Here is a 71,916-nt window from a genome sequence, read left to right as displayed (position 1 = left end):
TCTAGTGTAATATGGTAATGTGTTTTGTTTCAGAATCTATGGTTGCGGTTCATCTACCTTTGGAGGATTTGGTTTGAAAATATTGAGATGGAAGCTGAAGGGAATTCTTCTTCATCCAGTCCACTGTTGCCAACAAGAAGTTAATGAATATGAACAATGAAGACAGAATTAGTGGCTTACATGAACCACTTATTCATCACATCCTCTCTTTCATAGACATGAAAGAAGTTCTCCAAACAAGCCTTCTTTCCAAAAGATGGACAAACCTATGGCGATCAGTCCGAACTCTTAAGTTTCATGAACATTCCTGGACGAATCGTTGTAATCATTGGAATGGACGTAATCCCAAACTGAAGAAGAACAGGTTGACTAAGTTCAAGTTTTTTGTAGACACGGTTTTATTTCTCCGAGATGGATCTGATATAGACAAGTTCGATCTGTTTTTCGTCTCTGCCGAATATGCTGATTCCAGACTGATTGATAGATGGGTTACTTACGCTAAAAAACGACAAGTTCAAGTGCTTAGACTTGGTGGTGTATCTATTCTGTCTTTAGAAACACTCTATTTTTCTAGCCGAGTTAAAACTTTGGAATTATTTGGGATCTTGCTTCCGAGCAATAGTCATAGGGATTTAGTTTTGGACTTGCCAATTGTGGAAAGTGTTATTATTGAATATTGTGGCCATATTAGGGTTAAAAGGCTTGCAATATCTGGTCCTAAACTTAAGTACTTGCAGCTGGAGAATATTTATGAAGGATATAATTATAATACCTTGATTAAGATATCTCATACCGGTTTCGATCACTCAAATGCATTGGCTATACCTACAAAAACTATACCTTGGAGAATCTTTCAGCTCTAGTTACTGCTGAGATTGAGACATATGTGTATTACATGGTAACCCACAATATTTCATTTGGTAGATGTTTGAGTAGCATCCTAAAAGGAATCACTAATGCAAAGTTGCTTACTCTATCAGGACATGGCGTTCAAGTATGTTTTCTTTCATCTTTCTCTATTGTGAAAATGGCTTTGGCTAGCATTGTGTACTTTTTTTTTATTAGTGAGAACGGTTCTTATTTCAATTGTATAAAGCTTTCAGAATGATAAGAGCCCAAAACTGTAGTTTTAACCCCTTAACCATCATACTTTTAGACCAATTATGTGAGTAATAATTAAGAGTTAATACTGATTACGTATTTTTATGCATTTCAGGCTTCAAAGTCCATTATGTGCAGAAATGTGCCACTTTAGCGAGATAAAGGAGCAAAGGTCGGTTGCTAAGGAGTACTGTGAATAAAGGCTAAGATTCAAGGAGACAAAGCCTTTGTAAAGCCCGGTCAAAAGCTGAAAAGTCAACACGGGCAGAAATAGTGCACAAGTCAGTAGAACTTCCGAAGGCCGTATCTTTGGACTCATACCTCGGAATTAGGAGTATCTTATGTCAAAACGACCGGCTCGGAAAGAGCTTTTCAATGGTCCAAGCCTTGACCCAATCAGAGGAGCAGAAGTGGATGAAACGTTTGTCTGAGCCAATTGCAACTGAAGAGCCCATTTTGGACTAAAGAAATTGGGTTTTGGGCCCAATTTTCCGCCCAAAACATGGCTCCAAGCCCATGCACGATTTTTGGATCTAAAAGTATAAAAACAAAAGTTTGACTCTTTGTTAGGGAGTAGATAGTTAGGTTAGAAAATAAATTAGGTTAGGATAAGAAAAGTAGCCATTAAACTTTAGATCTAGATCTAGTTTTTTACATTCATTCAATTAGTTAGTTTAGAATCATATGTTGTTTTTAGAATAAAGTATTAGTTCTTCATTTCAATTTAGATTATTGCTTAAATTCTTATTTGGATTTAGTTGTCTTAAATTCATAATTAGTTATTCACAATCTTAGTTCTAAATTAGTTTTAATTTCAGTTTAATTTAATTATGTCTTGTTCTTATTATTGTTCTTGTGTTGGGATTGGTAGTATAGAAATTTCACATCAAATCATTACTCTCACCATTGTTCCTTTTGGGTTTGATTAGTTGAATTTGTTTAAGTCTTGAGAGTTAAGAGTGGACGAATTCTTACTCATTATATTGTATAATTATGTTTTGAGAGTAAGAAGAATTGATTTAAACGTAAGAACGGTAGGATTACGTATTAGTGTTGTTAACATTAATATTTAGGATTCTATTATTTTTACGGGTTATCAAATGGCGCCGCTACCATCTTAATATCATTCAAGACAAGAATTCAATTGCTTGAATCCAAGGGGCAATCCCCCATTCTCTACCCACCCACCCTTTTAATTTTTCATTCTTATTTCTTGAATTTTCGGAACTGTTCACTGTTGTAGTCTTGAGCATTTCGACTTCTATTGTCCTCTTGTCTATGCACAAACACCACCATAACCATCACACTTCAACCAGTTAACTCAACATCAAGGACAAGGGAACTTAGGTGACCAGAATAGAGGTTTAGTACCCATAACCCAGAACTATCAACATCAAGACATGAACGCTCAACAAGCTTTAATTCCAATACAACCATCTACAGACAAAGTAGTAGTGACCTTGTTGGAGAAACAAAATCAAATTATGCAACAAAACTCCAACTTGATGAAAGATCAGCATGATCAAAACTTTAATATGATGAAACAAACGATGCAAATGATGCAGTCTTTGTGCCAAAAGGTTATTGACATGTCTTCTAACCAAAATAATAACCAAACCAAGCGTGTTTCCCAAGTCAAGCGAAGGCCTAATCCTAAGTCAACAAACACCGCCTTTGAAATAAACAGTATTTACTGTAATGGTAATATAAACCAAGTGGACCTACAGGCAGTCACTACCCTTCATTCAGGGCGAGTAGTTGATAACCAAGTGCCTATGCCTAAAGATTACCCGCAAACTAAAAATGATATCATACCAAATACTATAATAGAAACTGAAGACCCTACAACTGTAGAAGTACCAATTAAACCACAACCAAAAGGGGAAACATTACAAGACCCAATAATAGAAAGTGAAGACCCTATACCTGTAGAGGTTCCAATATGGACACCTAGATAGAAAACGGATAGAGATAAAGCAAAGACTAATAATACTTTTATCCCTTCTGCTAAAAATAGCGATAAAGCACCATATCCCCAAAGACTAGTTGTGTTTAAAAAGGACGAGAATTTTGATGAGATTAGGGAAGTGTTTAAAAATTTGACTATAAACCTACCTTTTCTAGAAAGCTATAAAAAGTCTACCTAGACACGCTAAGTTTCTAAAAGAGTTGTGCACCAAGAAGAGGAAAACCAACATACCCCACGAAGGATTCTTAACTAAACAATATCCCTCTTTATTTGAACATAATGGAATTGTTAAGTACAAGGACCCAATCGCCCCATCAGATAATGCACCTTAGGTGATACCTTCATAACAACTGCTTTATTAGACACGGGGGCGAGTGTTAACTTACTCCCTTTTATTTATATAAACAACTAGGTCTAACAAAACTTCAACCAACCAAAAATGACTTTGCAGTTAGCCGATCGTTCTATTAAGTATCCCAAGGGTGTAGTTGAAAATATTCTCGTAAAGTTCAGGATTTTTACTATCCAAACCCGACTTTGTTATTCTTGACACAAAAGTTACTCTTGATTCCATTCCCATCATCTTAGGAATGCCCTTTCTTGGCAACCGCCAATACCCAAATCAATTGTTGGGATGGCTCAATGACTCTTTCTTTTGGAAATCTTTCGTAGAAGTTAACATGTTTAGACAAAAACAGGGACAACTAGGTTTGCCCTCAGAAGGGAAGTGAAGTCAATTGAGAGTTTTTACCTCACATTAGTGCAGCTGACACTTTAGTCCCCACACTAGTAGATACCCCTCTTATGGAAGAAGAAGGATCACAATTTCTACTCCCTAGACGTAGATAACATCAAGGAGGATTTCCTTTGACTCTTTTGCAACCCTTCTTTGCCGCCTCGCGAGTTCTCTCCTATTGACATCCATTCATCTCTTGACGCCATGACGGAAGAAACATTTTTCGCCCTCTATCCCAGTGATTCTTCTTACCCACCTATTGAGGAATGTCTTGCATATCTCAAGGCCTCTGATGATATAGACCTAAGAACACTAGTTGAACACCATTCACCCACCTCACATCCTCATGTCACTTATTCACCTTCCATCAGGAATGTTCCTCGCCCTCTACCTTTTCAAAGAACCATTGAGTTTGTACTTGACCTTGGTGTTTCTCCTATGTTTCATAACTATCTAAAACCAACTGGTGAAGAAGTAACACCCAAGGACAAGCCACCTGACACTTTTTCATTTTTTCCTTCTCAAAATTATCCACATCCCACGTGTCTTCCACAACCATCAATTTTCTCACGTTCATTTACTTGGCATCCCCTTCAGGGAGGACAAAGAAGAAACTGATACTCGATTAGGTTTTAGATCTATAAGGCTTTGCTCTCATTCCACTAAGCTACGTCCATAGGAAATCTTGGTGCTTAATTACGTTTTGATGGTGCATTCTCAGTTTAACTATTTACGGAAAGATCCACAATTGTTTAGATTATTGATATATGGGAAACTGCCTGTTAATACATATATATCACTTTAAGTCTAGGGAATCTGACTTTAAAAGACCCAAGTTTTCGTACAATATCAACTTTCTAGAGTATACGCCAAACAAAATTTTCAAACTTAAAAAGAGTTTCCAATTTTGTTTGGGGGTGGCGTATTTTGGTATTCATTTCAAATCATGTTGCCACCCTAAGCCTGTCATATTTACTCCAGTAGAGTTTGTGTTAGTTAGTATGTACGTACCAGTTTAATTGTACTTCATATTATCATATCATCTTTATAATATTTCTGTTACAGGTACTGCCAATTTTTGCCACATTTCTATGGTAAATTCTTTCCTTATCTCTTTACACTTTAAGGACAAAGCGTTAAATTGTTTGGGGGTGGGATAGAAACATTTGCAAAAATTAGACACTTTTAGGATGTAAATTACGCACTTTTATTTATAAAATGTTAAAAATTATAAAAATTAGTTAGTTACATAATTTAATTGTGATATTGAATTGTTTCATGAACCACCTTCTCCCAAATTGTTTAGGGGTGGTATAGAAACACGATGTAAATGTTAAGCACATATTAGGTTGTATATTACGTATTATTTATCTTAAAAATAATAAAAATAAAAATAAAAAGTTTATGCTATACACTTAGGAATATTTGTATTGTTTCTTTCTCTATGCTCTTAATAATCTAGAAGTCTCACGTAGCTTTTGCATTAGAATAGTTTTTAGAAATTTAGGTTAATATGTAGGTAATAATCTTTGCATCTATCTATAAATATATTACATGAGTATCTATGATTGTTTGGCAATAAGTTTATGAAATCTAGGCTAGAGTACTTATTCTACAAATCCTGTGAGAATATAGCCTAAAGCCTTATATGAGTGAAACATTTGAGAAATGACACAAGGGAGAAGTATATTCCGAATAGAGAAATCACACGTCCACTTGCATGACCACTATACCATGTCCTAAGAGAGAATTTAGGCCCTTTTTGGATCGATATAGCTAGAAATTCTGACCTAAGTATATTTTCCGCTAGTCGCCCCACTGAGCCTTTCATTAGCCCTTCCATAAACCACAATTCCTTTACCCTATTACAAAAACAAAACAAAATAAAAAAAATAAAAAAATAAAAAAAATCAACCTACCCATTTTAGAATAAGTCTGAGAATAGTATGAGTGAAGAAAAAAGAAGAGAAAAACCTGTGTAAACAGAAATTAGTTAGTTGCTTCAGAAAAGAAAAAGAAAATAAGTTTCCATCCAAAGAAAAGAAAAGAAAAAGAAAAATAGAAATAAAATAAAAACTCTAAAAATAGAATAAAAGGAGTCGAAAAGCCAAAAGAAAAAGGCTAAGGATGGAAACAAAGTGTAGAAGCAAAAGAACAAGGTTTTCTCTAGTTACGTAATATTAAGACCCTATTATCTCAGACTTGTCTTTTTGAATATCCGTTTCCTTCATTCTTAAACCATCTCCTAATACCCGCAACACCTAATAAAGACCTCTAGCTTAATTAGGAATAGGTTAGTGGGATAGTAAGTGGAAGATGTGTTTGATCAACTTCGGCTTCCTTGTGTGTCATCAGATTGTAAGGTAAAGTATGCCCAATCGCACACCTTTGAGTAGCAAAACTTGAGTGGAAAAATCAGAGTGATTTTTGTCTTGACTTTTATGTGATAACCTACTTAAGGACGCTATTCCAAAGTTTCAGAAACGGACCTGTTACTGCATTTCATAGCATTACTCATTGTATATATGTTTATTTGTAGATGATTGATTATTATGCATATATTAGCTTAGGTTTTAGACATGATTATTCGTATTCATTGCTAGTGAGATGTATAGATAATTGAGACATAAATAAGGAAACAATTGTTTTATTTCTTAGTCGTTGTAGTATAGATGAAGTTTGTGAGTACCTTCACTGGAAAACTCTCACGAGGCTATAACTCATCCACTAGGGAATTCCTAGTGGTTTAAGGCCTTGTTGCATATGGTCAATGCAATCGCACTCAACGAAAACGAGTAGATAGAACTCCATTTTTGGTCACTTATTCTAATTTCTCATCTTTGCTTGAGGACAAGAAAAATGCTGTTTGGGGGTGGTTTGATAAGAGCCCAAAACTGTAGTTTTAACCCCTTAACCATCATACTTTTAGACCAATTATGTGAGTAATAATTAAGAGTTAATACTGATTACGTGTTTTTATGCATTTCAGGCTTCAAAGTCCATTATGTGCAGAAATGTGCCACTTTAGCGAGATAAATGAGCAAAGGTCGGTTGCTAAGGAGTACTGTGAATAAAGGCCAAGATTCAAGGAGACAAAGCCTTTGTAAAGCCCGGTCAAAAGCTGAAAAGTCAACACGGGCAGAAACATTGCACAAATCAGCAGAACTTCCGAAGGCCGTATCTTTGAACTCATACCTCGGAATTGGGAGTATCTTATGTCAAAACGACCGGCTCGGAAAGAGCTTTTCAATGGTCCAAGCCTTGACCCAATCAGAGGAGCAGAAGTGGACGAAATGTTTGTCTGAGATAATTGCAACTGAAGAGGCCATTTTGGACTAAAGAAATTGGGTTTTTGTCCCGATTTTCCGGCCCAAAACATGGCTCCAAGCCCATCCACGATTTTTGGATCTGAAAGTATAAAAGCAAAAGTTTGACTCTTTGTTAGGGAGTAGATAGTTAGGTTAGAAAATAAATTAGGTTAGGATAAGAAAAGTAGCCATTAAACTTTAGATCTAGATCTAGTTTTTTACATTCATTCAATTAGTTAGTTTAGAATCATATGTAGTTTTTAGAATAAAGCATTAGTTATTCATTTCAATTTAGATTATTGCTTAAATTCTTATTTGGATTTAGTTGTCTTAAATTCATAATTAGTTATTCACAATCTTAGTTCTAAATTAGTTTTAATTTCAGTTTAATTTAATTATGTCTTGTTCTTATTATTGTTCTTGTGTTGGGAATGGTAGTATAGAAATTTCACATCAAATCATTACTCTCACCATTGTTCCTTTTGGGTTTGATTAGTTGAATTTGTTTAAGTCTTGAGAGTTAAGAGTGGACGAATCTTTACTCATTATATTGTATGATTATGTTTTGAGAGTAAGAAGAATTGATTTAAACGTAAGAACGGTAGGATTACGTATTAGTGTTGTTAACATTAATATTTAGGATTCTATTATTTTTACGGGTTATCACAGAACATTGGGAAAACAAATGTGCTTTACGATTTCTTTCCTTTTTTATTTTTGGTCAAGAAGTTTGGAACACAGTAATTTGAACTAACACTATTTTAAATTAGTATGTCGGGTGACATAACAGATTTGTTGACAACAAACTTAAATGCCAATTTAGACAATCTCTATACTCTGAGGTACCTTTCTCTGAGGAATACCCCTCTACTGATTAAAGCTATGGTGTCGAATTCCAATGGTTTTTAACTTTGCTAGGTTGTAAATGGTTGATATATAAATGCTCTCCTCGAACAATTTAGTTGTAGCATATGGGAAAAACACCTTTTGTCAAGCACTTCCTCACTGTCAAAATTTTACCTGTGAAGTAGTTGTTTCTAGATTGCTTTCTTTTTCATTGTCAGGTTTTTGAAGAATTGCCGAATATGTTGGAAGGGGTGCCAGTTTCAGTCCAAAGTTTGAAGTATCTGAATCTTACAGAATGGTGTGACAAATCTTACATCTATTCATTGGCAAAACTGTTAGAGGTTTTCCAACTTTTAGAAACTCTTGTCTTGGAAAGAACCGAGGTATTGATCGATTACTATATCATATTTCAGGTTTTTTCAACTCTTATGTTTTAGTTATACAATTACAGCTTCAAGTTACCAACTACTAAGTTCATCAAACCCAGCGGAATAATATATAACAAATCAACAACTAGGGTTTCAACTCAATTTAATATTCACTATCATGATCTTTCAAAAATTATAATTTTTTTTTCTAATATCCCATTGACAAAGAAGGCTACAAAACCTATATATGGTGCGCGAGATGTATGGGCCTTTGGATCAGTACTTTGTGATGCAATACACACGCACCCTCTGTGGATGAGTGGTCCACATTAAATAAGCCCTGCGCACCATAGATTTAGCCATATAATAATACTACCCCTTAATAACTAGAACTCTAAACCACTCTAACTTGGGTTTTATTATACATGCCAACATTGCTACTTAAAATATAAACAAATAAATAAAAGTCTCACTAGGGATGCCTATTACATCTGTTCTGTTTGCCTCTTTTGTACATGTTGCTAATTATTGGAACAAGGGGAAAAAGTAGTAACGGTAGAAAACTAAAAGAAACAAATTGTAGAAACACAAATTGTACTGTTGTTTTACTAATTGTTTTTATCAGAGAATTATTGGGCCTGAAGATGAGAGAGGAGATTGGGATGTGATAACCGTAATATGAATAGTTTACCTACGAAATGTGGGATGAATTCACAACGTAAGTAAACTAAAACTATCCTTTTACACTCAATTATCAAAGCTTCTACTCTCGATGCGAATTGCACTAAGTGGAGTAGGAAGTTCGTTCCACTCCTAGTTCCCTAGCATGGATTGTTTTCTAAGTCTAAGAAATCAGTCTTAAGTCAATGAGAGCTTTACAAAGGGGAATTAGACTACGATGCAACTACCCACGAAATGCAACTAGTCGACTATCAGACAACTAAGGGAATGCTACGTTGATTCGATGTTAAGGAGTTAGAGGGGGATTGATTCCACCTTAACTCAACTTAATTCACTAGCGGCGAGTAGTCGTCATCCGAAATTGAACTGCTCACAGAGAACAATCGGTTCTTCCTAATCCCTAATTACACATGGCATTCCTACCAATTAATAATTAGCATGTGAACGATTAAACCCATTCTCATGGTGAACTAAACGCGTTTCTAGAGTGGAAAGGATATTACGACGATTCTATGATAGTCGAATCAAGCTTTCATCAAGGCTTCTCAACCCCCTAATGGAGGTTTAGCCTTGAATCATTCATAATCATTTCCATTTAGATTAAAACTAAACATAATATAAAGCATTTAAATTTACTAATTTAAACAATAATAAAATCTAAATTAATGACTAAAATGAAATAAGAACAAGAATTGAAATTAGATCTAGAAATGGAAATGACAAAATCGAAATTGATAAAAAAATACTACTTTATTGATCTAATCAAATGAAGAACAAGATTCAAAGGGTTAATCTAATACAATGAATTGAAACTAATTAAACTAAGTTCTAAAACTAATTAATAGAGGCTAACTAATCTAGGTCTAACTATCTACCTAACCTAACTGCCCTTAACAATGAGTCAAGCTTTTGTTTTATACATCCAGATCCAAAATCGTGCATGGGCTTGGAGCCATGTTTTGGGCGAAGAATCGCCCCAAAACCCAATTCTTTCAATCCAAAAAAAAGCCTCTTCACTAGATTCGGCTTCAACAGACTTTTCGTCCACTTTTGCTCCTCTGATTGGGTCAAGGCTTGGACCATTGGAAAGCTCTTTCCAAGCCGGTCATTTTGACATAAGGTAGGCCCAATTCGAGGTCTGAGTCCAAAGATATGTCATTCGAAGTTCTCACGACTTTTGCTCCTTTATCTAAGCTAAAAGTGGCACATTTCTTGCTTGTCCTCGCATAATGGACTTTGAAGCCCGAAATGCATAAAACACGTAATGTCGATATTAACTCTTACTTATTATTCACATAATTGGTCTAACATTATGATTATTAAACCTAAGTTAAAACTACAGTTTTGGGCTCTTATCAAACCACCCCAAACAGCATTTTGCTTGTCCTCAAACAAAAGGATCGAGTGCAAACTCGAGATTCCTTTGAAAGGGTGGAAGGAGGGGAATCGAGGTGGATGTTGTGCAAGGTAGATCTTGATAGGGTGAATCGTCACCTACTCGAAAAAACTCATCGAATTCCTCATCTAGATTGGTCATATCCACATTACTATGGTAGTCCTCTACATCTTTGAGAAAGTCATCTATCCCGTCCTCATCAATAATATGTGTATCGACTAGTGTAGGGATGAAAATGTTGGAGTCTGACTTTCCAAAGGAAAGAATTTTTGGCATATGACTATCGGGGAACGTGTTGTTGAAATAATCTCGGCCCCTTGCTCTCGATCATCTTGACCTCTCCATCCATAGACGAATCGGATGCTGTGTCCTTGTTTTAAAAACATTGACTTCAATAGCAAGATGGCCAAAAGACATGGACATTGAACCATCCGGCAATTAATGGAGGCGCGTTGGCGGTTGCCGAGGAAGGGCCATGGTTCCTAAAATGATCGGAGACCCCAGAGTCGTTAGCGACTTTACCTCGTATCGAGGACTACAAAAATCAGCCGGATAGTAGAAATCTGAACTTTTACGGCACATTTTCGACTACACCCTTAGGATACTTAATAGACCCGATCGACTAATTGCAACGTCATTTTAGTGGGTTGCATCTTGTCTAGACCTATTTGTCTATACAAATAAAATGGGAGTAAGTTAACACTAGCCCCCCCCAATAACGCCGTAAAATTCAGTATAGGAATCTCCTAAGGTGCATTATCTGATAGGACAACCGGGGTCCTTGTACTTAACAATTCCATTATTTTCAGATAAAGGTTGGGAATTGTTACGTTAAAAAGGGCGTCTTTTGATATATTTGTCTTACGCCTAGTAGTACCGCAATTCCTTAAGAAACTTAGCATGATGTGGTAGCTTTTAATAGCTTCGAGGAAGGGAAGGTTTATAGTTAGATTCTTAAAAACGTCCCTAATCTCCTCGTAATTTGTATCCCTAGTTAACATGGCTAATTTTTGTGGAAACGGTGGTTTCTGTCTATATTTAGCAATGGTATCACCTGGATGTTTAACCGTGGCTTTTCTGTTTCTTAGGTTGTGTTGTAACCGGGTACCTTTACGATGGTAGGCTCTTCAGTTTCTATTTCGGTATCTAGTAAAATAGTAGGTGTAGGGGCTACTGGTGGGGTAACTATAGGCATAGTTACCTTGTTATCAACCACTCTGCCAGAACGGAGAGTGGTGATGGCATTTATCTCACCTACATTTTCATATTCATTACTAGTATTATCGGTTACCTCAAAGGCTGTGTTTGTTGTTTTAGGATTAGGTATTGCGTGACCTGGCAACACACCTTTGGTTTGGGCTTTATCTTGAGCCAACTGTTGGGTTAAATTATTAACGGATTGTAGAAGCCATTTGGTTAGATTGAGCCATGGTTTGGAAAAGTTTTTGGCTCACTTGTATGAAGGTGTCAAAGCGATCGGTTGTGTGGGTGTAGTAGTCACGGGTGGTGTGGTTTGGAACTATTTCACGTGAATTATTTATTGGTGGATTTTGATAATTATTATTGACCGGAACGATACCTCTATTAGCATTATAATTATTATAATTACCTTGACCTTGTGCTTGACCTTGTCGAGGTTGCACTTGGTTGTTATAATTATTAAAATTACCACGACCTGTCCTTGTCGTGAGTGGAGCTTGGTTAAAGCCGTTCGTTGGCCTAACATATTGATTATTGTACCCTTGAGGTGTGGCGTGTTGGTTATTTCTCCAACCGGGTTGGGATTTTGTCTCCAAGGGCGTTAGGTTCACTATTAATGGAACAAGCCTGTTCATAGGCTATAGGGCGATGGGAGTCGGGATGCTCGGGACTCAAACAAACTACATGGGTTTGAATTTACATTCATGACGGGGATAGGCTTTTGTTGTCTGAAAATGGCCTCTACCTTTTTTAGTGAGTGATTCGATTAGAGTTTTAAGCTCGAATCGTGTTTAATTTCAAACATACCAAACCTTAACTTAATTGAAGAAGAACTAGCGGAGCGGGAGTAATCGTCACCCCCCCCACCATTATTTAAACTTAGTTTGGTCCTCTAAAAATTTATAAGCCTCAGGGCTCCTTTGCTTAAGAAACTACCCCATTCATTATGTCAAGGACTTCTTTATGGTGGTGTAGAAGTCCTTTGAAAAAGGCCGCGAACTAACGTGTCTTTAAGCTAAGTTATGGTGTGGACACTCTATAAAAGCAGATCGGTGAAAGCGATTCCAAGCCTCGAAAATGATTCATGAGGATTTTGTCGAAAAAAATGAATCTTGGAAAGCATCTCATCCGTCTTTAGGGGTGGGTAAAATGTTCCATAAACAATTTGAACAAGTTTAGCCCACGAGTCCACGAGAATTAAGCGCTTGGCAGTTAACCAAGGCGCCTTTATCGGCTAAGGTGAAAGGGAATACCCTTAATTTAATTTGTTCCGCACCAACCGTAGGATGGTGGAATGTTGTTAGGACTTGTTCAATCCTACGCGTGTAATGTGATAAGGTTTTTCATGGTCTAAACCATGAAAAGCGGGTAACAAATTAAAATATTTGGAGGGATTCTCAAATCCCCATTTGGAGTCCGCTAGAGAACGATGCAAGATTTGGGGCTATCGCTCAAGGCTTTGTAGAAGTCCGAGAGGAGTCTCTCTTTCTTCCCCATTATATCGGGTGGTGTGTGTGAAATAGTAGTTAGAGGTGTAGTGGGTGGTATACTAGATAGATTTGATTGTTGATGTTGTTGTGTATTTACGTTCGGTGTTTTGTTCGGCGGACCTTAATCTCATGCAAGACTAAGTCGAACTTAACTAAACATGCAACACTCCAAACAATTCTGATATACTAGTATAAACCTCTAACGAGGAGATCGAGGTGTGGAAGAAAGGAATACCTAATTGCGTCCTTTTGCTTCGCTTATGAATAAGCGTTTTGTTTACGCTTGTTCATGTATAGAAGCAAGTTAGAACAACTGAAAAATATGAAAGATCAAAGTTCGAATCAAAACCTGCCGAAATCCGATAAATTTAACACGTGGCGGCTTCAGCGGCATAGAAGCATTTTCCTTCGCGCTCAAGTAATTGTCAAATTACGATGTTTTTAAGCGTGGGTCGCCTCAAATGGCGGGGGTCGCTCGATGTAAATTCAATTACAGTGTTTGGAGCGCTGGTCGGTATTGGTATGGCCACGTGGCGGTTCGGTGGTAGAAAATTCCAAGACTTAGCGGGTCGCGCTCTCCTTGATGAGCCTTCACAGTATTTTTTCGCGAATTTGTTACTTGGAAAAATTTAACGAAATGGGCAACCACAATTATGAAACAAACAAGGGTGGGTGGGTTTAATGGGACTTAAAATGACTACTTTTTTACAAGGAAAAACAATGCTAAAGTGCAACTAACCCGGCAGCGGCGCCATTTGATATATGTAAAATGAATAGTTTACCTACGAAATGTGGGATGAATTCACAACGTAAGTAAACTAAAACTATCCTTTTACACTCAATTATCAAAGCTTCTACTCTCGATGCGAATTGCACTAAGTGGAGTAGGTAGTTCGTTCCACTCCTAGTTCCCTAGCATGGATTGTTTTCTAAGTCTAAGAAATCAGTCTTAAGTCAATGAGAGCTTTACAAAGGGGAATTAGACTACGATGCAACTACCCATGAAATACAACTAGTCGACTATCAGACAACTAAGGGGAATGCTTCACGTTGATTCGATGTTAAGGAGTTAGAGGGGATTGATTCCACCTTAACTCAACTTAATCCACTAGCGGCGAAGTCGTAATAATCCGAATTGAATTGAATCACGCAGCAGAACAATCGGTTCTTCCTAATCCCTAATTACACATGGCATTCCTACCAATTAATAATTAGCATGTGAATGATTAAACCCATTCTCATGGTGAACTAAACGTTTCTAGAGTGGAAAGGAAATTACGGCGATTCTACGATGAGTGGAATCAAGCTTTCATCAAGGCTTCTCAACCCCTCTAATGGAGGTTTAGCCTTGAATCATTCATAATCATTTCCATTTAGATTAAAACTAAACATAATATAAAGCATTGAAATTTACTAATTTAAATAATAATGAAATCTAAATTAATGACTAAAATGAAATAAGAACAAGAATTGAAATTAGATCTAGAAATGGAAATGACAAAATCAAAATTGATAAAAAATACTACTTTATTGATCTAATCAAATGAAGAACAAGATTCAAAGGGTTAATCTAATACAATGAATTGAAACTAATTAAACTAAGTTCTAAAACTAATTAATGGAGGCTAACTAATCTAGGTCTAACTATCTACCTAACCTAACTGCCCTTAACAATGAGTCAAGCTTTTGTTTTTATACATCCAGATCCAAAAATCGTGCATGGGCTTGGAGCCATGTTTTGGGCCAGAGAATCAGGCCCAAAACCCAATTCTTTCAGTCCAAAAAGGCCTCTTCAACTAGATTCGGCTTCAACAAACTTTTCGTCCACTTTTGCTCCTCTGATTGTGTCAAGGCTTGGACCATTGGAAAGTTCTTTCCGAGCCGGTCGTTTTGACATAAGGTAGGCCCAATTCCGAGGTCTGAGTCCAAAGATATGGCATTCGGAAGTTCTGCTGACTTTTGCTCCTTTATCTCGCTAAAGTGGCACATTTCTCGCACATAATGGACTTTGAAGCCTGAAATGCATAAAAACACGTAATCAGTATTAACTCTTACTTATTATTCACATAATTGGTCTAACAGTATGATTATTAAGGGGTTAAAACTACAGTTTTGGGCTCTTATCAGGATGCAGAGTTATCATTTACTTGCAAGCTTCGTCAACTGAAGTGCATTGAGATGCAAAATTTTGAAGGGTCTGAAAACGAATTCAAGTTTCTCGAGTTTTTACTAAAAAGTGCTTTGGTGTTGAAGAAAGTTGGCATTACCTTGACTATTAAATTGAGTGGCAAGGAGAAGGAGCTGGCCAAACTCAACAAGAAGATCTGATCCACCGCAAAAAGCATTTTCAGAGGTTACCATATTGCTAAATTTGAAGACGGTGCTCTGATTAATTATCTCATATCAAGAGTGGCTGATCTCAAAGCACTAGGTATGGTTATAGGTTTTCTATGATTAGTAGATAACCTTTATATATAGGTTGAATTTTTTTTCGTATTTTTTCTTTATTGTTTTATTTATATATTTATTATTATTATTTTGGGGTGAGGCCATGGGGGGGGGGGAGCTAAAAAGAATTTGTTCTGTAAAACTGATTACTTCTTTGACACTATATTAACCCTCCGGATTTTGACCAAAGGAAAAAGAAAAGGTTTATCTTATTTTATACTCTCGTCCGTCAGTGCACTAATACTACTCAGGTAAGGTGTTTGATCTATGTTGATATTTTTCTCATTGTAGGTGTCTAGTTTTGTTTCTGGGACGGTCCTATTAAAGTCTCCTAGAGACTTCAAGAATTCCATCAGCCCAATCACGTGAACATAAGTCTTACTAATCCTGAAGTATCTGCATAGATGAAAGTATGAAACACTTAAAGCCATTTCCTTAACAAAGAATACCACCAAGATCGGTCCAGCACGGATTGAAATAAGAGCCGGTTCGACAGGAAGCTTTTGAAAATGTAGTGCACCTAGGTAAATGGGGAATGTCGATGAATACAAAGGTTAATCAAGCATCCCTATTCCATCACCCGAAAGGTTACCCACATAGGTCTTCCGGACTTCCCCAAAACCCATATGCAAGGCTGGTAGCCAAGGAAAAAGTCATGACAAACTTGCATAGGTCAGTCATCAGTAGAGGATTTCACTTGTTAATATTAAATAGGAACTTTGTTATGGCAGTCAGACCACTAGCGTACATGTTATCGCTTCCTATTCAGTTATCTAGGATGCATAACGTCTTTCACGTGTCTATGTTGAAAAAGTTCTTAAGAGAGGACGCTCGCCATCACCACATCGACCTTAGTGAGATTGAACTTCAGGATGACACAACGTACGAAGAACATCCCTATTGTATAATGGACAAGAAAATTCAGAATCTTAGATCGAAGAGCATTCACTTGGTCAAGGTGCAATGGAGTCACCACGATGAGAATGAAGCTTCACCTATGTGTCTGGATTTCTTAGAATTTGGATTTGACTGATTTGGAGTTGTATTTAGTTTCACATGAATTGTTTCCTATTACTGCGCAGACCAGAAACCGTTTTTCTGACATTCCCAAAACTTGAGGTTTAGTCAGGTATTACAATGACTTAGGTACTTAATTAGATAAAAGTTCCTTGAGACTAAATCTAGATCTATGTGTCTGAATTTCACAGGATTTGTATTTGACTGATTTGGAGTTGTATTTAATTTCATATGAATTGTTTCCTATGACTGCGCAGACCAGAAACCGTTTTTCTGACATTCCCAAAACTTGAGGTTTAGTCAGGTATTACAATGACTTAGGTACTTAATTAGATAAACATTCCTTGAGACTAAATCTAGATCTATGTATCTGGATTTCACAGGATTTGGATTTGACTGATTTGGAGTTGTATTTAATTTTATATGAATTGTTTTTCAAGACTGCGCAGACCAGAAACTATTTTTCTGACGTTGCTGAAATTTGATCATGTCATTTTATTTTATTTTTCTTACAAGTTATGACACTGAAATACTCGATTGTGTTTGCAGCTAGTGGACTTTCAATATCTACATGTGATGTTTTATTTTATATAGGTTCATGTTTATTTGCACGTTTAGCTTTGTTAAAGTTAATGAGTGTGCTATATGTATGTGGTTGATTTCCGACAAAAGGATCCCGCCGTAGTCGATGTCAATAAGTACTATTGGACGTGGGCTTGTCGTGGTTTAAATTTGACGAATGGATCCCGCTATAACCATAGTCAATAAGAGCTACGGGACGTGGGCTTGTCATAGTTTTTGAGATATTTGTTTTTTTTAGTTTCTTATGTTTGGATTTGTTACCCATGGTTAATGATAACCATTTTTCTTTGATATTAAGTATTACAAGTCGTACTTTTATCGTGTGGTGTTAAAAATAAATTCTGAATCATTTTCTAGTACAAGTTAAATGAAGTGTTAACTAATATGCAAAAGATGGTTCTATTGCTAAGTAGGTCCTAAGCTTTTGGGTAAGCTTGCTTATATTTAGGTTTAACCTTTTATAGTTGTTGCAGGTTCTTGGACTCAGTCTCGTTAAGGTCGATACACGTATGAGAGTTGGGGACCTACTCTGCTCAAAGGACTCCTAACCTTTGATTAGATGTACGTAACGGGGAGTCATATGTTCTTCTTTTGTCTTTTTGGAAAGGGCTTCTTTATGAGGTGCCATGACTCGCGCATGGTAGATTTAGCGATATGCTAAACCCTTTGATCATCAATTATGAGATTAAATGTTTTGCTAAGTTCTTATATGCTAAGTTTGATATTTAACAATTAATGCTCCTTAAATTTATATTAGGGGTGGCCAACCTATTATAAATTTATGGGGTATTACAGTTGGTACCCATATGCAAGGCTGGTAGCCAAGGTAAAAGTCATGACAAACCTGCATAGGTCAGTCATCAGTAGAGGATATCACTTGCTAATATATATTGGCTAAATCTACTGTGCGCGAGATGTATCGTGCGCGAGATACATCTGGGCCACTCACACACCGAGATACATCTTTTTATCTTCCAAAAAAAGTTCTTCTCAGTTTTATTCTCTGCTCTATAAACCGGCTTTTCTTTTCTTTTAATCTTCCTCTGAAAGTTCTTCTTGGTGTTATTCTCTGCTCCATAAGCTGATATTAGTGATAAAAAGTAAGTTACCATCAATTGGAAATACGTGAACTTGGTTCCTGCTTTTTGTTGTTGGAAATAAGTCAAATAACTTTCATAGTCTGCTTGTCAGTTTCAGCCACATAGGCCTTTTAAGTTGGATTTGACTTCAACAGACTTTTTGTCCACTTTTGCTCCTCTGATTGGGTCAAGTCTTAGACCATTGGAAAGCTCTTTCCGAGCCGGTCATTTTAACATAAGATAGGCCCAATTCCGAGGTCTGAGTCCAAAGATACGGCTTTCGGAATTTCTGCTGACTTTTGTGCACTGTTTCTGCCCGCGTTGACTTTGACTTTTCAGCTTTGACCGGGCTTTAAAAAAGCTTTTTCTCTTTAAATCTTGGCCTTTAATCACAGAACTTCTTGACAACCAACCCTTGTTCTTTTATCTCGCCAAAGTGACACATTTATGCACATAATTGACTCCAATGCCTGAAATACATAAAAGCATGTAATCAACATTAGCTCATAGACCTGCGTACCCATACATCCTGCGCACTGAAAATATGCTCCTTATTTATTACTCGCATAATTGGTCTAAAAGTATTATTGTTAAGGGGTTAAAACTACAATTTTTGGCTCTTATCAACTCCTTTACTTTATAATTTTTCATCATCCATATGTCAACAACTTGTTCAGAATAGCAGTTTACCAATGACAGAGACCCCTCAAGCACCCGGAGTATGTTTAATCTACTAATACATTTTGTTATCCCTTATTAATTACATGGTCAAAGTGGTAAACATGCTTCATGCTATTTCATTTTCTAAAATAGTATAAGCATTCCCCCTAGGTCAGATTTCCGCTCCGTTCAAACCGTTCTCAGATTTTGATTATGCGTATACACTCGCCCCCCTAGGTTAGATTCCTGGCTCCGTCCCTGGTCACACTTTTCCAAGGATAATGAAGCAACATACACTACTAAAAAAAAGGCTTTTTATGACGGCTAAATTTTATTTTTCTTGACGTCTTTCGTATAAACCGTCAAGAAATGTAACTCAACATTCTTTTTATGGCATTTGATGTATATTGTTGATAGCTATAGTTGAGCCGTCATTGATTTTCTTGACGGCTTTTGGATAAACTGTCAAGAATCGTAACTTTACCTTTTTTTTTCATGACGCTGATAGTGGAGCCGTAATAGATTTTCTTGATTCTTTTTCTAAAAGCGTCAAGCTAATTATTTAACTTTTCTTATTTTAAGCGACCATTTCTTTTAGATAAAATAGTCAATATCCAATATCGAATATTTATTTGGATTATCGAATATATATATATATATATATATATATATATATATATATATATATATATATATATATATATATATATAATATTTAAACCCCACTCGCCAGTTGCCACCAAGTAATAAGACCCAAAAATTTTAAACCTAAAGACTACAGCCGTCGCTCAAAAGACAAAACTCAAAATTTCGGTACTCAAAATGAAAGCGGGGACAATTAAATTAAAAAAAATGGTGCGCATGGGTTCTTCTCTCCAATCTTTTCTCAAGCTCCAACCTCTCTCCACCATTTGCTCTGGCTCTGGCTTCGATTCTATAACATTTAGCTTCAAGATAATACCATGAGGAGATTAAGAAAAACTAGTATGGTTACCCAGCTACTCTCCACTCTCATCTCGATCATTTCATATTCTTATCGAAAAAACAAAACTGTTATCTCATTATTTGCAAACCATGCCTAACCAAATAAATTGGAGCTCCCACATTTCAATGGAGAAAACGAGAAAAAAGATTACTGTGTTCTCATGAAACATAGAGAAGAGAAAACGAGAAAAAAGATTATTGTGTTCTCATGAAACATAGAGAAGGCGGTTTTCGTAATCATCTTTCCGCCTAACCTTCTCCGCTCATCCGGTAAAAAAACGGTTATTTTCTCTTTCGTTTTTTTTATTCAAATCTCTCTGATCTTCATCTTATATGAGTATTCAATTCCATGTTTATTATCCCTATTTGTATTGATTGGTTGGATATGCAGAAGAAATAGGAGTGAGCGTGCCAGACAAGGGAACAGCAACGACAATCCTTATCCTATCAGTCAGTGAGTTAATCCCTCAAGCTAGAGTATTGCTCTCTCTCTTACAACTGGTATGAAATGAAAATGGGAATGGAAAGTTTCTTGCAATTAATTAATGGTTGGTTTATGTTTACTTTTTTTATCGCTATTATAATGCATATATATAGTTCGATCATTTTTTTAAACTGCCTGGGGTCTTTGTGCATGTGCATATACACTGTTTGAATGAATGCCTAATAGATATATGCCTGGTCTTGCCCTCTCATATTCTAATTCACACTAGTATAATACTGCTTAAATATTACATTATACATCATTGATCGTGTAGCACATTTAGTATTAAATTAACCATTATTCTTGTCTATAAAACTCATAGTGATTCATAATGTGGAATGAGTGACTGAATTGTTTCTGCCAGGTTATCAAGCCCAAAGAAATCTAATGGTAATGGAAGTAACCAGGTTCACATTTGGATCAACCTAGAAAGCCAATGCTATAAATTAAATAAGGTACTTCGCACAGCTTGAACTAATGTAGTTGCTAATTATGTCAAATATATATTGATGGAGAAATGTAAGCTTGCTTGGATATTCTTGGGCTTGGTAGAAGTTGGAATACAATAAGGATGGATATGAGATCTCTGTATGTGGATGGTTTGTTTGATCTTGGGGCTATTCAATTAAATATCGGTCATATATCTTAGGTAGTAGACATTGTTAGAAAGCATTGACGCATTTATCACCACTCCGATGGAACATGGAAGAATAACTATGTTTGTAGTTGCAACTTATCAGTAAGGGCTTGCTGCCATTGATTAACTTTGTTTGGATTAGCATAGTCTGAATTTTCAGTAATAACTTGGTACGTTCTGAATTTTCAGTACTAACTTGGTATGTTTCTATGTAATTTCACAGTTTTGAATTTGGAAGTGTGTATTAGGTCCTTGGCTCCTTGCCCAGTAGGTTTCCACTCTCAAGAGGAATGACTTTGTAAGTGTTCGGCATAGATGAGAATTGGAATCAATGAAGTCGCATTATTAAACACACAGTCTTGTTCTAATGAGATAGAAGTTTAATGAGTTGAAGGTGTCACTTTGTAGAAATTTCTAACCACCACTAGCCTTCTAATACAATTTTGCTTCATTTATGTCCTATAATCTTACTATTCCTTTCCTTACATGAATGATTAATTAGTGTTTATTATTTAATAAAAAAAATCATTATGAAAATCTAAGTTTCTTTTAGTTTGACACAATAAAAAGCTGAATCTAGGATCGATTAAAGAAATTGAACGTGAAAGAACCAAAAATATACTTTCCGGTATGATGCCTATTACCAGATGCTACCTTCACAGAATTGAAGTTCTGCTCCATGCATCCTTGGATTCCCACCTCTACAACTTTAAGCTCTTGAGTGAGGACTGACTTAGAATCTATATGACCTCTATAAAGTTCTTTTACAGTTTTACTGCTCCATTGTGATCTCTAATATGGCCACTAAATCTAATATGACCCCAATATGTATTGTACGTACTTTGGTCTATTGTCTAGACCTTATTTTTTAGACGGTTGTTGATAGGATGGTAATCCCAGGCTCTCGTGCTTTGGTCTAATGAAGAATAGCAAAGACGGGAAGAGTTACAGTACGAACTTGGCATTTACGCCTCCAGAGTACATGAGGACAGATAAATACTACTTAACGAAGAGTACATTGTTAACTTTCTTTGTGATTTCGATTTAAAGCCTTTATGACATTCGAATTTTAGAACCTGCAACCATGATCCTTTTTATCATGATAGCTTGTGTGAAATTTTGGATGGAACATATGCTTTGGTTGTTTTTGTTAATGCCACTTAAGCTAGTAAATAATTTTTATCATGTTTGTGCTGTCCAATTAGCAAGTCTGATTCTTAAACAACCATATGACATTGTGCATATTCTTTGTTCAATCTAAGCAAATGATGTTATTCGAGAGCATATGGGTGAACAACTCTTTCTGAATAACTGTTGTGCGTTCTACAATTTATTGACTTTAGTAGAAAGGTTAAATATTGTATTACATGCGAATCTGCTTGGTTTTCAAGTCTTTATGTTTCTTATCAGCATGACCAGTCATTAAACTGTGCTGCAAGCAATTCTGATTTTCAATGTTTTCCTAGATTTACATGTTGTATAGCTGAAATAAAAGTCGATCAAAATAAAGTAAAGTTTTTTTGTTTATTTATTTATTTTTGACAGGAAGAGTAACAGTAGAAAGTGTAGTCTACAGCTTTGGAACTCTATTGCTTGACCTTCTTAGTGGCAAGCATATTCCTCCAAGCCATGTAAGTTCCTCTTCTGTCTTAGTCTTAAAAATACAGGTTCTTTTCATTATTATACTATGGTTGTTGATTGGCTATAGACAAACACTTGATAAGCATCTGACTAATGTCTTGATAGCTTTAAGTAACTACTACTACAATGACTTCAATGCTCTTAGCTTCTGCATACATTGATATTATGTTCATTACGATGCGCAAGTGTGTTTTTAAAGTGTTATGATTGACAATGCAATATTTGAAAAGGTGAATATATGGCTTGCTGCCTTTGTGTGGTTGAGGTGGTATGACAAGTTCAATACTTGTGAGGATTGTCAATTGTTAACTAAATCATCCCCTTTTGCAATGCCTAAGATGAGATATGGTGCTATATCTGAAAAATCATTGTAGTATTCCATTATTACAATGAAAATGATAATGGTCACAATCAGATAACCAAAACAAGTATGTGATCTATAAAATAAGTAGAATGAGGGAAAACAATGATATTGATCGAGAGTAAGAAAAATTATGTAGTTTTGTTCCAGAAAGAATAAAAAAGATGAAAGAGAACTCATGATGGTAACAAAATGACATGCAAACACATTAGCTATTGAAAATCCTTTCTCAGGTCTCTTGTTTCATGGTCTACTATGCAAACTTAAGATCCTAAGCATAGAAATTGTATTGGGAAAAGAAAACTAGTTGTGGTTGTTTGCCGTCTATCTGTGTTAGATAGGGGGTCAGTCACACACTGTCTTCTATTGACCTCTGTCCCTACTAGTGTCAAGCTTGGTGTTGTTTGTTCATCTCCCCAATTTGTTAAAGAATTTGATCGCGTCCTGTTTGTTAAAAGGAAATTGATTTTGACTGATTTTTTGTTTTGTTTTGAATTGGTCTGTGGTTTTGATTTTTTTTGTCACTCATTTGAAAGTGATTATTTCGGCTTTGAATAATTTCAAGGAGAAAAGCTCAGAAAGAGAATTGAAGAAGCATGAGGTGACGATTTCAAGGTATATTTAACTCAAAACCTGTGAATTCCAAATCGTTGAAGTTAGATTTCGTTATTTGTGCTTATTTTAACGGACAACATAATTGGGCTTATGTCTAAGTAAAAGTAAAAGTACTGACATTTTCAGATAAGTATCTTTATCAGGTTAACAGGTTTGAAGAGGTTGCCTTTAGCTTTAATGGAGGGAAAGATTCAACTGTAATTTCTTTTCCATTTGTTGTCTGAATAGGAGTTCGATTTAGGTTCTTTACATATGATTATTTGCAATTGCTTGGTTTTTCAGGTTTTGCTACATCTTAGGGCTGGTTACTTTTTGCAAGTGGGAAAACCTGATGATTCAAACGGGAATGTACAAAATTGCACACTAAAGTGTCCCATACGAACTATTTATTTTGAGACCCCGTATGCTTTCCCTGAGATCAATTCATTCACTCACGAAACAGCTACAAAGTAAGAAAGCTTTTTGTTGCTTTTGATTTGTCTTTATGTCATAGTATATAAAATAAATGGCTCTTTACTTGTTCGACCAGTTATGGATTGAAAATAGAAACTATTCGCTTAGATTGCAAATCGGGTTTGGAGGCTCTACTGAAGGAAAAACCAACCAAAGCTATATTTCTTGGTACAAGAATAGGCGACCCCAATGCGGTAAATGCATTTATTTTCACTCTTTTATTTTTCTCTCAGAAGAAATATTTCATTTTTATCCCAGCTGCATAGGCATTTCACATTGAATAACCACCTTTAATGGGATCAACATGATAAATTGGCATCCTTTTGCATTTATTTTCTGTGTGAGGTTGTCATTGTTCACAACTTCATATTACTTGAGTAGAGGGATACATATACATTTCTTCCTAGTTTGTCTGTGCAAACCTAAGAACATAGATTCATATTCATATTCAAAGAAAAGAAAAAAGAAAAAAGAATAATCTATTAAATAGAAAGAAAGGAAGAAGAAAAAAAGTTTGTGTCGGACACATGGACATGTTGTGCATATGGTTTTTAACAAGGGGTTCTTCCATACCCTAAATGACTAGGAAAATAATCTATTAACATAGTTACAGCTCCATGATATGTTACTTTCATAAGTAATTGTTTGTAAGGACGCGCTTTGTAAGGTTTTTAGCCAAGAATTAGTTGTGTAACTAAAGCATAGTAAAAAGTTTTTTTTTTCCTTGTGTCCAACTTCATATAAATCGCCACGTCAGACACTCTGTATCTGTGTGGGACAACAACATGTGTATCTGTGTCAATGTGACTTGGGTTCAGACAAATTATGAAGGTTTTAACATCATTCTATCTTTCTTACAGGGATGTATGGGCATTTCTTTTGACATGTAAAGTTCAATACTACGGTCTTTATTATCAGGGGTAAGTCTATTTTAACTGGGCTTATAGTATTTTCTAAGTCAGTGCCTCGGAAGTTCTCCTGGTGTGAGCACCACGGTTTAACTCTAACCGACTCTCATTGTTTTAAATGTATATAGTGGTTCTTCTGGTTTCTCAAATTTATTTACATAGGTAATCATAAATGGTTCTCTGTTTTACAATTACACTTCTATTGGAAGTATATATGATATGGTACCAAATTTGTTACTGTACGTGCATCAGTGAATCTAGCAAGAGAGATCACTTTAGACCTGCTTATCTACTTATTGATGGACGATTGGAAAGAGCTGGGAGAGCAAAAAGGTATACACCTCCAGCTTCTGGAAGTGTTCCAGTTGTAAGCAATGGAATGAATAGTATAGACCCGCATCAGAATAGTACTCTCACAACATCAATTATTACTGTGGGTGATGAGATTTTGTAAGTCCTGATCTGTGGCATTACTTTTGTATTTTGACAAAGTTTCATTTCGATCAGTTGAATCTTTTTTCTTTTATGTGTTACATGTGTGTGTTTTGTGTCACTACAGAAGTATTTAATACGTCTAAATCTTAGATCCTAAACTAAAAATGAAACTGGCTTATGCTTCATCCATCATAAACATATCATTATACTGTATTTCCTAACATTACCAAAAGACATTAGGTTGAGGAACATATCCTTAGTGCACTTTATTTATCTGGTACACCATTATTGGTCACAAAGGTTGCAATTATGATTCATGCTTAAGTTTGAAGTTGTGTATCTAATATATGCTTCTCTGTCTGGGACCGCCATTGTGTAGAAAGCTTCACTCTATTGGCTGGGCACCACAAACTGCTGTTGTTCAGAATGAAGTAAGTAACTATTTTGTAGAAAAGAATTATTACAATTTTAATTGGTGATATTAAAATATTGCTAAGATTTATGGTGCCTGGATACTTCAATATGCCTAGAGTGACAATATGCCTAGAGTGACAACATATCTGTATCCACCGTATACGAGACCGCCACTATCTTTAAACAATCCTATGCAATCCTAAATATTGCATGGTAGAAATCCTCAATCACAACTTGTTAACTTGAGATCCCCCAACTCAAGTCTTTAAGCATTTTTACCAAAAAACAAAAGGCTCCAGAGAACCTTTTTCAAGACGTGTTTTGGGCAGAGAATTGATTTTTGGTATCATCTGTGAAATCTTGTTTCATTTACTCTCAAACTGTAAATAATAGTTGCTTGATATTTCAGTTTGAATTTTCTTTCAATATACTGTAGAAGGATTTCATATAGACTGTGTTTTGTGATACATTAGTCTAGAGGCCTTTTAAGATTGTGATACTTCACAAGATTTTGTTCTTTGACTTGAAGTAAACCGTAGCTGATGGTGATGGTATTACAAAATTCTCCAGCTATATAGAAAGTTGTTCATTCAATTCTAACCGCAACTCTTTCTCTACTTCAAGCAACATCAATCCTCTTCTCTCCTCTAAATGGTTATTAATACTTTTATCAGAAAAAACTAGGTATATGCTTTGAGTTTCTTGATCGATGCATGTAGAGTCACCATAAGACTTAACATTTGCAACTAGTCATTTGTATTTGGAAATATACTTGCTATCCTGATATGCAAATTGCATATAATTAAGTTTTTATATTCTAGAGGTATTTATGTTCGCTTCTTAAAGCTCCGTATTTTTCTTTTGTATATGTCAAAATGCAGGTCGATTCTTCAGGATAAAGGGTCTAACGAGATTGTTCTTAAAGCTATGGGGAGAGCTATCAACAAGAATGTCATGATTGCTGAACTAATTAAGGTACTAACAACTTTTTTTTTTCTTCTCACAAGTCACAAACATTATCTAAGATGAATTTCCTTTTTCCAGAGAAGATCTCCATCAGAACACATCTATTGGATCAACTGATATTACCGACATGTGGGAGCGCCTTTGGAAGAAGGCCCAAAGAATTGCTTCCCAACGTGATGAGTCATGCTCACCTCAAGCTCCTCGTCAAAGTAAAAACTTAAACCCCACTCTCTATTTTCTCAATTTTCAACTCATCAAGTTACTATAAGGTTTTCTTTTTATACACCGATTTTATGTAATCATTGTTTATGTCGTCGAGATATGGGAGTAGACAACAAATGCTCTATCTTTGGGGGTCAAGTATTTAATTAATTGCATGAATTTAATTAGTATGATTGTTTTTCTGAGTTCATTATTTGTTTTGTGATTTCTTTGGAATTAGATGGGCTTTGTGGAGCGGCACTAGGATTTACATTGAGTGAAGCCATCGTCACTAATGCTTGTTATTCCATTTTTGAAGATTCGGGATTGCTTGGAAAATCGTATAGAAATTTGTAACTTTTAGTAAATCTAAATTTGTAACCCTCAAAACTCTTTCGAAGTTATATATATGGTTCAATGAATATAATATTTTTTTCAGGCGTTTGCTTGTGTTTATTTTACTTGTCAAATGGTATGAAAAAGCATTGGTAATTTTTTTTGCTTCTTTATGAAACCAGGAGGTGTAGGTTTAGGGTAGGATAATAACTTGTTATTTTTTCTTGTTGAATAAATTGATGTAATGAATAAGTATTTTCGAATGGTTTGAAAATATATAGAATAGTTACTGTGAATGTTCTAGTTTTATTTTTGAGAATTTTATAGTTGTTTTATTGGTGAAATAAGCTTACAGGTTAGGAATTGAATTACATGTTATTATGCAGTATTTTTGGTAGGAAAAATATAATAATAATATAAATAATATAATTTTTTTTTTTAAAAAAAATAAAAATTAGATGACGGTTTTAGAAGAACTGTCATAGTGTAAACTATTTCTTGACGTATTTTTTTTTCCATAAAATGACAGTTCCACGATGGTTAATGGGCATTTCTTGACGGTTATGACTGTGTTGTTAGAAAATATTGTGAATTTCTTGACGGTTCCAACTATAATATATGACGGTTACATATGAGGTGTCATAATAAAATTTACCTACTATGACGTTTTAAAGACTAATATATGTCATAATGGAAGGAATTTTTAAGATGCCTTTCTATGAACCGTCATAGTTTTAATGACAGTTTTGGTTGACTTTTTATGACACCCCCAGTAATGACAGCTAGTTTTTCAATCAAAAAGTGTCATGGTATGTATTTCATGACAGCTAAAAACTGTCATAAAAAGCCTTTTTTTTAGTAGTGATACCAAAAGGCTGTCACTTTAGTGTCTAAAAGTCTAACTAAAACTGTAAGTGTAAAACTTTTGTTATTGTAGCGGATCTAGAAGATGACCATGCGTGTGATGAAGAGAATATGTAAACATGAAGTAACTTTGCAATCATATGTAATAACAACTGCAATACGCCAATACATCTGTTCATCATCTTCCCCACTGAGATACGTACACAAGAAGCTTAATACAAATATTAAATATCAACGAACTTACTTTTTCGGATCACCATTGTTGATTTCTCTTTTTCAAAACTGAAACTTTGATTTTGGAGTGTGCTGAAGTACTGAAGTGAAGTTGTGAGAATATATGAGAACTAGTGTGACAATGAGAACTAGTGATTAGTCAAGGATGAGTGGGCCTAAAAGGGGCACTTTTTACGAAGAGTTGTATGGTTTAGATGATGATTCTTCACCCCAAGGGGCAAGTCCGTTGTGAGAAGTTTGTGAATGGATGTGGCCTTTAATGCTAGGCACGAAGAAGAACAAAGTTGATGGGAAGTGTTTGTGTTGGTACTGATGCAATGCTAATGGTTGCACGATCTAACTTTATTACACTGATCTAAATGAAGGAAAATATGCCAGCAAACAATCTCATCTAAAGTACTTCCCACATGGTCTTCATATAAGTTACTAGGTTAGTAGATCATTTGGTGCCTGCTATAGCATATCATTCTATAATTTTGATTGTAATGATTACATGTCCAATTACATACTCCCTATTATCTGCATATGTCAGTTAACTAGAACCACTTACCACGTCCTAACCAAACACGCACCCAAAATGCCAAACCTTTTGGCATACACTCTCTTCTGCCCAGATCGTTCGCTCCGCTCAGTTGATTAAATCGAAGTCATAAAGCGACTAAGCAAGAGGACCACAGGCATTATCTCAAGTTATGCACATACATGCATTCCTTCAAAATTATACATACATGAAAAAATTCAATTGATAAACTCATTTCGAGAAGTAATCGTGTATAATTCGAGATCCTGCACAAAAACAATTATATGCTAGGTTTTCGGTTTAGGGCCTATATACAATCTATACTCTATAGCCTATACCAAGGACCAAAATATAGAATTCGGTGAATATCTCGATGTACCAAAAAACCTAGATATATCGAAAATATCGGAGATATTCATTTTTTTGTTGACCAGTCAAAATTTTGTTTTGTATGTCGATGTATCGGATATATTGTCTATTATATCGGAAATACAGTCAATATATCAATCAAAGTCAACAATATTCGGTCAAAGTCAACAATATCTATCAAAGTCAAAAATTTATATCGTATATATCGGTCAATATATATCGTTATATTTGAAATTGCGAAATATATCGGGAAAAAATAGATTCAATATTCGGTTGAGATATATCGGGTATTTCCATCTCGGTGTACCCAAAAAACGATATATATATATATATATATATATATATATATATATATATATATATATATATATATATCGTATCGATATCTCGGCAATTTTTTTGGCCTCTTCAATTACATACCCCTCTATCAAGTAGACTATGAACGAGGTAATCTAAGAAGGAAAAGATGGAATTGGAGAAGTATGTCATCGAGCTCCAAGTGCAAAACGAGTCGAGCCGAGTTGAGCTCGAGCTATTAGTAGCACTGGACGAATGTGAGTCTTTTAACGACAAATCCTTAAGACGAATCCTAACCTGTGGGAGCAACGGGAGGATGACGAAGTTTGTCCTACTGAGCTAGTGTCAGACAATAATATACCTTATACCGGCTCTGGCTCATATAGGATAGTAATTCAAGACCTGGACAGAAAGGTGTTTGACAATTCATATACCACCCCATCCTTCGTGCACGTCGCTTTCGAGCAAAAGTACTATGACCATTACCTATTTGAGATGGGTGAGACTTACACCAAATGATTAACTGAAGTTCGCAAGGAAGAGAACAGAAAAGGGAAGAGAAGGAACGAGGGGAAATTTTGGGTACCCATTGTTTACCAGAAGGCACGTTTGCTCAATTAACAGAAGACATTTATACTCAATTCTGATTAGAGTTTTTATGGACTAAGGTTCCGGCGCTTGCAACCACACACTCTAGGGATTTTTAGAAAAGAAAATAGAAGAGGGCCCGGCTACCCTAATGGTGTACTCTCCCTATTTTAATAACATGGAAGGAAGTACACCAACAAATCTATTAGTCTGTGTAGACTGGATCTTGGAGAAGAGTCTTTTCGACATCTGGAGAATGCAATTCATGATAATGTTTTAGACGTTGGCCATTTACTTGAAATTCGTTGTTATCGTTTAAATTTTTCAAAGATATAGCCCCATAAAGGGTGACAGCAGAGATAGTGAAAGGACCAGACCATCGAGTTTTTAATTTTCTTGAAAAAATGTGTAATCTCGAGTTGTACAATAAAACTTTTTAACCAACTTTGAAATCTTTTCTCAATATGTGCTTGTCATGCACTCTTTTCATGTTGGCTTTATAGGACTTCGAGAGATCATAGGCATCACTCCGAATTTCCTCAAGTTCATTTAACTGCAATTTTTGCTTCTCGCCTGCCGCATTGGTATTATAATTAAGGCTTTTGATGGCCCATAGAGCACGATGCTCAAGTTCAACCGCCAGATGACAAGGTTTTCCAAAAACGAGGCGATAAGGAGACATCCCTATAAGTGTCTTAAAATCTGTTCTATATGCCCACAAGGCATCAGATAATCTTAGAGACCAATCTTTTCTAGATTGATTAACAGTTTTTTCCAAAATGGATTTGATCTTTCTATTAGAGATTTTTACTTGGCCACTGGTCTGAGGATGATACGGAGTTGCCACTTTGTGCGCGACTCCATATTTCTTTACTAATGATTCAAAAATTTTATTACAGAAATGTTTTCCCCCATCACTAATTATAGCTTTGGGAATACCAAATCGAGAGAAAATATTTTCCTTTACGAACAAAACGACCGTTTTATGATCATTAGCATGACACGCCAAAGCCTCAATCCATTTGGACACGTAGTCAACGGCTACCAGTATGTATAGGAAGCTATGAGAATTTGGAAAGGGACCCATGAAGTCGATGCCCCATACATCAAAGATTTCCACAATTAAAATGGGATTTAAGGGCATCATATTGCGTTGTGTAATGCGTCCTAGCTGCTGGCAGCGGTTGCATGCTTTGCAATGCTCATGTGCATCTCGAAACAGTGTTGGCTAATAAAATCCACATTGTAGAACCTTGGTCGTTGTTTTCTTTCCACTGAAATGACCACCACAAAATTGTTCATGGCAGAAGGATAACACGTCATTATGTTCCCAGTCGGGAATGCAACGGTGTATAAGTTGGTCTGAATAATACTTGAAGAGGTAGGGATTGTCCTAGAAATAAAATTTCACAGTGGATAAGAACTTTTTTCGGTCATTATGAGACCAAGATGAAGGGACTTCCTCGGTAACTAAGTAATTTACTATGTCAGCGTACCAAGGGGACGAAAAACAGAATACAAGTGTTCATCAGGAAAGGAATCACAGATGGGTTCTGTATAATTATCGACCTCACTGACGAGTCGTGATAAATGGTCTGCAACCACATTTTTGCAACCTTTTTATCTCTTATTTCTAGAGTAAATTCTTGCAAGAGGAGAATCCAGCAAATCAACCTCTGTTTTGCATCTTTTTTCACTAATAGGTAACGAAGCGCCGCATGGTCGGTGTAGACAATTGTGGAAGAACCCACTAGGTACGGACGAAACTTATCCAAGGCATATTCAACGATGAGAAACTCTTTCTCTGTGGTGGTATAGTTACATTGAGCTTCATTAAGGGTTTTACTCGCGTAGTAAATGACAATTGGCTTATCTTCTCGGCGTTGCCCTAGTATAGCTCCAATAGCATAGTTGCTCGCGTCACACATTAATTCAAAAGGTTTAAACCAATCAGGTGGTTGAATTATGGGAGCGGTAGTTAGGGCAGATTTTAAGGTCTCAAAAGCTTGTTTGCAATTGAAAGTGAAGTCAAAACGGCATCTTTAACCAGGAGATTGATTAAAGGTCGAGCAACCTTTGAAAAATCTTGAATAAATCGCCTATAGAAACCTGTGTGTCCTAAGAATGCACAAATGTCGCGAACTATTTTTGGTATAGGAAGTGAAGTAATTTTTTCAATCTTAGCTTTATCGACTTCGATTCCATCCTTTGAAGCAATATGTCCTAGAACTATTCCTTTTGTAACCATGAAATGACATTTTTCCCAATTAAGAACAAGATTTTTCTCCTCACAACGTGTGAAAACCTTTTCAAGATTTGATAGACAGCTATCGAAAGAATCGCCATATATTGAGAAGTCGTCCATAAATACTACCATAAAACGTTCAACCATATCACTGAAAATGTGAAGCATACAGCGTTAGAAAGTACCAGGTGCATTGCAAAGGCCGAAAGGCATTCGTTTATATGCAGATGTACCAAATGGACAGGTGAACGTGGTCTTTTCTTGATCAGCAGGATCTATGACTATCTAAAAATATCCTGAATAACCATCAAGAAAACAATAATATGCATGACTGATAAGAGCCCAAAACTGTAGTTTTAACCCCTTAACCGTCATACTTTTAGACCAATTATGTGAGTAATAATTAAGAGTTAATACTGATTACGTGTTTTTATGCATTTCAGGCTTCAAAGTCCATTATGTGCAGAAATGTGCCACTTTAGCGAGATAAAGGAGCAAAGGTCGGTTGCTAAGGAGTTGTGTGATTAAAGGCCAATTTTTAAGAAGGCAAAGCCTCTGTAAAGCCCCGTCAAAAGATGAAAAGTCAAAGTCCACGCGGGCAGAAACAGTGCACAAAGTCAACAGAATTTCCGAAGACCATATCTTTGGACTCAGACCTTGGAATTGGGCCTACCTTACGTCAAAACGACCGGCTCGAAAAGAGCTTTCCAATGGTTTAAGTCTTGGCCCAATCAGAGGAGCATAAGTAGACGAAAAGTCTGTTGAAGCCAACTGCAGCTGAAGAGGCCTTTTTGGACTGAAAGAATTGGGTTTTGGGCTGATTCTCTGGCCCAAAACATGGCTCCAAGCCCATGCACGATTTTTGGATCTGAAAAGATATAAAAACAAAAGTTTAGCTCTTTGTTAATGGTAGCTAGTTAGACCTAAAACTATAAATAATTCTAGATCTAGTTTTCATTTAATAAAATTAAGTTTAGTTTAATTCCAATTATTGTTTTAGATTAATCTTTAGAATCATTGTTCTTTATTAGTTTGATAAATAAAATAGCTAGTTTGTCAATTTCGATTCTTGTCATTTACAATTGTTTAGATCTAAATTCCCTTATTACGTAGAAAGCTAGACCTAGATTAGTTAGATTATTAATTTAGTATTTAAATCATAGTTTTATTATTCATTAGATTAATAAAATAGTGTTCTCCATAATCTAGTTTCATTTCCATTAATTGTTTAGTTTCAATTAAGTAGATTCAATTATTTGTCGATTATTAGTTTAATTCAATTATTGCATGAGTAGTTTTGAATTGAGTTTAAACAAGTAAAGTTTAAATCTTTATATCATGTCTTGTTTGAATTCCATTGGGAATGATAAGCGTGATGATTCTCGGCTAAACCTCCATTTGAGGGGTTGAGAAGCCTTGATGAAAGCTTGATCCCCGACATCATAGAAGTCGTCGTAATTTCTCTTCCACTCTAGAAATGATTAGTTCACCATGAGAATGGGTGTAATCGTTCACATGCTAGTTATGAATTGGTAGAAATGTCATGTGTAATTAGGGATTAGGAGTAACCGTTGTTTTTTTGAAGCGGTTCAATTCGGATTACTGATGATTAAATCGTTAGTAGGATTAAGTCGAGTTAAGGTGGAATCAATCCCCCTCAATTCCTTATCATAGAATCGACGTAGCATTCCATAGTTGTTCTAATAGTCGACTAGTTGCATCTTGTGGGTAGTTGCATTGTAGTCTAGTTACCATTTCGTAAATCTCTCATTAGACTTTAGTTAAGAGTAATTATACGTAGAAAACATAGCATGTGGAAGAACTAGGAGTGGAACGAATCTTCTACTCCACTATATCTCATAGGATTGAGAGTAGAAATCTTTGATAAATATAGGCACATAAGATAGTTTTAGTTTACTTACGTTTTAAGTTTTATCGTTCATTTCGTAGGTAAACTATCATTTTTATGTTTTATCAATGACCGGCTAACCGTTCAAGCATCTGATCGATGAAGGGCAGTGGGAAGTGATCCTTACAAGTGACTGCATTAAGTTTGCGATAGTCAATGCATATTCGCCATTTAACTGGAATACGAGCGGAGATGTATTCATCTTTATCATTGTGCACAACTGTAATGCCGGATTTCTTTGGAACAACGTGTACTGGACTCACCCAAACACTATCGGAGATAGGATAGATAATACTCGCATCGAGCAATCTTAGAACTTCCTCCCATACCACATCTTTCATGGTTGGGTTTAGACAACGTTGTTGTTCACGCAACGTCTTAGCATTTTCTTTAAGATGTATGCGATGGGTGCATACACTAGGGTCAATGCCCTTAATGTCATCGAGGGACCATCCAATAGCAGAACGGTGTTGTTGAATGACATCTATTAAATGAGATTCTTGATCGTTAGTCAATTATAATGATATGATAATTGGATGACTACCATCTGGATCAAGATGTACGTATTTTAATTCAGAAGGAAGAGACTTTAAGTCAGGGGCGGGAGGAGTGGGTATTAAAGATTCTTGAGGAAAGTCGTATTCCATGGTGTAAACAGATTGATGTTCATCCAAGTCACTGGACATCACGGTCGTAGGGTCAAATAGTGGTATTGACTCTAAGATGATAGGAATGGAATCACATGCAACTTCTGTATCCAAAATAACAAAGTCTACAGGATAGTAAAAGTTTTGGACTTTTATAAGGACGTTTTCTACAATTCCTTTTGGATACTTAATGGAACGATCAGCTAACTGTAGAGTCATGGTTGTAGGTTTAAGCTCATGAAGACCTAGTTGTTTAAATAAGTAATATGGAAGTAAGTTCACACTAGCTCCTAGGTCTAGTAGCGCAGTAGCCGTATATTTGTCACCTAAGGTGCATGAAATTGTTGGTTGACCATGGTCCTTGTATTTGACTATACCATTGTGTTTGGTGATGGATGAAAACTGTTCGGTGAGGAATGCTTGTTGAGGAATATTAGTTCTCCTTTTTGTGGTGCACATATCTTTCAGAAATTTTGCATGTTTAGGCAATAGCTTTAGGGCATCGAGAAAAGGTAAGTTGATTGTCAAATTCTGAAAAGTTTCTCGAATTTCATCAAAATTCTCATCAGGTTTATTCTTTGCCAAGCGTGCAGGAAATAGTGCCTTAGGCCGAAATTTGGCATAGGGGTCCGCTTGCTCGTTTCCTAATTTCTGAGATGTTGACTTTGTTGGATTTGGTGGATCCTCCGTAGGTTCATTATTGGAAATAGATTCATTGGAACCTTCGGATACCTTTGGTTGATCATCCGCATAATGATTTGATTGTCTACAGTTTTGCGGATCGAAAATAGTGATTGCATGCACCTCACCTTGGTTTGGAATATTTGTACCAGTGCGCGATTAAAAGTTCAAAGGCGTGTTTGTCGGCTTAGGGTTTGAACCGCTTGTTCAGAAACACGCTTTTCCTTTTCTTTTTCTTGTGCCAATTGTTGAAGTGATTGTTGGATAGACGTTAAAATTTGAGATTGTTGGTTCATGTAAGCTAAGAACGTCTTGCTTGTCCTATCTGTAACGAGTGGCGCAGGTTGTGCAACAGGTACTAGTTCACAATTATTGCTGAGATGTTGTTGATTATAGCTGGGATTTGGATTGGTTGGAACAAGGCTGCGGTTGGTTTGATAGTTAGCATTGGAATTATTTTGAAATTGATTTTAACTTTGTTGGTATTGCTAATTATTCCTTGGTGGTATGGAATAAAGTTGTTGGGTGGTCAAACAGGTGGATTAGCGAAACGTGGAGGAGGCATCTGTGGTGGAGGTGGGCGCCAAGCGAAATTCGGATGTTGTCGCTAAGGTGCATTAGGAATGTTGAATGCACATGCCTCTTCTGATAGTTGAGAAGGGGAGGCATATAACAAGGGACAATAAGCATCAGGATTGTCAGGACTGAGACAAAGAACACATGGGGATGTGTCAACGTTCATGACCTGTTTTGGGAGTTGATCGCTTACTTGAACTACAAGGGCATCTACTTTTTAGTGAGGGATTCTATCAAATGTTTTAATTCGGGGTCGGGTTTTACCTCAAAAATAGACGTAGCTTTTGTAATAGTATCCTTAGATGACCTAGAAGAATCAGTGTTACCCCAATGTGTACCTTTTTTTGCTTGTTTTTCTAGAAAAGTATACGCTTCAGTAGCTCCTTTGTCCATGAAGCAACCACCGTTCATTATATCAAGAGTTTCTTTTTGATGATTAGAAAGTCCATTAAAGAATGAACCAATAAGGACAGCTTTGTCTAGTTGGTGATAAGGACGTTCTAAAAGAAGATCAGTAAAGCGACTCTATGCTTCCGTAAAGGATTCATGAGGATTTTGACGAAAGAATTGAATTTCTGAAGCATTTCAGTAGTTTTCTTCTGAGTATAAAATTAAAGCATAAAAGCTTGAACAAGTTTATTCCATATATCTATGGATTGTGGTTGTTGTCCTGCTAGCCAAATTGACGCTTTTTCCGTTAACGTGAATGGAAACAGCCGCAGCAAGAGTTGTTCCTTAGAGATAGCTGGATGGTGAAATGTTGTGGCCACTTGCTGAAGCCTACGAAGATGATTGTACGGTTTTTCATGATCCAAACCATGATACACAGGTAACAAACTAAAAACGTTTGGCGGAATTAAAAAATCACCGACAATGTCTTCTAGTTTGATGTAGGAAGAAGGTCCTTCTTGTAATGCTGTATAGAAGTCCGAAAGGGGCTTCTCAGCTGGTGGATTTTCGTCAGCCATAATGAATGATGGGAATGGTGACGAATCTTTTTTATTTGGATTAATAGATAAAGAACTTCGTGGAGGTGAAAACTTACACAAATGTTTATCGTATTTTCTCCTACGATAAGTATGTTCAAATTGTTTAGTAGAACCAGACCTTAATCTCATGCAAGCATAAAATTAGATCTAATTGATAGAAGGAACTTATTATTTCTTGAATTTTATGATTTTCTTCAAGCATTAGAGTTGAACAATGTAGGTCTAAGCTGCTGCTAACGTAGCAGTGAAGCTAGGAATACATGTGCATAAACTAACAGCAGTCATAAGAGAGATAAGAAGGAGGCTTGTCGTGCAAGCACGGTTTTAATTAAGTAACCTCAATCTTTCAAGTTTCCTAGACACTGTTGGAATATGATTAAAATTTATGGAATTAAAATTTATGTAAGGTCCTAATTAATTTTAATTTAATTAAATTATTTTATTATTTTATTATTTTTTTTAAGATATATTCAAGGGAGAAAGTACAAGCATGCAAATACGACCTACTCATACAATACTAAATGCAGTAGCATGTGAAGATACTCTACTCATACGTATAGCAATACGAATAGGCAAGGTTGTATCATCAATAAATACTTCGATATGTACAGGCAAATACACATCAGTAATACGTACATGTAGGCAAATAGGTAGATATATATTTTGTATATGTATATCTACACTAACCGGCAAATTGTAATCACTCATATGTATCTAGATACATTAGCATGCAAAAATACTATATGTACGTGGATATATACGACAATGCAAAAACGTAAACTAAACATGCAACGCATTATACCTAAACTAACAAATCATGGCAGCCCCCCGTATATGTTAACAAGAAAGCTGAAAAATTTGAAGCTAGTTTTGAAAGGTTGGGCAAGGAATTTTTGCTATGATACTCAGAGAATAGTGGTTGAAATGAGAGTACAATTGAAGCAAGTCCAAGAAACACTTCACCAGAATCCACTAGATAGCTCCCTCAGTGCAAAGGAGTTTGAATTGAGAGAAAAGCTTTGTTAGTTGATAAAACTGGAGGAAGCTGATCTTTTCCATAGGACTGATATTGACTGGTTGTCGTTCGGGGATAAATGTAGTGCCTATTTCTTTAATGCACTAAAGAAAAAGAAGACTCGAAGCCATGTATGGGATATCATCGATGCACAAGGTATTCGAAGAGAGGGAAGAGAGCCAGTAGCTAATGCTTTCCTGCAGTACTACTCCAATTTACTAGGAGTCTCCTCGGTTGCCTCTTGTGATTCTGGGTTTCTCAGTAACTTGCAAGTGAAGGAGATTAATCAGAGTACAAGCCGATTTCTAGAGTCTTCGATAACTGATCTGGAGTTAAAGGAAGCTCTATTTGCCATGGAGGATAATAAAACGCCTGGACCAGATGGCTTCAATGCATGCTTCTTCAAAAACAGTTGGGCTACTATTGGGGCTGATTTCACCAGCGCAATCAAATACACTTTTCTTCAGAAAAAATTGACGGGAGGAATAAATTCCACTCTCCTCTGTCTTGTGCCAAAAAATAAGAATGCTACGACTGTGGGATCGTTCAGGCCCATAGCATGCTGTAATATTGTATACAAGTGTGTATCAAAGGTTCTAACCAACAGAATAAAGACTTGTATATCCTCCTTAATCTCAAGTACACAATCAGCTTTTATACCGGGGAGGTCGATTCAAGATAACCTGCTATTAGCTCATGAGTTACTAAGGGGTTATTCTAGGAAACATGGTCAGAAGAGATGTGCTATCAAGCTTGATATAAAGAAAGCCTATGATTCGGTGTCTTGGCAAGCAGTAGAAGCTATTTTGCATAAGTTTAAGTTCCCTCTCCTGTTCATTGAATGGCTACATATGTGCTATGCTTCTCCTTCAGACTCAAGATCGGTAAAATGGACTCCGGAAGGGTATTTTGAAGGGAAAAGAGGTATTCGACAGGGTGACCCAGTCTCTCCTTATTTGTTTGTGCTAGTCATGGAGATCTTGAGTGCTCTTCTTTACAAAGGGCTTTAGCAGAAAATAATCAGTGCTCACTCCAAATGTAGGAAATTGGATATATCTCATCTTTACTTTGCTGATGATGTCCTAATATTCTGCAAAGGTAATATGGAATCTATGCTGACTATAAAAGACATCTTGCAGGACTTCTCTCAGGCTACAGGGCTTCAGTTTAGCAATGAAAAGACTACTCTCCTAACGGGTAGCATGCCAGAAGAAAAAGGACGAGAATTAGCGGTAGTTATGAATATTTCTCTTGTAGCTCCCCCTGTTACTTATCTAGGGCTGCCTCTTACGGCCACTAGACTTGGTATAAGAGAATGTTTATTGAAAATATCACGGAGAGAATCTCAAATTGGAAGAATAAAGATCTAAACAGAGCCGGAAGAGTACAATTGGTGAAATCTATTCTAGCATCGTTCCAAACCTATTGGGCGAAGACATTTGTGTTGCCAAAAACAGTGATTGAGAAGGTGGGGAAGCTGTGCAATAGGTTCATATGGGCAGGGCCAAACATGGATAGGAAGATGCATCATGCTAGTCATGATACTCTTAGATTTGACAAGGATCAGGGAGGGCTTGGTCTTGTGGATCCAAACGTTTGGAATCAAGCTGCGTACTGTGGTTTGATTTTTAAACTTGCGCAGAAATCAGATTGTTTGTGGGTTAAATGGGCATGGCAGCAACACATAAAGCACAAGAAGTTTTGGACTATGAAGGTGCCGAGGGATTGCTCCTGGGTGTGGAGAGGGGTTTTGAAACACCGAGAAGTCGCATGGAAGTTTGTCTAATATTGTATAGCGAATGGCAATGGTACTAGTTTCTGGCATGATCCATGGTGTTCGGGGCCTCTATACGTGAATAACCAAGCCAGAAGCTTGTTATTCAAGTTCGTCCCAGAGGATGCAAAGGTATCCACAGTTTTAAGAGAGGGGAGATGGTCAAGCTGTATCATTGATATGCTGGAGGGTGAGGTAAAAGATTGGATTATGGGAACTGAGATAAATTCCTACATTGATGAGGATCAAGTGACATGGACCCCAAGCAGTACAGGAGCTTTCACTACTTCCTCAGCTTACTCTGTACTGAAAAGAGTGAGAAGTAAGGTAAAATGGTTTAAGATTGTGTTAGGGAAATACATTGTACCGAAGCACTCCTTTACCACTTGGCAGTTGTTTTCGGGTACTCTCCCAACTCAGAACAAGGTAATGGCAAAGAGGGTGATAGCACAATCAAAGTGTTGCTTGTGTGGGGGTCACGAAGAGAGTTCAGCTCATCTCTTCTTTGATTGTCCGTTCTCAAAACTAGTCTAGCAGAATTTCAAGATAGCCATGGGGCTGCCAGAGATGGTGCGAGCATCGCATAACGAATGGTACTACTTGATGAAACTGTGCAGAGCGAACACCTTAGCACGAGTGATAAGAGCCTTTACTGTCGGCAAAGCCAATCCAAACCATTGGAATGAGCCGAACCGAGGTTGAAGAAAGAGAGATTTCGGTCGCCAGATGTTGTGAGCCGAAAGTCTTGAAAGCAAAGATGAAGATTTATATGGGTAAAACACTGGAGCAGGTAAAGGAGGAGGAGGCTGCGAAAGTGCTGCTAGTGAAACTGGGAATAGGAGTTACTCTAAAACAAAGAGAGGAGATATGGGTAAAATGGAGTAAACCACCTGATGGGTTAGTAGTTCTGAATTCAGATAGATCGGTACAAAAGGGAAGGGCCAGCTATGGTGGAGCGGTAAGAGATAGGAATGGAGATACTCTAATGGCGTATAATGGCAGCTCAACGAGAATGTCAGTTCTGTACTAGGAGCTATTGGGAGTACAAAAAGGGCTAGAAGGAGCAGCAAATATGAGGATTAGCAGAATTCAAGTGCAGTCGGATTCTCTGAGGGCGATGCGGATTTTGGCGAAGGAGGAAGAGGTGCCATGGCACTGCCGGAACATAACTGCTCATATACAAGCTGAGATTTTGAAGTTCGAGATAGTAACTTTCAAGCATGTATTTCGCGAGGGTAACCAAGTAGCAGATTATCTATCTAAGCTAAGTAGGCAATTTTGTAATGAGTGTGTGTACTTTATTCCTCCGCTGGATCACAAACTTAATGATTTGATCTTGGCAGATAAGGAAGGAAAGATGTATCTGCGAGTATCTTAGTCCTATAAATAAAGGTTGGGGAGCCCAAAACCCCTAGTTATTTCAAAAAAAATAACTAAAATACGACTCTTGTATTGCATAATAATTCAATTTCGTCAATACTCATTGAGATTGCGAGTGTCATATAGAGAGCAGCTTCACCTTGTAGGATTTAGAAACAACTTACCCAACTCAGATTTTAACCCTCGTTGGAAAGTTCTCCTCTTTCTTGACAAAATCGACTTATTAAACAAGACCGTGTACTTATACGTAGAGAAATACTAAACATGCAACAATAGACACTTATACGTATAGATAGAGATAACCATACAAAATAGTACCATTTGTATGTATATATATATTAATATGCAATTCATACCCACTTAATCACATATATATATTTACAGGCGTATTAACATGATTCATGCATATTTCGAGCCTAATACGTAAATAATAATCCATAAACTAGTACATAATAACTACATACATGGTATTCATGCAAAAATATAATTTGGAACCTGTAGCATCCCGCAAGTCCGCCAAAGAAATGAAACAGACGTTTCAACCCGTCGACGTCCTTAATCCCAGAAGATATTTGAAATATTTGTTACAGGTCCAGAGAGTTAGGCCTGGTAATGGAACAAGATTTCACAGTGGATGCTTTTGATGAAACAGGAGTACCAACAGAGACTAAACACCCACGCACGCTTAACGATTAACCAAATGACGATATAGTTCAATATCACAAGACGCCAGCAGAGTCTTCCGCAAATCCCCAAATTTTCACAACAATCTTATTTTAGTGTATAGATTCTGTTCCAGGTCCTAACTTTTTGTTCCTGTAAGTGCAACCAAAAATTCAAACTCAGATCAGTAGCGAAACGTGGGAAAAATTTTAAAAATAAAATGATGAAAACGAAAAAACGATGGATAGGAATGAGAGTGGGGGTTTCCCCTTGGAGCAATTCCAGCTTATAAAGGAAGGTCTTTTGGTCCTTAGGATGGCAGCGGCGCCATTTTGATGTTCACCTTTTGCGTATGTTAGAGATTTGATTCTCTAATTTGACAAAGTGCGAATACAAATATTTTTTTTCCTTACTCACGATATTCGTGTGTATAATTTTGAGTGGGGATTTCGAACCATCCTAAGTCTAAGAAAACTTACAATTTGTTTTTTCTCTTTTAGGAAACTAGTGAGTAAGTTTTAAGCTATGGTTGAATTGATACTAACTACTTGGTTTCTTTTAATGTAAAAAATGAAAACTTTAAGTTACGTAAACATGCAACTAAAACAAAGATAATAGATTTACTTCTAGATAGATATGGAGAGTTAGTTCTCCTAATGTGAAGATAACCACTATTGTATGATTTTAGGTTCTTGCATGTTAATCTTTCTATAACTCATAGACAAGTTCTAATAAAGATTAACTTGATCCCTAACACTATGACTCATCTCTAAGATCATATTGCTAGCATGTAGAACCAAAGCAATGACTTATCTCTAAGATCATCACCTTGATTCCTAACTAGACTCTACACCAACTACCATTTTGGGATATGATGTAGGTCTAGTTGTTCTTCCTAAACAACTTACTAAAATCACATCCAAAGGTTATCCCTCACATGAGCATTATTAACCCCCCACAAAGGGAAGATTTTAACTCATGATCCTAGGGATATAAATGAAAGAAGCAAATAGATATGTAAATGAGAAAGAATAAGAAGAAGACTAATAAAATAACTCACTTGCATTAAGAAGTTTAGATTTTTATTTAGAACAAGAGCACAAAAAGTTCTACCATTAAAACTATTACAAACTTTTTCATAAAAACTCCAAAACTAAACTAAAACTAAAACTACTACTACTCCTACTAAGGAACTAAAAATAATAATACATGATAAGGGAAAAGAAGTTAAGGGAGTAAATAGAGTGCATCCCCCCTTGTTTTGTTTTTTTCTTCCTTTCTAGAATTCTCCCCCTCATCCCACGTGAAAACAAACACACACACACACACATTTAATTCACTTTTATCCACCACATTAAAACAAAGTGATACCTTACTTTTTTTCACTATTAATACCTAATATTATTAATTACATACAAGGTGTCAACTTTGCACCAATAATTTGGCACTTTTGTCTTGACATGTTCTATGATTGATGACTCATCTCTTTTTGTGGGCCCGAAAGGTGGGTCCATGTGTTATGTCCATTGGTGGGTCCGAACATCGATTTCTGTAATTTCTGGCCTAAGGTAGAGCTAGTCGCGGTCGATCATCCCAGCATTTTACTTCTTAAAATCGAGTCCGTGTTAACGAGATATGAGTCTCAAAGTTTCCGCTTTTATTTACATAGTCCCGCTCGACTCGATTCTCATCATGTTTTGAGTCCCCGACTTTGATCCGTCTTTTGTTTAGCTTCACATGACTGATTTGGAAGAATTCATATATACATCGTTCCCATGCTTTAACGCAGTTTAACCAATATTTTCATATTTATCATGTAAGACTGCAAAAAGTATAAAAATATACTTATTTCATGATTATTAAATACATAATTAACCAAATTTATATGTCTCAATAGGGTTTAATATTACAGTTTTTGGTGCTTATCATGATGTTCAATATGAGCTTATTTTATTTGATAGCCTTTATAATGTTTAAAAAAATGATTATTAATTTGATATACTTTTGTTTTAAAAAAATGATGCCGCATTTAGTAAATTTATAACCAAACCACACTTCCTTACTAGATTAAAATAATAATTTCCCAACTTTACTTTAGCCTGGTGATGTGACCAAGTCTCTCCACAAATGGAGTGGATCTGGAGCAAATTAATTGGGTAAGGGCATCACCAATGCAATAGAGGGCCACATCATCGTTTTGAAGACATGTATAGAGGAGAGAAGGGACATAGATGACCCTTATATTTTGTGTCTTACAATGCTAACCTTTAAAATTAACTTTACATATTGTACTAACTTTCAATTCTTGTTAAATTGGCATAGTGGAAGTGTAGATATCCCAAGACCTGGGTTCAAGTCCCAGAGTATTTCCTAATATATGAGCAATTTTGACCAACTTTGCTGGTACCACTCAACTAAAATTATTATGACCCATTTTAGTGTTATTTCACGAAACGGACCGGGCCCTCTATATATGTGATCGAAATAGAGACCGTTTAAAAAAATGGTAACTATAGGGGCAATATAGAGACTGCATTGAAACCCATTTAAGTATTGTTCTCTTAAATTTGAAGACAGAGGGCCATATCAGGGTCCCATTGGTGATGCCCTACGGCGCACAATCACAACGAGAGAAAAATATAAAAATGATCGTAGTCCCTAAGTAAATATATTGAAGTGAAAATGTTGTTTAATGTGGTTTCGCTATGCCATTTGTGTGAACAAATTAACACTAAAAATGGTTAGACCATAGTTGACTAAAAATAGGGAGGGAGAAGACGTAATTAGTTTAAAGTAGGAGGACATTTTGGTCAATAGGACAAGATTATGTGCAGGAGAATACTGAATCTGATACTAGTAATAATAATTATCCTGTTGGAGAAATGGCGTCAACAACAGCTTTTACCCTCCAGATTTCTCCCCTTAATGCTCGCACAACCTCTCTCCGTAAGTATTTTCCGTTCAAATTTTACTTTCCATTTCAGATACGTAACAATAATAATAATTATTGTTTTTCAGGTGGTAAACTAAAACCAATTGGTCTATCACTCACATATCCACGTGTCAGATATCCACGTGTCTATTGTTTATTTGGAGGGAAGAAGGATAATAATAATGAAAAGAGTGATGATGGGCAATCAAAGGTGAGTTAGTTTGTATTATTATTATTATTTTTTTTATTAGTCGAACCAACTATTATCTGTTCAATGTAGGCAGGGATTTTAGGAAATATGCAAAATTTGTATGAGACTGTTAAGAAGGCGCAAATGGTTGTCCAAGTTGAAGCAGTTCGTGTACAGAAAGAACTTGCTGTGTATGTTATATCAAACCTGTTTCGTGTTATTATACTTTTTTTTTTTCATCCATCCTTTTTATGACGTTTCGATTTCTTTCTTTAATGCAGAGCCGAATTTGATGGTTATTGTGAAGGGGAGCTAATAAAAGTATGTATATTCTAGTTATTATTATTTTTTTTTAACGTTTTGTTTGAGTTGCATTAAGATAGAGGGAATGCACGTGATTTAGCTCCAGTTGTGCAATCAACCTTTGAAAAGGAATTAAGGGGAGGAGGAAAACTTATAGCGACTCCATGAAAGGAGTCATATGGACGTCTAATGTAGTAATCCTCAAGTGGGCTCCTTCCAAGGATTTTATTTCTTTTCCGCCTTTCTATGCCATCCACACCCGAGCCATCCACTTGTTATATTGTAGTCCATTTAAATTGAATTGTAACCACTTAGGAGTTCTTGAGAGTCTTAAAGTGGGCAAGGATGGTATCCTCATTTCTCATCTCTAGTTTGTGGATGAGGAACAACTCGGAACTCTTAGGGGTATCCTATGCTGCTTCGAGTCTGGCTCAGGGTTGAAGGTCAATATGACTAAGAGTACTATTTTTGGAGTGGGTGAGGGGGTGCAGATTGATAGTATGTGGCTTATGCTGTGGATTGTGCAGCGGGGCATCCGTCAAGATACTTAGGTCTTCCTTTGGAACGGGTTGTAGGTCTAAAGCTATTTGGGATCCAGTGGTGGAGAGTTTTAGGAAGAAGATTGCTGGTTGGAAAGGGTGCTTCCTCTCCAAAAGCATATGGGTTATTTTAATCAAGAGCACTCTCTCTAGGACGCCTGTTTAGTACATGTCTCTTTTTCACATGCCATTGAGTGTTGCACATAGGTTGGAAGAAATTATTAGGAACTTTCTTTGGGATGACTCTGAGAAATATTTAGGTTCCATATGGTTCGATGGAATAGACTTTGTTTGTTGAAGCACGCAGGTGGTTGGGTGTCAGGATTTTACACGAGTTCAACCTTACTTTGTTAGGTAAATGGTTATGGTGGTTTGAGAGAGAGCCTTTGGAGGAAGGTGATTATTTATGAATCATATGGGGTGGATTAGTGGTCCGGTGTCCGTTATGTATGGTTGTGGTGTTTGGAAAGGCATTTACAATATTATGAAGTTTTTCTAAAGGAACACTAAATTCATATTGGGTAACGTGAGAGGATCTGGTTCTGGGAGGATGTGTGGTTGGGTGAGAGACCTCTTTTCCGTGTTTTTCCTCGATTATATACCTTATTTGATCTTAAGAATCACCCAATTAACTTGTTCTGGAAACTGTGCTTGAGACTTGGGAATTCATGTTGCTCTCTCGGACACAGGCAAGTGTGGCCGCCCTCACACAATTACTGGATGATATTCCTCTTGCAAGATCGGATAAAAATAGAAGGCTTTGGTCTTGTGACGAGTAGGGGAGGTTTTCTACTAAGTCTCTTTTCTTTTGGCTGTGATCTGCAATTTCCCCTCCTAGATCTAGACCGGGACCTATACCTAATTTCCTAGGTTACATTGACACGCCGTATCGGACACGGATACGAATTGTCGGACACGGCAAAATATCAAAATTCGAGGTAAATTACATGCAATATGTATCAGACTCAGACACGCATTAGACACAGACAAGTGGATACGTATCGGACACGGATTTTTTTCAAAATATGGCGTGTCCATGTAACCTAGCTAATTTCCCAAGAACAATTATCAATGGCTCCAAAGTACCTTAAAAAAATTGCTTTCTTTGTGTGGTGTGCCTCTCAAAGTCGTATTCTCACCTTAGATAACCTTAGGAAAAGACGTGTTAGGAAATTCATGTTGATTTCTGTCCATTTTGTTTGAATGAGGACGAGTCTGTGAATCATGCCATTTTATGGTGTCCTTTCTCTTGGGGCAAGTCTCAATTCCTTCTGCCATTTTGTGGGGAATTTGGTTGGAAAGGAATTGTAGGCATTTCAAAGGAAAGGTGAAGACTATGGAGGAGGTCATCGTGTCAGCTCTTTTATTCTTTTGGTCCAAGGTGTATGACGAGATGAGGGATATACCTCTTTAGCCGTTTTATGTTAAGATGGGATTCTTGATTTGTTGACCAGGGACCCTTGCTTAGTGATTTCTTGTTTTTAAATTTCTTCGTTTTCTTTGTCGTTGTACTTGTTGGACGCCTCATCCTACTTTCTTTTGGATTGGTTATACTTACGGATACAAAACAAATCTATTTGGAAATAGGTCGCAGCTTCGGCAGGTCAGGTTGAGTTCTAACCCAAGCACAAACCAGGTTATCAAGTTCTCTTACCCAAGAACAACTCAACCACATAACACATACCCCAGCGTTTTTAAATCAAGAAGTTTCAATTAAAGCGACTGTAATCTAGTAATGTTTATATGAATAATAACGGTTCAATCCCTAAACACGAGCTTGCTTTGGATATTAGTTATCTTTAGTTCATTGTGTTGGTTGGTTGTAGGCCTACTACATAATTTTTCCCATTAACAACATTCTCCAGAGTTCTGTCAATTCTTCCCTTGATTTCACAATTCATTTTACAAAATCTCCATCCAAAAATCTCATAGGATTAAATTGAAGACAATTTACAATATAAAAGAAGAGTGACATATTTTAATTACTATTGAGAAATGAAAGATATAAAACTTAACTGGTACTGATCGATTAAGGTGTGGATGTTTGAGGCAGTGTCAAACATTTCATATCTGTATCAGTGTTACATTTTTTATTCGCAATAGTGCAAATGTTACTCGGTGATATAATAGCTTTATGCTTTTGAAAGTTTAAAGTATGGTCAGCTTTTAGCAGTAAAGGGGGTAGAAACAAAAAACGAAGAGATGGAGAACAAGAGAGGAGAGAATGTGGTCTCTCTCTCTTGAGAAATTTGAATAGACTTTCATCTTGAGGAGTTCCAAAGCGATGCACACTGTTGATTGTACATCGAGATGCAGACCAATTTAATTCTATTCCTAGCATCTCGATGCACAATCACCCGTATGCATTGGACTGGCGTTGGTCAGAAGGTGTCTCTTACCTTAGGGTTCTCTCATTTTGGAAGACAGGGTGATTAAGGAATGGACTTAAAGAAGATTCCTAATAAAGTTATACTCTTTTTTTCTAGTATCGATATTGTATCTATCTTTCCCTTTGTTGTATCTGAGTGGGATATCTCATCCTACAAAGTTGACTTATGATTATATATATATACACATCACATTTTACCGATAAAAAAAAAAAAGTTATACTAATTATGTCAAATGCTTATGCAAGGGTGACGTATGGTAGAATTACTAAGCTTATGCAAACTCTTAGGATGTTTTATAGTTTTTTTTTTTGAATAAGATTTTGGGGTTAGGCAGACCCCTACCTGTATTAAGCTCTTATATAAACTTGATCCCTTTTCCTCCTCCACAATACATGTCAGTCTGTTCTCTAGAGGAGGAACAAAATAGAGGACATCATTTACATTTGATAGTGCTGCTAGAAAGTCTGCTGCCTTATTACATTCTCTATAGACATGTATGAACTTAATGATAGAAAAGTTAGCAGAAACTGCCTTAATCTCTTCGACAAGATTGACATAGTACCATGGTATTTTCTCCTTACCCAAGAGAATCTTGATAGACCTAAGAGAGTCAGATGCTACCTCCACCTTCAGAATGTTAATACTCTGACAACCATAGTGACCTTGCAATATTGCCTTTAGTTCTTGAAATAAGACAGAATTCATTCCTCCTGAACCCGAGAAGCACATTGTAACATTTCCCTCACAATCTCTTATTGTTCCTTCTGTTCCACACCGATCATAAGACATTGCTCCATCAGTATTCAATTTGAACATATCTTGTTCTGGCTTTAACCATTTGCAGAACTTCTGAGCATAGTTTCGGTATCTCACCATTATACCAAGTCTGTCCAAGAACATTCTATCACTATAGATATTATTGACTTCATCCAATTGACTTTGTACATACACTTTCATATCTTGAAGGAGCCTCTGTTTTACCACCTGAGCTGGTTGCCTTTTGTTTTGAAATCTTCTCTGGTTTCTCTCAATCCACACATAATAGATCGTAGCACAGATGTAAATTTTGGTGATCTGCTTGTAAAGAATTCGTGCTACAGTTACCTATAAGGTACCACCATTCTTCATTTGAGCTCAAACTCTCAAAGCAGCAGTTTGACCTCCTAGTAACATTTTTACTTCCTCCCAAATGGTTTTACTGTATTCACATTCAAAGAACAGATGCTTTGAATTCTCCCTCGAGTTGTTGCACAAACAACATGAAGAGTTATTCAATACCTTTTTCTTGACAAGTCTGTCTTGAGTCGGTAAATTACCAGCAAACAATTGCTATGCAGTAAATGAGTGCTTAGGCATAACCATTTTCCCCCAAACCAGATTATACCATCTTACCCTCTCCCTAGGGATTCTCAAAGCATTGTAGGCAGATAGAACTGTATGTACCTCTAGGGTCTGGCGTCAAGATAATTCTATCCGAGTCGAGAAATGTGTTAATCTCAATGTTTAAGATTCTGTCTCTCAGTTTAGTATTCTGCAAATTATGCACAAGGGCATTCCATGTTCCAGAGCTGGTCAACTCATTTACCTTGGATTCCAAAGGCAGATGGATTTCATTCCTGGCATTTAGGTCTTCAATGAGAGGGAGTTGTGAGCACCAAAGGTCATACCAGAGAGAAGTTTCATTACCTGTTGAAATACTATACTTAATGAACTTTGAACCCACCTTTCTCAACTCAAGTAAGTTCCTCCACACCCACGCGCACTCCTTTGGGCATGGCATTGACCAGAAGTTCTTATCCTTAATGTGGTGACTCCAAGTCCATTTGACCCATAAACTTTCCTCTTTAGTAACTATCTTGAATATGAGCCCACAGTAGGCTGCCTTATTCCATAGTCCTAGATTCATGATTCCCAATCCGCCTTCTTTCTTTGTTAGTGCCAAACATTCTTTACTTGCGTGATGCATTTTTCTTTCCATATCTGGGCCACTCCAAAGAAACTTCGCACAGATTTTTGAAACTTGAGATATAACTGTCTCTGGCAAGATAAAAGTTCTTGCCCAATACACATTATTAACATTACATCAGTGCATTTCCAGGCAGTGTAGTTTGTTTTTGTTGTTAAGACGGTCTTGGACTCTTGGTGTTAAACTGTTAATAAGTCCTATTTGACATACTGTTTGCAGAACATAGTCGAAGTTTAATTCATTTTTCAAAACTCTCTTAATGGTGCAAGTTGACGGCTTGGTTCTTCTTGTTCTTCGCTAAATTATTTTAACAATTATTTATGTATGAACTTTTCTAGGTAACCCTTTCTGGAAATCAACAACCGATACGCACTGAGATCACAGAGGCTGCAATGGAGTTGGGATCAGAAGTACGTATTCTCTCATCTTGCATTGATTGTACAAGTTTTTGCCTTTTTCTATTTGTGTTATTCCTGAAACTTCTCTTTAGGTGGCTTTTAAGACCAACTAGCATTGATTTGATTGTTGTGCTGTCTTATAAAGGTTGTGGCATGGTTAAATACTTAAATGCTTGCCACGATGCAAATAGTTGTTTACTAATCTCTATAAGTGGGAAATACAATGTGAAAGAGGTAATTTTAAGCTTTAATATGACTTAAGGGAAATGCTCCTAGGTTAAGATTAAGGGAAGAAACGGCTATCAACCTCTTCATCAAATTGAATACTCCAACTGGCCATTCTTTTGGTTTCAAATAATCCTTTAGTTATAGCTTGACATATGAAGATGGAAGGTATTTGCAAGGTCTTTCGGTGTTTGGGGCTCCTGGATGGTTCTGCGCTATTCGGATAGTCTGTGGGTGGAGATACTGGATCACATTGAATGATCTTTTTCTTTGTCTATCTTTGCATGTTAGGGGAGAGGACACTCTCAAGTTAATCAGGGTGGTATCTCTCCGGAAAGAAAGAAATTTCACCATCCTCAGCAGAGTTGGACAATTTTTTCACTTTTTGGAGGGGTGGTCATTGGTGCGTGGGGGAAGCTTTGATGACTTTATTAGAATGAACTGATTGATCTTCCATTGTTGGGAGGGAAATACACTTCTTCCATCAAACAGGATCCCACCTTTTTGCTGTTGGATCCTTCCAGTTGATGGTGTCTAGTGTCCCACATATCTACTGACTTGCGTAAACTCTAACGACCACCAGTTTTGTTGACTTGAGAGGAGGGTGGGATTTACCCATTGACTTTTTCTTTGAGTATGTGAACCCCAATCTGTGGAAACAACTTTGCTGGGAATAGCTTGAATAGAACATTTGTTTAAGAATAGCGATTTATAGCTGATTAGTCTAGTGAGCAATAAGATTTGATGCACACGCAGGTGCAATAATGATTTCGACTTTTTGGGTTCGACAACCTTGTAAACCCTAGGATACATCAAGATATTGAAGAGTTTGTCGGTGAGATCAAATGGGCTGATCTTAAAGCTTATCATAGAGGACCAACTGGTCTTTTTTAAAAGGTTGGCAAATCCTAGGCGAGGCTCATTGTTAATGAAGCCATTGAGGAATGGAGAGATTTTGCCATTCCAGAGCTCCATTTTTTAGATTTATTTGATTGAGGCAGTGTTTTAAAAACAAGATCTACGCCTCAACTTGCACTCTGTGACGCTAGATTAAAAAAAAAAACAGAGAGAGGAAAAAGGGGTTTGATAATGGAAGTTTGTGATCTCTGATAGAATGAGTTGTTGTTTTGATGCTCAAAACATAACCTAGTACATATTTTTTAGTCTTTAAAGAAGTTATAAGGTGTTAAGTCGTCAAAAATTTAAAAAAATGGTAAAAAGTTAATAAGAATATGAGAATGTGTATGGCTTAAGCCTTTTAAGGGTTTAGCCTCAAGGCGCTAAACCCTTAAAAGGCTTAAGGTCGCCTTGAGGCTTTATGCCTCAGTGCGTTTCTTTTCAACCTTGGATGAAAGCTTATGATTATGGGAGTCGAGAGTTTCTAGACAACATAAGGAGATGTAGGTGGAAGCAGGAAATGGATTAGATGTGTGTGTTCAACCTCATTTTCGATCTTATTAATGCGCCGCCTGCTGGATTTCCTAAAAGTTGTGAGCGTATTAGGCAGGAAAATCCCCTTTCTCCCTTCTTGTTCCTCTGGGTGGTCGAAGTTTTGGGAAAATTGAGTAGTAAATCTATTGATCTTGAGTTCAGCGGGGTCTTCGGATTGGGCAGGATTCAATGCTTGTTTCCGATCTTTGGTGAGCGGATATTGTGGTTCCTTGTTGATTTGAGGTAGCCTCTATGCTCAAGATTAATGGTGAAGAGTGAAGTCTTTGGTGTAGGTGACAGAGGTTGTAGGGGAAATAGGTAGTTGTGTTGGGAGTCTTTTTTCGTTTTATCTTGGTCTACCTTAGTAGAATCGATAGGTTAAGGGACTGCTTTTTGTTTAATCCCATCCTAAACTGGAAGGTTAAGGGAGATACCGGTGAAAGGGGTACTCTGTCGAGTTTGCTTGTCTACTGTCTCTTTATTCACCATGCCCTATATAATTGTGGCTATGAGGATCGAAAGTATTAATTGGGAATTTCTTGAGAGACAACTGTGAGGAGAATCATAGGTATCATCTAGTGAATTGGAAAAGATTATGTCTAAGAAATACTGTGTGTTTGTGTGCGTTGGGGCAGGCGGCGAGGAAGAATACATGAGTTCAATAATGGGTACTGGAGAAGTTTAGATGCCCTTCTACGGTAGATGGCTCTTGAGGTTTTTTATGGAACATAATGGGTACTGGACAAGTTTAGACGAGGGGAAGTCAGTTTGGACGGCGTCTGGGCATATTCATGCAAATTTTGGAAAGGGATGATGCTTTGAAGATATTCAGAGGAGACTGAGTTTAGGTTAAGGGATGGGGCTCAAATTAGCTTATGGAAGGATAGGTGATTGGGGGACAGACCTTTTGCTCCTATAACTCCTGAGACTCTGACATCTCTATCTTTTCAAATCACCCCAGTCGGGACTTCATGATATTAGTTATTGGACGCGCCAAGGTTGGGATTTCATGATATTAGTTATTGGACGCGCCAAGGCATTTACATGCCATAAGCATATTTTAAAGAAAAAAACAGGCATATAAGCCTTGAGGCGCCAAGCCTCTTCGAGGCTTAAGGAGAGCCTTAAAGGCGATTGAGGTGTAAGCCTCAGTTTGCAAACCAGTTTTTGCTCAAAAATACCTAGAAAGCATAGTATTAAATGAAGAAAAATGAGAAACAATTCGCCATTTAATAAAATTACTAGAACATAAGGCTATATAAGGAATTGATGAACAAAACAAAACCTCATAGGGTCATTTTTGTCTTTAGTTTCAATTAGAAGATGCCATTTTGATATACAAAACATGACCTAATAGGGACATTTTGGTCTTTATAGAGAGTTATTAGGGGGTTTTTGTGGGAAAAAGTAGTAACAAATGGTGAAAAATTGATATTATGAAGCATAATGGTCCACAAAATCTTGTGCTTTAGTGAGGCTAAGTTTCATATAACCTCAACTCGTACGCCTCGATACAGTGAGGTGTGAGCCTCATACTGTATTGTGACTTAAACCTCAGTGGGTTATTTCCATAAAATGCTTGAAGCCCTCAATGTTTTTAAACACTAGGCATAAGTCAGATGGGGATATTGCTAGTTTTGTGCCTTCTTGGAGACTTTTGATGTTATTCTTGCTGTGAAACTGATATTGCTGAGTCATCTTCAATACCCAGAAAGGGAGAATTTCTTCCAACTTTTTACTATACCCTTTTAGTCTTTAACCGACCTCCTGGTTTCACTTAGAGTTACCTTACTTAGCTCTATCTCAGCATTACTCCAGCACCTATATTTGGAAAGTAGAAATTCCATTGCACGCCACTTTTTGTAATGTGGTTTGTTACACAAAACAAAATTCTGATCATAGACAACCTTATTAGGCTAAGGAAACTTATAATTATCTTGCTCCACTTGTATATCAGACTGGGTCGGTCGGGCACACTCATCCATTGTCTGTATTTCTGTGAGATTGGGATTATCATATCAGTCTTGGGTTGGTTTTGATTTATTCCCGGTTGGTGAAGGATATGTTAGCTTTCTGGGTCTCAAGGGTTCGTCTTTACACTTCCGAAAAAACTCTCACACCAGTCACTGGTTATATCATAATTGAGGCAGGTACTGAATAGTTTCGCACTTTAGCATTACTGGTGGAGGTAGACCTCAGACCTCAGACCTCATAACAAATCCCAATGACCACAATAATACTTAAGTCAAACTAGTCTTTGCGTGACATTTTGCAGATTTTAGTTGTTTGGCTTCTTAGTTTTTTTATGGGTGGTTCATGTTTCTTTGTAACGTCAAGTGCTACCAATCAGTAATTCCTTGCAAATTGTGACTGTACCCTCCCTCTGGTCCGTCCACCCCTCCTCTCTTTATCTGTCTTTTAAGCGTTGTAATTGGAATAAATTAATGATTCTTGTTTTGTGTTTACTTACCATTAAAGAAAAAAAATTGTGCTATGTGTTTTACCAACATACTTTTAATATAATCCAGAAGCTCTCACTCTTGGTTACGGAGGCGTACAGGGATGCACACCAAAAGAGTGTCCTGGTGAGACTCAGTCTTAAGAAAAGTTGAATATAATACTTGTACTGAATTGTGAAATTGAGCATTGATTTTTCTTTTCTCAGGCAATGAAGGAGAGGATGAGTAATCTTGCGCAGAGTCTAGGAATGCCACAAGGTCTTGAAGGGCTAAAGTAAGAAGAACCTATCTTTAAGCAATGTAGATGAGCTTCAATTTTGTATACTAGCTGGGCTGAAGCGGTCATTAACATCAATGGTGTCACTTTGTTCGTTATTTTAATATATGAAAAGAGATTCAGATTCAGCGCCTGTGCTCAACGGTGTCACTTCTAAATAGTTCCATGTATGACTTTTTTTGTAATTCATCTCCTTGAGGGTGCAGCATAACTTAGCTTGGATGGGCAATAAATACTAGGAACTTTTTGAGTTAACCCCCCATAAATGTTTAGTGTTTTGACATAACCTCCCATCTCCAAAATCATTTAACTTTGCCCTCTATTTTTTCAGTAATTTTTTGGTATTTTGTAAACCCCCCAAATTCTGGATATAACCTTACATACAGAACTGTAAGACTCTTTCTCTGTAAGGAACTCACCTGCGATTCTCAACTTTAATTGCCCTATGAGCTAGGGAACACATCCTAGGGGTTGTATACATGCGTTCACATCCCATATCTCCGTGTCTGTTGGGGATGAAGAAGTCTTGACCTCAAATTTTGGTTCTTGAGGTAGTTTGTAGAGGTGTTGATGTTTTTATTCAGTTCATTAGGCATAGCATAAGCTAGGTATGTCACTTCCCTGTTACACTTGTTACTTGTGAGTGTTTGGAGATATGATCTACGGACCGTTACAACTCAAACCAGTTTTGATATTGTTTCTGAATTTGGAGTACCTTACACTAAATTATGGAATTATCGGGAAGAAAATAGAAAAAGAAAAAAATGTTGCTACTGAAATTATGAATCTTGATACCGGTTATACTTTCACCCACGCAGATCACAACGTTTATATAAAAAAAACTGGGGCAGACAAAGTTTCAACAGATTGTTTTCACATGATATGTTTGCTAGTTGTTAGTTGTTACTGATCTAGGCAGATATTGTGAAGTTTTGTGATGAATAGCTGCATTCCTAGCCCATCACATCCGGGTCATCGAGACAGGATAAAAGAAATCGTGAACAGATCAAAGCAAAGATACTAGCCAACAAAGAATTGAAGGACTAGCGAGCCAAATAGCACAGCGTGTATATTGCATAGGGAGGGATCAAGAACCCAGATTATGGAGCCATTTCCAGAGCACATGATGTGCTGCCAAGAGTTCAACAAATGATTATGGACTGTCCATTGCCATCAAACCTAATTCAAATTATCCAATGGAACCCCTCACGAGTCTCACACACATTCCAATCTTCTGGAGCTTAGGTACTAGTATACTACATATATATATTAACAGTGAAAGCGACGTTCATTCCTCTCCCATACAATAGTCTTTATTGGACTATCACAGTCTACATGACTATTTGGACTATCACAGTCTACATGACTATTGCTTTCACACATTGGGGTGCGGTCCAATACAAGTTTCTCTTTAGTAGTGCCATCCCTTTGCATGAAGATCATATGGTTGGAGGTTATTTAGGCTTCACTTCATAGTGTTCTAAACCTCGGCTGCTTATTTGATTTCCTGTTGCCTTCTGAAATCGATGGCGAAAAACTGTAGAGGTATGTGCTTATTTATTTATATTTCACTACTTCAGTACTCGACAACTTATTTGCTTTTCATTGCACCTAATCTGATTAACTTTTGTTGGCTTTGATATTTGGCAATTCTTCCTTTCCCTTGCCAAGTTGCTAATCTTGTTTCATACTTCACTTCGAATATGAATTTTAAATAAAGAAGAAGTTAATTTGGATCAGTCCAGTTCAGCATACTGATCCTTCTTCGACATGATAATGTCATAGAATCTATTTTGACATCTTACGAATCAAAAGTAAAGGACCTGCTAGTGCCCTGCTTACAATGGCAAGGCGGGGCTATGTGCCTATGTGACAGAGAGGGCCTTCGATACTCAACAGTACTTAAGTTCCGTTATTGATACTCTATTTCCAGTTGCGTGCTGATGTGCCGCCGTCTCCCTCTGCTGTGCCACCTTATCTAATGATCATCATCTTCGTGTATTTGTTCTAAAATTCCGTACCAGTGACTACCAATTACAGCTGTCGTAATGCACCAACTGGAATCACTTCTATTAAATCCTGTTAAAACCTTTTCTTTTACTATATTTCAGCAATGTATGAGTACCAAGGAAGTGATGCAGAGGTGCGGCGGTCCCCTGTTTACTCATTGCCCTACCAATTTGAGAATGCACTCAATGGAACAGGGTCGGATTTCATCCGGAGTGAGCTTGAAGGATGTGGGGAGAGGATTATGGAATCAAGTTCTGAATATATGCAAACAAGTGTAAGCTAAACTCTGAACAAAAATACTTTTGAGTGAAACCTAACCTGTCCATAAATTTTAAGGAAATACTCAACAATATGATAGATGATGGTAATGAATTATCCTTGATAGATTTTAATTTTTTTTTTTATATGAGTGAATTATCCTTGTTAGATAGTTCCATTACTAATTAGGTAGAAAACCTACAAAATATAAGTACCATATATATATATATATGGGGTTAAGGCAGACCCCACCTGTTTTATTAAAAGTTGAAACTTACAAGCCTCCCTAAGAGTTAGATCGTTAAAAGGAGGTACACAAAGACTTACAAGATCCATCTACAAACATTAAGCCTGACATACATGAGATGATGAGAATACATGAAAATAAGTACCATATATAATCCTCTACTTGAGACCATAATACTATCGTTTGACTTTCTTTCAACTTTTGACAGTTAAACAGATACTTCCCCGATCCACAGTACTATTTCCAAGTGAATGACAAATATGTCAGGAATAAGTTGAAGGTGATCTTGTTTCCATTCTTACACAAGGTAATTAGTACGCCCCGGCAAATCTCTTCTTCTATCCACGTCACATGCAGTTCTTTTCACAACTAAAACCAACTCCAAGGGTGTGCTATAAGCCTATAACACACGAAAAGGAGAAATCAGGTCCAATGATGCACTGTCCCAGTATGGCAGTATCCTCTGCTGCATTTGGATATCTGATCGGGAATATGCAGTGAGATATGAGGGGATGCAGTAGAGGAGTAAAAACTGGACCAGAATAGAGTTGGACTCAAATGCAACGACCACTGGCGTCCAGATCAGGCACCGCTGCCAGTGGCGTCCGAAGTTTTCCACTATGACAATGAATTTCCCAGCTGTTGAAATTGTACTCAAATGGCAGCCAAAGTGGTATTTGGAATTAAGTGTTTAGGCGCCATTAGAAGTGGCATGCGGGGTTTTCCACCATTGGACATTTAAACTGCATCCCGTTATACGTGTACACTGTGCTATTTGGTTTTGAGATTGCAGTAGCTAAACCATTGGAGTACTCAGAAAATCAAACTCGCCTCAAAGTTGTGCAACAATAGCCAAACATGGCACCACTCATATAATACCAACAAATTGTTGGTGTGTTTTTCGCGTAATGTCCCATAGACATATATATAGATTGGAAATTAATATCTTTTCGAAATAACACCATTGTCACCATAAAAGCTTATTTATCTATTATTTCTTTCTTTCTGTTGTCTCTACTTAAAGCTTCATCCATGGAATCTGAAGTTCACATCTGTACAGGGACACTGGACTAGGATAACTGAACCAGCTGAAGGAAGACTCTTATAAACCTCCAATCTATGATATTAATGCTCCAGACCTCTACATTCCTTTAATGGCATTTGGTAGCTATTTGGTGCTCGCAGGCCTTTTATTGGGTCTTCATGGAAAGTGAGCCTTGAAACGATTCAGAACAAATTTCCTCTCTCTAGCAAATAACCTCGAATATCCTTTATTTATAGCCATACATGGGAACATTTTTCTTTAGATGTGGCAGCTCGATGTGATCATCAATGTGAATCATTGAACTCAACATATATATAGTACTATGTGCTAGTTCCATATACAATGAGATTTCCAGCACACTTTCTGTCACAGCCCGAATTTCTAAACAATTAAAAAAAAATGAATATTTGAAATATAAATATCTCAAACATCACTATATTCAATTGTCTAAAAACCCAGGCTATGACGGGGTGAATACTACACATGTCAAAACCTAAAACCCACATCATAAATAATCTTAACAACAAAAACTCCAAAAAAAATTCTCTCTTCCATTCAAAAATCATCAATATAAAATTCTAAGAATAACAGGTCCTCAACATCTTATTCTCATTCCATATGAATATGAAACTACGCTATTACATACTTCCAAAAAGAACAGACCTAAAATATAAACTCCCGGACTGCTCCAGACAAGAATCCAAATCACACGCCGCAGAATTTAAAAACAAAGCAAAACATGGGTCAAAGAAATTGAATTTGGCTTGGTATGATGTAAACATTATCATACTTTTGATTATTCAAACAATCACTTTATATTATCCCATAACTTAATCATTCACTTGGAAGATGTTCCGCCATTTTAACCGCATAATTTCTTCCCAAGCAAAACTTCCATTTTATTAACGCCCATCTTATTAACTCATTCTAATAACTCATTTTAATATCTAAATAATTGAATTACACTTAACGTCAAGGGTAGGACCGCACCCCCCTCAAGACAAAATATTATTAAGTCCTACCCTCCTCGCAAAAAGAAAGTTAGAACTTGTATATATAACATATGTAGATATTCTATATGTATTCAATAGTAAACCCAAGCACACTCGTGATAAACAAATCCATTTCTCTTATCGATTAATCAATTACTTTATCTTATACACCCATTTCACAACCTATGTACCTTAGGTCATTCCCCGCCACATTCAAGGAATACCCAACCCTACATTCCCGTCCAAACAATCCGTCATTCATGGCACATTCAATGAATACCCGGTCATTCATGGCACATTCAATGAATACCCATATATATTATTTAACGGCCATTTATGACACATTCATGCCCATATAACATATGACATTCAATCGGACATCATAAAAAACTCAAATCCAAACTTGAGTCGTGGAGTTCTAAAAAGAGTCCTTTATTTTATATATCATTTAAGATAACGAATGAGTATCTTGATTCCTGTATTTTTGATTTACGGCGTTATTAATTTCGGGGATGTCTTAGTGTCATAACGTTGTATATCATAAAATACTTGAAATACACATACACATTTATATAGAGGTCTTAGCCTAAAGTCAAGTATGCTAATAGTCCTAGACCCTATCTTAATAACCCAAATCATAATTCGAAGTTAAAAGTCAACTCGGTAAACGGTCAAAGTCAACTAAAGTCCAAACCCAGGGTCAACGGTCAAAGTCGAGTCCACTCGGTTCTAGCCTAAACTCCAAAACCCAAAAGCCCATAGTCCTAAGCTTAAACCCCATGAGTGAATATCCAAAAATCACTCAAGCCCCTTTGCACTGATTCGCCTTTTTTCCAATCTAAACTTACTGCTCATAAATTATAACCTCACCCACTTGGAATTATAAAACCAGCCCCACAATCAAAAATCGCCCAAAGAAAACCAATTAGAAAAGGCCCAAACAAAATAAGGTTTTGGCCCAACCAATCTAATCCAAACCCGCCCAAGGTCCAAGCCCAAAATGCCCACCATCTTCTTCCTCCAAAGAATCACATCGGTTTTGACCCCCATGAAAACCAAACAACTTTAATGAAAGCAAAATCTTCAAATTATTAGATCAACTATCCTCATCCAAACTAGATCCGATTCGCCTGCGGATTAAAGCCTCCATTAAAGCTTTCCAAAGCTTTTAACATCGGTAACAACCATCAACAACCCATAACCAAACAACAAAAACCTCACAACAAAAATCAAAACAAAACAAAGTTAAACACAACAAAATGAAACGGTTGGCCCTTGCTTGAACGCCATTAATGGTCGCTTCAAGCTTCACGCACTTCCCTCATCTTAAACGACCACCTCAACTTCACCCCATCCAACCCAACAGCGGTAACATTCATAAAACAAACAAACCAACCATTCTCGACACAACAAAACTGGGGACAATCCGTTATGGCGGTGGCGCCATTAACAACCCCAGCGTCAAGTCTTCGATAGTTTAAGTTCGTGAGTTCAAAACCACAACAAAAGGAGTCTCCACGAAGCCGAAATCGGGCCGTGGGACTTATACTGACCATTAACAAATTGTTTCAAGCTTCTTTATGTTTTATATCAAAATTTTATAATTTTAAGTTTTACAACACTACATATTTCAACCTAAAAGAAATCGATAGTAACGAGGATTTAATACATAAATCCATAAAATATCTACTCACACCAGAAGGCTTCTTCCTTTTTCTCACGATAAAAACTCCCATTTTTATATTTTATTTTCTCTCCACCCTATTTTCCGTATCGGTGTGTTTATATATACTGGGTCCTAAACCCAAGCCCAACACCATCTCGGCCCAAAACCAAGCCCACGTATCCCGAGTCCAATCCGACGAATTTTTAAAATAAACAATTTAATTAATTAATTAAATAGAAAAATACGTATAAAAAACACGGGGTGTTATACTTTCGGCTCCTCAGATCAATCTTCTTGTTAAATTTAGCTTTCAACGTCATCTTGTTGCAGGTTTAGTCCCGAAGCTCTGAATGTGCAGTTTACGAAGGGTTTACTAGGCTGGTTCTTGGAGGTCATGATTTTGAAAGTCGCACTACAGACTTTGGTTAGTGGAGATGCACCGTTGCTTGATATGGTTGCCTATGGTGGATATGCTTTTGCTGGTGTCACCTTAGCAATGCTGGCAAAGATCCTATCGAATTATTCATATCAATTTGTTATTGCGTTGGAAAGCTTATGCATGGGGATGTTCTTGGTAAAACCATGAAAAGGGTCTTATTTATAGAGATGAGAAGCCACGAGAAGCATTCAAGCCAGCGTCACTACCACTTGCTTTTTGTTGCCATTATCCAGATCCCAATCTTCATTTGGCTAGGCAACATCAGTGCATGAATAGTTTTGATAGCTCACCTTCATCCATGTCTATTGTCTATTTGTCTTTGTGTTTTGGGATAATGACGTTTTGATTCATTTTTTTTTCCAATTGAAACTAATCAATGAAACACAGAATATGCAAAACGACAGCACTGCATGTCTCCAAATTTCGTACTCTTTCTCAACTTTTTCAAACTTCAAGCTTCCCACGGAGATTCTTGTTCATGGGCTCCTTTAAGGCATGGTTCCAGCAAATTTAAGGGTAGTTTGATAATACATTTCTCGTTTATTTATCAATCCATGGGGTTACAAATCATACTCTCCTCTACTTATAATCCTGCTCCTTTCTTGGATGATTTATCAACAACTGTGTCGCATCCCATTCCGCGACCATTCCTTCTACTAGTATTAGTGCTCTATTTTTGATCGGCTGCACCACAATTTAGGCTGCCCCCCCCTCTTCCTCTCTCTTCCCTTTTATAGCCCTCTCTTAGGTTTACTTCATGGGGGCATAGTATGGTCTTGGGCCTGTTCTTTGGCCCAATACACACTATGGGGTAGGCCCTATCTCTTAGCCCAATACACATATGCTCCCTCCATGAATATGGCTACTACAGTGCCCCCTCTTGGGTGCGCGGACTTCTATAAATTTGCGGATCCGAGAAGTCCTCGACCTTCCTTATCTGCAAATCCTCAGTCTATCAAATGTCTATATCTTGAATTCCAAGACCTCTGCTCTTATTCCACTTGTACTCGGCGCTCTGCATCTCATATCCGAATCCCACTGACTCAATGCTCCTTCTACATAGTTAATTTGCCTCCATATTATTCTCGAGTGTGCTCATCTGCTTCATGATTTGGAATACGCGCTCTATGGTTGCCCCTTGTACCTTTGTGGACGAATCTCGATCGGCATATCCTTATTCGCCTCAATCCTTTTACTCACATATCAGCGAATGGTTTCTTCCCTTCGCTCTCACTCTTCAAACTCAATCTTCATGCCCGTGAAGTGTCTTAACCCAGCTAACACCTCTCACACAGAACTCACAACCATGTCCGCAGAGTGTCTCATCTAAGCCATACGCTCTCTTTCATAGAACTCACTCTTATGTCCGCGGAGTGTCTCAGCCAAGTCATAAGCTCTCCTTCATAGAACTCACTACTATGTCCGCAGAGTGTCTCAGTCTAGCCATAAGCTCTCCTTCATATAACTCACTACTATGTTCGCAGAGTGTCTCAGCCCCGCCATAAGCTCTCCTTCATAGAACTCACTACTATGTCCGTGGAGTGTCTTGTCCCCTCCGTTTCTCCCTCATAGAACTCAACATTGTATCCGTGAAGGGTCTCATCCCCTCTGCTCTCATTCGGAAAGCGACGAAGAATATCCAGGGACAACTCAGCTTGCCCCTATGTCCGTGGAGTGTCTAACCTCAGCCACCATCTCTCTTTCATTCCCACTCTTTTTACTCCGCACCATGCCAGCAAAATGTCTCAACCCATCGGCTATCGCTCACAAAACTCATTAACGTCTCCGCGAAGGGTCTTATCCCCTCCGTTCTCATTTGTAGAACTTAGCAGTATATCCGCGAAGGGTCTCATCCCCTCCGCTCTCATTTGGAAAGAGCGAAGAATATCTAGGGACAACTCAGCTTGCCCCCATGTCCGCGGAGTGTCTAACCTCAGCCACCATCTCTCTTTCATAGAACTCACTACCATGTCTGTGAAGGATCTCATCCCCTTCATTCCCACTTTTTTTACTCCGCACCATGCCAGCAAAATGTCTCAACCCATCGGCTATCGTTCACAAAACTCATTAACGTCTCCACAAAGGGTCTCATCCTCTCCATTATCATTTGTAGAACTCAACAGTATATCCGCGAAGGGTCTCAACCTCTTTTCTTCGGCGTTATGTAAAAAAATCCACGTCATGTCTGCGAGGGGTCTCATCCCCCCCGCTTTTTCTGGTTTAGAGGCAACTCATTTTGGCTCAAACTTGATTCGGACGCGAGGGTCCGCGGAGGGTTCATCCCCCCCGCACTCACTCGGATAGTTCCACAACATATCCATGAAGATTCTTCTCGAACCCCTCTGCTCTCCTTCGGAATGCACATCCGTGAACAGCTCAGCTCGCCCCATGTTTGATTCGGACACGAGGGTCCACGGAGGGCTCATCCCCCCCGCACTCATTCAGACATGAGGGTCCGCACTCAGGCAGACAAATTCTCAAGGCATTAAGAGATAATAATGTACATGTATGTAAATCAGTGCAAAGATATCACACCCTTAATGTGAACTGTAACTCATCACTACATAGAGACACCAGCAGACTCCGAGGTTCCCAGTATAGCTAGTACGGGGCTCGACCCCGGTCTTACTTAATGTTATATCATGTAATAAACCTTTAATGCAGAAAGTAAACTCTTTGATGACAATATAGTGTATGCAAATAAGGTAGTAAATGAGGTGAGATGGATCCATCTCTCAATACCAGCTCAATCTCAACTCTGTTATACGGTACCGCGGATCTTTCTCTTTCTCGGTAACCTGAAACTTTCATATTTGAGTTTTGAACAAATAACACATGAGTTTTAACGAAGAACATTAATTCAGCATAAGTATTTGCATACAAATATAATGGCGATCATGTGCTCCAAATAGTGTACCATCCATCTTACCCTGAGGTGTACAACTACGTTTCTCATTCATGGTCCGCGACATCCCAGAGCGAATAGGTTCGAGGAATACCACGAGGTCTGGGGACAATCCCAACCTGTCCCCTCATATATCTCTGCCAAGGACGAGGATAAGGCTTGCTTGCCCCCAATGTAACTATGGCTGATGGCTGAGTCACTACTCGTCTGTCTATTATGTACATGACGGTAAAAGAAACGAGTTACCTGCCGCGGTGTATGCCTCTTTATGTTTTTTTTGTAATCATCTTACCATCCGTATTCAGACGCTCCAAGCCATTGATCTCAACCCCAATCTATTGATATCATTGTTTCTCTGTCTCCAACTTCCTCGCAGTCGATGTTGTTACGTTGAATACTTTACGAAAACTAACATCACTAATATCACAAGAGAGACTATGTTGTCCATTGTTAGATCCACCGCCCTTTGGCAATACTCGACGTGATTGAAATACCCTTTTTGAGTGCCCAACACAAATCCGAAGTGGTACACCCAGGCCCTCCTTTTACCGCACTGGCCCTAGTCCGCACACTACTAGTCCACCAATGCACACACTATGCCACCCGTTCCTATACTATGCCGTAGTCCACACACTACACCACATCCCACACGCCATCAATCCACCCATGTTCTTACTGTCTTTATTGGGGAATGTACAACATGTAAATGTTGTTCCTATGGATAGATTGTGTGACACAATTGATAAGAGCATCAACATTTTCTAAACAAATAGGGAGGTCTTATTGACCACGACTCAAGCACCCAAAATTTAATTTCCGAACAGACTCATATGACCCTAATAGCAAAGAGGCACAACAACATCCAAATAAGCCTTACCAAGATCTGAAATGGGTCCAAACCGACCCATTTCCCCATCTTCTCCACCCATCTCTCCACTTACCACCAGATCTGACCAATTCACCACCACCACCAACAAACATAATTCTTCCAATGCTTTTAATTCCTAACCACAAGAAAGATAAGTTAAGCTTGTACAACCATTTTTCTATACTGGAAGGAGAAGAAAGATGTATGACTTGGAGGAGATACGTTTACCGTTTAATAGTCACTGTATAGGTTTCAAGTCACGAATGGCTTGCTATTCAGGAGGTGCAGGGTATTAAACAAACAAGCTCAATTCTTTTGCTTAATCTATTCTTGGCTGTGAATAATGAGATCTGTTCGCCATTACTTACACCAACACCGTCTGGACCATGGTCTTCAAAAGTCAACAAAATTGTTTTGTCTGCCAATCCAGCATCAACTTCGCATTATGTAGTTATGGCCATTCATAGTGCTCCTTGCCTTTTGGAGATTCGGTGATGAAGTTTGGACCATAATAAACTACCTAGAAGCATTTGATGATATTATATACTACAAACACTAGTTTTACGCTGTCAATAGCTTAGGACAAGTGTTGCTCGATCCGTGACATATCCTCCCCTTATCCGATGTTGAGACTTGTTGCATAATCCCCACAGACGGCGCCATTTGTCGCATCCCATTCCGTGACCATTCATTCTACTAGTATTAGTGCTCTATTTTTTATCGGCTGCACCATAATTTAGGTTGCCTATGTACCCATTCAGGATCAAGCTGCCGTAGTTCACTCCTTTCTCCCTTCTCCTCCTCTCTTATCAGCTGCCTCCCTCCCCCCTCTTCTTCCTCTCTCTTCCTTTTTATAGCCCTCTCTTAGGTTTACTTCACAGGGGCATAATATGGTCTTGGGCCTGTTCTCTGGCCCAATACACACTATGGGGTTGGCCCTATCTCTTAGCCCAATACACATATGCTCTCTCCATGAATATGGCTACTACAAACTGTATTTTCTTCCCTCCAAATATACAACAATCTCCAACAACTGGTTCTCTCCTTCGTTTCCGTAATCTCGAGTCTCGACCATTCACTATTAGCATTGCTAAAATCAACGCTACTGATAAGAGCCCAAAATTGTAGTTTTAACCCCTTAACAATAATACTTTTAGACCAATTATGCGAGTAATAAATAAGAGTTAATGCTAATTACATACTTTTATATATTACAGGCATTGAAGTCAATTATGTGCAGAAATGTGCCACTTCGGCGATATAAAGGAGAAATGGTTGGTTGTTAAGAAGTTCTGTGATTAAGGGCCAAGACGGGGATAAACAACACACAAAAGTCAACAGAACTTTCAAAGATCGTATCTTTGGACTCAGGCCTTGGAATTGGGTGTACCTTATGTCAAAACGACCGGCTTAGAAAGCGCTTTCTAATGGTCTAAACCTTGACCCAATCAGAGGAGCAAAAGTGGACGAAAAACCTATTAAAGTCAAAGCCAGCTGAAAAGGGCCCTGTGGACTGAAGAAATTGGGCTTTGGGCTCGATTTTCCGGCCCAAAACATGGACCCTCAGCCCATGTACGAAAATGTGGATCTGGTCTCCTCCATTTCCATACACAAGACTTAGCTCTTAAGTATCAATTAGGTTAGGATAGAAAGTAGCCATTAAAGCTTAGTTCTAGATCTAGTTTTCAATTAATTAATTAGTTGTTATTCTTCTTTTAATTTCAGTATTGAATCATTGTTTATCATTCATTAGATAAATAAAATAGTTAGTTCTTGTCAAATTCGATCTTTGTTATTTAATGATTGTTTAGATTAATTTCGATTCTTGTTATTTAATGATTTCTTAGTTGTTAATTTAGATTTCAATTATTGTTTAGTTAAATTTAATAAAGGTAGAATCTTTATATTATGTCGTATTCAATTTCATATGGAAATGATAGTTTGATGAATCAAGGAGGGGTTTGATGAAGCCTTGATGAAAACTTGATTGTGTAGTATAGAATCGTTGTAAGAGTCTATTCCACTCTAGAAGGTCGTTGATTCACCATGAGAATGGGTGGACGTCCTCACATGCTAGTTATGAATTGGTAGAGATGCCATGTATAATAGGGATTAGAACGACCAATTCTTACCGTAAGAACGTAAGAATTGGATTACAACAATCTATGCTAGTTTCTTAAGTTGGATTCAAGGTGGATTCAATTCCCCCCTAATTCTTATTCTAGATTCAAACTTTAGTATTCCTTAGCATTTCGTAGTATAATTCATAAAATTCTCATTGACTTTGGTAGGATTGATAGTCGTAGGAAACTTAAATGCTAAAGAACTAGGAGTGGAACGAATCTTCTATTCCAACTCTACTTCAATAGTATCGAGAGTAGAAATCTTTGATAAACACGAGCGCCCCCCACGCTGAAGCACCTGGACCTCGAGGTTTTCCCTGAGCACGACACACGCCCTACCAAGGCTAAATTGGAGCACGACCTGCACCCAAACGCCTGGAACTCCAGGTTGAACCTGAGCGCTACCTGTGCCCTACCTAGGCTTATTCTGAGCGCGACCTGCGCCCTCTGCTGAAATTGCCTGATTTCCACAGGTTTGTTTCAAATTTCCATTTCTTCATAGTTTTCAGTGTTTTAACTTGTTATACACAATGAGCACACGTAACAAGACACTATTCATAAGCGAAACAAGGAGGCATTCAGGTACTCTTTTCTTCCACATCTCGCATCTCCTGTTAGAGGTTCATACTAGCATATCAGGATTGTTTGGAGTGTTGTTGTGTTTCGTTAAGATTGGCTTAGCCTTGCATGAGATTAAGGTCAAGCCGAAGAAAAATGCCTAACGAAATCAACCAGCAACGTCAACAAACACGCCTTTCTAGTATACCACACACACCACCTGAAGTAATGGCTGAAGAAAGAGAGTTTTCTCTCTCTACTTTTACAAAGCCTTGAACGATAGCCCTAAATCTTGCATTGTTCTATCAGACCCAGTGGGGGATTTTCGAATCCCCCCAAATATATTTAATTTTTTACCCGTTTTTCATGGGTTAGACCATGAAAAGCCTTATTAGCACATGCATAGGATTGACCAAGTCCTTACTATATTCCACCATCCTACGGTTGGTGCTGAACAAATTAAACTAAGGGTATTTCCCTTCACTTTAGCCGATAAGGCAGCGTCTTGGTTAACTGCCTAAGCGCCAAATTCTGTGGACTCGTGGGCTAAACTTGTTCAACTATTTATGGAACATTTTTACCCACCACTGAAAACCGATGAAATGTTTTCCAAGATTCATTTCTTTCGACAAAATCCTCATGAATCATTTTCAAAGGCTTGGAATCGTTTCACCGATCTACTTATAGAGTGTCCACACCATAACCTCGCGAAAAGACACGCTTAGTTAGTGCCTTTTCAAGGGGATCAAGTTACACCACCACAAGGAGGTGCTTGACATAATGAATAGGGGTAGTTTCCTAAGTAAGGGAGCCTCAGAGGCTTATAAATTTTTAGAAGATCAAACTAAGCGTAATAATAACTAGGGGTAGTGATGATTTCTCCCGTTCCGCTAGTTCTTCTACAACAGTTAAAGCTGCCGGTATGTTTGAGATGAAACCCGATCCGGAACTTAAAAATTTAATTGAATCTCTAACTAAAAAGGTAGAGGCTATTTCTGTTCAACAAACGCCTATCCTTGTCATGAATGTCAACTCCAATCCATGTAATTTTTGTTTGAGTCCAGAGCATCCCGACTCCTATTGTCCTCTCGCGTATGAACAACAACAGTCACAACAAGATAATGTTTACTCGATTAATAGTTTTCCTATTCCTAACGCCCCTTGGAGACAACATCCTAACTTCAGTTGGAGAAATAATCAACAAGTAACACCTCCAGGGTTTAATAATCAAAATATTAGGCCATCAAATAATTATAACCAAGGCCCACCACGACAAAGTCAAGGGCAAGGTCAGGGTAATTATAATTATAGCAACCAAGCTCAACCACGACAAGGGCAAGGTCAGGGTAATTATAATAATTATAACAATAATAGTTATAATACTAATAAAGGTATCGTTTTGGTAAATAATAACTACCAAAATCTACCCATTAATAATCAACGTGACATAGTTCATGTCACACAACTAGTAGCAAATACTACTCCACAACCGGATCATTTTGATACCTTTATGCAATCTCAACAACAGATTTTACAAGCCATCCAACTTTCCTTATATCAGTTAGCTCAAGAGAAAGTGCAACCCAAAGGTGTGTTTCCAGGTTAAGCGATAGCTAATCCTAAAACAACAAACACAGCCTTTGAGGTAAATGGTAATACTAGTACGGAAAATGAAAACGTAGGTGAGCTAAATGCCATCTCCACTCTCTGTTCTGGGAGAGTGGTTGATAACAAAGTAACTATGCCTATAGTTACCCCACCAGTTGTCACTACACCGGAGATTGTACTAGATACCGTAATAGAAACTGAAGAGCCTACCCCTATAGAGGTATCAATTAAACCACAACCTAAGAAAAAGAAAGCAAAGGTTAGACATCCAGTTGATCCATACGCTAAATATAGAAAGAAACCACCATTTCCCCAAAAATTAGCTATGTTAAATAGGGATACAAACTTCGACAAGATTAGAGAAGTTTTTAAAAATCTAACGATAAACTTACCTTTTCTGGATGCAATTAAAAAATTACCTCACCATGCTAAGTTTCTCAAAGAGTTGTGCACTAAAAGGTGTAAGACAAATATTCCTAAAGACGCCTTTTTAACTGAACAGTTTCCAACTTTAACGGAACACAATGGAATCGTTAAGTACAAGGACCCTAGTCGTCCTACTGTACAATGCACCTTAGGAGATTCCCACACGAAGACCGCTTTACTAGACCTGGGGGAGAGTGTTAACTTACTCCCGTATTATCTATACAAATAAATAGGTCTACAAGAAATGCAACCTACTAAAATGACGTTGCAATTAGCGGATCGATTTATTAAGTACCCTAAGGGTGTGGTTGAAAACGTGCTTGTTAAGGTCCATGATTTCTACTATCCTGCTGATTTTGTTATCCTTGATACAGAAGTCGCTAACGACTCTGTTCCGATCATCTTAGGGCGTCCCTTCTTGGTGACTACCAACGCGCTTATAAATTGCCGCGATGGTTCGATGTCTTTGTTTTTTGGCCATCTTTCGGTTGAGGTAAATGTTTTTAAAATAATAAAACAGTTACCAGATTCGTCTATAGATGGAAAGGTTAGCATGATCGAGAGCTTAGCTCAAGATTACTTTAATAACACGTTTCCAGAAAACCATATGCATAAATTCCTTTCTTTTGGAAGTTCAGATTTTGTCAATGACTCCTATGTAGAGGAAGTCAACACCATCTTCGAGTCTACACAAATCGTAGACCTTTTGGTTGCTCCATATACAAAGTTTGAAGACCTGCTGCCTAAGCAAGTATTCATTACTCAAGATAAGGACCCTCCAGAAGCATTTATCGATATTCCTTCCACCCCGGTGCTTAAACCTCTTCCTCCTGAGTTAAAGTATATTCAACTTGATCCGGATGGTAGTCATCCGGTAATTATATCTTATCTGTTATCTAAGGAGGAAGAGAAACGGTTGATCAGGGTGATTAGGAAACATCGTTCTGCGATTGGTTGGTCCCTAGCCGACATTAAGGGAATTGACCCTAATGTGTGCACTCATCGTATCCATTTAGAGGATACCATAAAGACTTCCTGCGAACCTTAATGTCATTTAAACCCTGCCATGAAAGAAGTGGTTAGGGAAGAGGTCTTACGGTTACTCGATGCGGGTATCATATACCCAATCTCTGATAGCGAATGGGTAAGTCCCATTCATGTAGTTCCAAAGAAATCAGGGATTACCATGGTACGTAACGCCAAGGGTGAATATGTTGCCACGCATGGTCCAATGAAATGGAGGATCTGTATTGATTACAGACGTTTAAATGCCATGACATGAAAGGATCATTTTCCTTTACCCTTTATAGATCAGATGCTTGAACGTCTAGCTGGTCATGCTTTTTATTGTTTTTTGGATGGCTACTCTGGCTATTTCCAAATTATTATTGATATTGATGACCAAGAAAAGAATACCTTCACATGTCCTTTTGGAACATACACCTATAAACGAATGCCTTTTGGCCTTTGTAATGCTCCTGGTACCTTCCAGCGGTGTATGCTTCATATATTTAGTGACATGGTAGAGCATTTCATGGAAGTGTTCATGGATGATTTTTCTATCTATGGAGACTCTTTCACTGAATGCTTGTCT

General features: G+C 37.4%; 5 protein-coding genes and 1 pseudogene across 6 annotated transcripts; all 6 read left to right on the top strand.

The window, feature by feature from the left end:
• Nucleotides 1-20,920: 20,920 nt before the first annotated feature.
• LOC147509965 (uncharacterized) lies at nucleotides 20,921-25,073 on the top strand. Its single transcript, XM_086597968.1, has 7 exons — nucleotides 20,921-20,948; nucleotides 22,532-22,617; nucleotides 23,554-23,603; nucleotides 23,747-23,800; nucleotides 23,886-24,052; nucleotides 24,133-24,250; nucleotides 24,917-25,073. Exons 1-5 carry the CDS (start codon nucleotides 20,921-20,923, stop codon nucleotides 23,968-23,970), a joined length of 303 nt encoding a protein of 100 aa, XP_086454094.1. The 3' UTR covers nucleotides 23,971-24,052; nucleotides 24,133-24,250; nucleotides 24,917-25,073.
• Nucleotides 25,074-25,136: 63 nt separating this feature from the next.
• LOC147509964 (uncharacterized) lies at nucleotides 25,137-27,393 on the top strand. The gene is made up of 4 exons (XM_086597967.1): nucleotides 25,137-25,414; nucleotides 26,695-26,788; nucleotides 26,858-26,988; nucleotides 27,222-27,393. The coding sequence occupies exons 1-3, from the start codon at nucleotides 25,137-25,139 to the stop codon at nucleotides 26,894-26,896; spliced, it is 411 nt and encodes a 136-aa protein (XP_086454093.1). The 3' UTR covers nucleotides 26,897-26,988; nucleotides 27,222-27,393.
• Nucleotides 27,394-39,353: 11,960 nt separating this feature from the next.
• LOC147509963 (uncharacterized) lies at nucleotides 39,354-40,558 on the top strand. Its single transcript, XM_086597965.1, has 3 exons — nucleotides 39,354-39,555; nucleotides 39,708-39,902; nucleotides 40,047-40,558. Exons 1-3 carry the CDS (start codon nucleotides 39,354-39,356, stop codon nucleotides 40,556-40,558), a joined length of 909 nt encoding a protein of 302 aa, XP_086454091.1.
• A 223-nt stretch (nucleotides 40,559-40,781) lies between these two features.
• On the top strand, nucleotides 40,782-41,402 carry LOC147509962 (uncharacterized). The gene is made up of 2 exons (XM_086597964.1): nucleotides 40,782-40,982; nucleotides 41,055-41,402. Exons 1-2 carry the CDS (start codon nucleotides 40,782-40,784, stop codon nucleotides 41,400-41,402), a joined length of 549 nt encoding a protein of 182 aa, XP_086454090.1.
• Nucleotides 41,403-44,858: 3,456 nt separating this feature from the next.
• On the top strand, nucleotides 44,859-55,432 carry LOC147509961 (Putative BCR, YbaB family COG0718). Its single transcript, XM_086602094.1, has 7 exons — nucleotides 44,859-45,013; nucleotides 45,086-45,210; nucleotides 45,280-45,380; nucleotides 45,471-45,510; nucleotides 50,726-50,797; nucleotides 54,970-55,026; nucleotides 55,107-55,432. Exons 1-7 carry the CDS (start codon nucleotides 44,950-44,952, stop codon nucleotides 55,176-55,178), a joined length of 531 nt encoding a protein of 176 aa, XP_086458220.1. The 5' UTR covers nucleotides 44,859-44,949; the 3' UTR covers nucleotides 55,179-55,432.
• Nucleotides 55,433-56,586: 1,154 nt separating this feature from the next.
• Nucleotides 56,587-62,259, top strand: LOC147509960 (uncharacterized; annotated as a pseudogene). The gene is made up of 5 exons (XR_015218654.1): nucleotides 56,587-56,722; nucleotides 57,289-57,461; nucleotides 57,901-57,999; nucleotides 58,753-58,902; nucleotides 61,726-62,259. The product of XR_015218654.1 is annotated as an uncharacterized LOC147509960 (transcript).
• Nucleotides 62,260-71,916: the final 9,657 nt, after the last annotated feature.

Source organism: Coptis chinensis, chromosome 3 (assembly GCF_015680905.1).
Source record: "Coptis chinensis isolate HL-2020 chromosome 3, ASM1568090v1, whole genome shotgun sequence".
NCBI lineage: Eukaryota > Viridiplantae > Streptophyta > Magnoliopsida > Ranunculales > Ranunculaceae > Coptis > Coptis chinensis.
This window is presented reverse-complemented; position numbering and strand designations above follow the sequence as displayed.

Excerpts from the sequence above, each read along its gene's own strand:
- LOC147509965 (XM_086597968.1), top strand. The coding sequence starts at position 20,921 with ATGGATATGAGATCTCTGTATGTGGATG. Across the intron at positions 22,618-23,553 it reads AGCATATTCCTCCAAGCCAT|GAGAAAAGCTCAGAAAGAGA; the intron begins GTAAGTTCCTCT and ends AATAATTTCAAG. Across the intron at positions 23,604-23,746 it reads CATGAGGTGACGATTTCAAG|GTTAACAGGTTTGAAGAGGT; the intron begins GTATATTTAACT and ends TATCTTTATCAG.
- LOC147509964 (XM_086597967.1), top strand. The coding sequence starts at position 25,137 with ATGGTTCTCTGTTTTACAATTACACTTCTATTGGAAGTATATATGATA. Across the intron at positions 25,415-26,694 it reads ACTGTGGGTGATGAGATTTT|GTCGATTCTTCAGGATAAAG; the intron begins GTAAGTCCTGAT and ends GTCAAAATGCAG. Across the intron at positions 26,789-26,857 it reads TGATTGCTGAACTAATTAAG|AGAAGATCTCCATCAGAACA; the intron begins GTACTAACAACT and ends TCCTTTTTCCAG.
- LOC147509963 (XM_086597965.1), top strand. The coding sequence starts at position 39,354 with ATGGAATCTATGCTGACTATAAAAGACATCTTGCAGGACTTCTCTCAG. Across the intron at positions 39,556-39,707 it reads TCTTACGGCCACTAGACTTG|TGATTGAGAAGGTGGGGAAG; the intron begins GTATAAGAGAAT and ends TGCCAAAAACAG. Across the intron at positions 39,903-40,046 it reads ACTTGCGCAGAAATCAGATT|CGAATGGCAATGGTACTAGT; the intron begins GTTTGTGGGTTA and ends AATATTGTATAG.
- LOC147509962 (XM_086597964.1), top strand. The coding sequence starts at position 40,782 with ATGAAGATTTATATGGGTAAAACACTGGAGCAGGTAAAGGAGGAGGAG. Across the intron at positions 40,983-41,054 it reads GGGCCAGCTATGGTGGAGCG|GAGCTATTGGGAGTACAAAA; the intron begins GTAAGAGATAGG and ends GTTCTGTACTAG.
- LOC147509961 (XM_086602094.1), top strand. The coding sequence starts at position 44,950 with ATGGCGTCAACAACAGCTTTTACCCTCCAGATTTCTCCCCTTAATGCT. Across the intron at positions 50,798-54,969 it reads CAATGGAGTTGGGATCAGAA|AAGCTCTCACTCTTGGTTAC; the intron begins GTACGTATTCTC and ends AATATAATCCAG. Across the intron at positions 55,027-55,106 it reads CACACCAAAAGAGTGTCCTG|GCAATGAAGGAGAGGATGAG; the intron begins GTGAGACTCAGT and ends TTCTTTTCTCAG.